This window comes from Thamnophis sirtalis, unplaced genomic scaffold, assembly GCF_051295495.1.
Source record: "Thamnophis sirtalis isolate CommonGarterSnake01/CBP01778 unplaced genomic scaffold, rThaSir2_p1.2 scaffold_4, whole genome shotgun sequence".
NCBI classification, from domain to species: domain Eukaryota; kingdom Metazoa; phylum Chordata; class Lepidosauria; order Squamata; family Natricidae; genus Thamnophis; species Thamnophis sirtalis.
In genome coordinates, this window is record NW_028261384.1 from 7463992 (window position 1) to 7535237 (window position 71246).

Consider the following 71246-nt stretch of genomic DNA (forward strand, 5'->3'; position numbering starts at 1 on the left):
CTGTGCGCGCATGCGCAGCTGACCCAGTTGCTTTAAAAACAGGTATGGAAACGAGCCACCATACCAGTACGGCGGCCAGTGCTCCCGGCTACTACCGGTACGCCCATACCGGGCCGTACTGGCCAGAACCCACCACTGCCGTAAAACAATAAATTAAGATAGAATCGGATGCCTCCAGTGTATAAATGCTGAAATCGAAGATAGCATCTAGATGATTTATCTGTCTATAAAACAAAGACTGTTTCTCAATTATGGGGGGGGGGTGAAATTATACGCCCCTCAGAGAGGGTTCGCAATTTGGGAGTCCTCCTGGATCCCCAGCTGACTTTAGAACACCATTTGTCGGCTGTGACCAGGGGGACCTTTGCCCAGGTTCGCCTGGTGCACCAATTGCGACCCTACCTGGATCGGGAGGCCCTTCAGACAGTCACTCACGCCCTTGTGACCTCAAGACTGGATTACTGTAACGCGCTCTACATGGGGATGCCCTTGAAGAGTGTTCGAAGACTTCAGTTAGTCCAGAACGCAGCCGCGCGAGCGATCGTGGGTGCACCCAGGTACACCCACGTCACACCTATCCTCCGCGAGCTGCACTGGCTACCCATTAGTCTCCGGACTCGCTTCAAGGTGCTAGTCGTTACTTATAAAGCCCTACATAGCATTGGACCTGGGTACCTGAGAGACCGCCTCCTGCCAAATACCTCCCTAAGACCGATTAGTTCGCACAGACTAGGCCTCCTCCGGATCCCATCTGCCAGCCAACGCCGGCTGGGGACTCCCCGGGGGAGAGCCTTCTCTGTTGCAGCTCCAGCCCTCTAGAACGAGCTCCCCGTGGAGATCCGGACCCTTACTACTCTCCCGGCCTTCCGCAAAGCCACTAAGATCTGGCTGTTCCGGCAGGCTGGGGGGCTGTTGAAATAGCCACTGTAACTATGAATGTTGCGTATTTTAAACTGTTGTTTGTCTGTCTGTCTGTTTATCCCCTTCCTCTGTTTATTGTAAGCCGCCCGGAGTCCTTCGGGAGTGGGTGGCATACAAGACCTATCAATCAATCAATCAATCAATCAATCAATCAATCAATAACATAAATAAATTATGGTCTTTCCAGACACTGCAGATGGAGTATCGCAAGAACTCATCTCAGCTGGACTCGTGGATGGCAGAGATTTAGTCATAGGTAATATAACGCAAGCCTTACTGGGAAAAACAAATTACTTATATTTTTCATCCCTGTGCCAGTTTCTGCTGTTTTATTTTGCCTGTATACACAGCAGGGCAAACTGGCCTTCCTTTTGCCTGTATATTCTTGGCTGGTGCTGGAGGGAAATTTGTTCGTAAAGCTTAGATGCCCCTCGCTGAGTGTGTCTTCCCTATTGTTTCAGTTGCTGCGAACTTGCAAAAAATTGTGGAAGAGCCTCAGACGAACCGATCGGTCACTTTCAAGCTGGTATTTATGCTTTTATCCCCTTACTATTCAAATCTTTCTAAAAAGTTTGCTTCCGCTCTCAGCCTCTTTTGGGCGAAAACGGTGCGTTTATTCAGCTCAACAAAAAAACATTTGTCCTCTGCCAAATATTAAGCGCTGGATTAAAGCTGGTTTATTTCCGGATATCAAACGTGCTTGGATTTAGTTGAATGCCAGGCATGTTTTTATATCTTTTTGTTGAGCTGGTTATTGTTTCTAGCTTTGTAAATGTAGATCAGCTTTCCTTTATTGGAGGCGTTTCAGATTTGTAGAATTGGTTCCCCTAGGATATTTCCATGGCACGACAAAACCGCGCTCCACTAAAGTGCGCCCGATTAAACCGCATCGCTGACGTCATCAGCAGGGCGACAACAGCGACCGCGGAGAAAAAAGGGCGCTTTAAATAGCGCAAGCCGATTCAAGTTAAGGTAAGGGTTAGGTTTAAGGTTAGGTTAAGGGTTAGTGTTAGGGTTAGGTTAAGGGTTAGGGTTAGGTTTAGGGTTAGGGTTAGGTTAAGAGTTAGGTTTAGGGTTAGGTTAAGGGTTAGGGTTAGCGTTAGGTTAAGGGTTAGGTTAAGGGTTAGGTTTAGGGTTAGGTTAAGGGTTAGGTTTAGGGTTAGGGTTAGGTTTAGGGTTAGGTTTAGGATTAGGTTTAGGGGGGTTAGGTTTAGGTTTAAGGGTTAATTTTAGTTTTAGTGTTTACAGCATGCTTTCTTCGTCGCACTGTGATGACGTCAGCTACGCAGTTTCATCGAGCGTGCTTTAGTCGAACGCGGTTTTGTGGTGGAACCGATATTTCAACCACCATTGTCACTGCTGGGGATTCAGTTTGCTGAAGTCCATAGATCTGGAATAGGGCCCAAAATGGAGAAGACGGAATAACTGAGTCCGAAGGGGCTTTGGAGGTCTTCTAGTCCAGTCTCCTGCTCAAAACAGGAGACCCTGCACAATTATGAACAGGTGGCTGTCCAATCTCTCCTTGAAAACTTTCAGTGATGGAACACACACAAATTGTGGGAACAAGCCATTCCACTGTTTTAATTATTCACACTCAGGAAGTTCCTCCTTAGTTCTGGGATATGCTTCTCTCTCTGACTGGTTTCCTTCCATTGCTTCTTGTCCTGCCTTCTGGTGCTTTGGAGAAGAGGTTGACCTCCTCTTCTTTGGGGCAGCCCCTCAACTCTGCTTTCGTGTCCCCCCCTAGTCCTTTTTTTCATTAAGCTAGGCAAACATATCCAATTCCTGCAATCGCTGTTCATATGTTTTAGCCTCCAGTCCCTTAATCATCTTTGTTGCTCTTCTCTGCACTCTTTCTAGAGTCTCCACATCTTTTTATATCACGGCGACCAAAACTGGATCCCGTATTCCAAGTGTGGCCTTACCAAGGCATTATAAATTGGTGCTAACACTTCACGTCATCTTGATTCCATCACTCCCTTAATGCAGCCTAGGACTGCCTTCGGCTTTTTTGACAACTGCAGCACACTGGTGGCTCATATTTAATTGATTGTCCACTTAAGACCCCTTTAGACCTTTTAAAAGAAGCAGAGTTGATAAATAAGAGCCCCTCTCATATTGCTGTGCTAAGTTTTTTCTAGCTAACCACCACTGGTGAACTAAAGGAATTGCTGGCTTTTTTTTTTTTTGAAGTGTGCTACAGGTAGTCCTCACTTAATGTCCACACTTGGGCCCAGAAGCTCCGTCACTAAGTGACATCATTAAGTGCAATATCACATGACTGCGCTACTTAATGATGACAATTTCGATAATCCCAGTTGCCATTAAATGAGGGTCTCATGTGACCGTAACTTGGGACTTCCCCATTGATTTTGCTTATCGGAAGCTGGCAGGAAAGGTCACAAATTTTAGTCATGTGGCTACCGAGGTCACATTCAGGCACTCAGCAACCACCATTTGCAGCCACAACTATAAGGCTTCCACTACAAGAGACATCCTGGAAGGATGGATGTGTGAGGAAGAATGAAAAAGGAATGAAGATTAGTCAGAAGCATTTGAACCGGGCTTAATTGGGAAACAGACTTAATGTACTAAGGCAGCCATGCGAAATCCACAGCAAACAGAAATCGACATGCTCGTTTAAGAACTCACTGGTCAACAAATACGTTTGTTTCCAGTCATCCATTGTAGGAGAAGAGCAAGCAGAGACTAAGGTAGAGTTCAGCACATCATTAGCTTAGAGTCGTTACTGTAGGAGATGCCCAGGCTGAGCCCAAGGGAGGAGTCAAACATATCATCAGTCCCGAGTCCCTTCGTGCCAGTGGTGGGTTTCAAAAATTGTTCGAACCTACTCTGTGGGTGTGGCCTCCTTTGTAGGAGTGGCTTGCTGCCCATGTGAACGGATGGGAGTGGCTTGCCGCCCCTGTGACCGGATATGAAGATGCCGACGACACTTGTAAGAACCACCTTAAATTACCTCACACACAGCACTGGCATGCATGAGAATAGGATGTAAACTTGTTTTTTTAAAGGCATCTTTGGTTCGCGTTAAAACAACTTCAACACACGCAATGTTCTGATTGCACCACAAACGCAGTAGTCATCCTTACCTTTCACAGAGGCACTGAGTTTTATAAATATGAGCATGATAGTGTAGAATAATCATATCCAAGGACCCAGTGGTGGGTTTCAAAAAAATTTGGAACCTCTTCTGTAGGTGTGGCCTGCTTTCCGGGTCCACTGGTGGAACCTCTTCTAACCGGTTCGGTAGATTTGACGAACCGGTTCTACCGAATAGGTGCGAAGTGGTAGGAACCCACCTCTGCTTGGTCCCCTTAAGAGATCTAACTTCAGTCCACCTTGAATTCTTTTGGCTCTTATCTACTGCCAATTTCCTTTGACTATTCAGTTGTTTCTTGTAGACAGTATTAGTATACAATAAAACTACATTTGAACTCTCTGAATTCCTGATTTTCCTGTGCTTGACAGTTACATCACCACCAAATGCAATCCTTCTTGAAATTTGTTGACCGTAACTGTCACCTATTTAATACTGAACTTTAGTTGACTAGATTCTTGAGCGTTAAATCTTTGAACTGCAATTTACCGTATGGTCATGATCCTTTGCATCTGACTTCAATTTAGTTCTTGGTGCTCTCTGAGCTTGGTTGTTTTCTTGCAGATGTGATTTCTTGCAGCATCACTAGTGCTATGTCAGTGCTAACCTCGCTAGCACCGATGATGTTACTTAGTTTGGGGTAATGAAACGTCTGCAAGAAAACAGCCAAGCTCAGAGAGCACCAAGGACCCCTCATTTCAACCCTGCGTTACAAATATTCTCCTTCATTAATCTAGTCAAATAATTCAAGATTAATGTCAAGCACAAAGGATCAGGACCATAGTTGCAGTTCAGAAAGAATTTATTTGTCAAACTTATGGACAAGAATCTAATCAACTGAAGTTCAGTACTAAACTGGCGAAGAGACGGGTCAACTAAATTCAAGTTGGACTTAGATCTTTGAAGCAGATTCACAAAGGAAGCAGTCTCACAAGATACTGTATTTTTCGGAGTATAAGACGCACCGGAGTATAAGACGCACCAAGGTTTTGAAAAGGATTTTTTTTTAAAAAAAAAAAGTTTTGCACTCTGCAAATCTCCCAAAAAGGCCAGTTTTTTGCTAAAATGAGGCTGTTTTTTTAGAAAAGGGCATGAATAGCCCTTAGGAGGCTTATAGAGTACTGGAGGGTGCCCCCCCCAAGCAAAAAAATGGCCCATTCTTTGCGAAAATGGGCCCGTTTATGTCAAGAAAAAGGGCATGGATAGTTTGTAGGAGGCTTTCAGAGAGCTTTTGGGGCTGGAGGGGCAAAAATGAGCAAAAAAAAAGACCCATTTTTCACTCATTTCTGCCCTCCCCAGCCCCCAGGAGCACTCTAGAAGCCCCCTATAGGCTATGTATGGCCATTTTTGCAAAGGGGGTAGGGTTTTGGGAGGCAAAAAATGCTGTATTCGGTGTATAAGACGCACCCAGATTTTCAGCCTGTTTTTTGAGGGAAAAAGATCCATCTTATACTCCGAAAAATATGGCAGTTCATTCTTTTGAAGGTTACACAGAATATCAACTTTAATGGAGACTAACATCACAGCCTGAGTGTCTCCATTAAAGGGGATATATTTTCATTACACAAAGTAATTTTTCACTTACTACGAAACCTGGAGATTCTTTATTTGTACTTCCATTCTCCCCCTGTGTCAGCCCTGCCAGGACTGTGCTGCTTTTATCTTAAAGCAAGTCCTGGATTTACAACAGTTTGTTTTGTGAAGGTTTGAAATTACAATGGTATTTTTTTTAAAAAGTGACTTATGGCTGTTTTTCACACTTAACAACCCATGGTCATGTGATCAAAATTTGGCCGCTTGGCAACTGACATGTGCATATGACGGTTGCAGTGTCCTTGGGGAGGGGGGTGTCATGTGATTCCCCCTTAGAGACCTTACATCCAAAGTCAAAGGGGAAACCAGGTTCACAACAATTGTGTTACTAACTTAACTACTGCAACTCTCTTACTTAGCCACAGAACTTTTGGGCTCAAATTGCGGCCATAAGTTGAGGAATACCTCTAGTTATGCAGTCTTGCAAACCTGAGTGTTTGTCATCCCTCCCTCCCTTTATCTTTGTGAGAACTAGGCAAGATTTTCTTAAATTTCCTGATCTGGACTCATTTTCCCTTTTTTTAACCTGACTCTGGTCTTGATTGTAGCTTTGCCTCCTGTCCCTCAAGGCCGTTCTCTCTGTCCTTCAAATGTCCTGGTAAAATAATGGATTCCGTCTCCTTGCCTTTCAGGCATCAGGCGTGGAAGCATCCGAAATCCCCGATGATGGCAAACTTATTGGATTTGCTCAGCTCAGCATCAACTAAAACAACACTCCCCGCTTATGGTCGCAACCCATAGGTGCAACGTACGAATACTTCTGTTGGCCAAAAAAAAAAGCGAAACCACTCCTGCCAAAGAACCAAACCTACGGGCCCTCCTCGTTCTTAGAAGCTTTAACTTCATTTGTTCCCAAGTAGCATCAAGGAGGTTTACAACACTACTGCCTTGGAGGCATTTGGCTTCTGTTCCACCCACCCACCCGCTGATTTTGCATTTCCTGCCTCTCAATTTTACCCCTCCCTTCCTTCCTTCTCTCCAACCCTCCTCTCTCCCATCCTCCCTTCTTTCCCTCCTTTCCCTCCCTTTGCGTCTTCCCTTCCTCCTTTCCTTCCCTCCCTTCCTTCTTTCCTTCCCTCCCTCCCTCCTTTCCGTCCCTCCCTCCTTTCCTTCCCTCCCTTCCTTTTTTCCTTCCCTCCCTCCTTTCCTTCCCTCCCTTCCTCCTTTCCTTTCCTCCCTCCTTTCCTTCCCTCCCTCCCTCCTTTCCTTCCCTCCCTCCTTTCCTTCCCTCCCTCCCTCCTTTCCTTCCCTCCCTCCTTTCTTTACTTCCCTCCCTCCTTTCCTTCCCTCCCTCCCTCCTTTCTTCCCTTCCTCCCTCCTTCCCTCCTTCCTTTCCTTCCCTCCCTCCCTTTACTTCTTTCCTTCTTTTTGTCCTTCCTTCCCTCCCTCCCTTTTTTCCTTCCCTTCCTCCCTCTCTTGCTCTTCTCTTTCGTTCCTCCCTCCCTTTTCTGTCCTTCCTTCCTTCCCTTCCTCCCTTCTTCCTTCCCTCCCTTCCTCGCTTGCTCTTCTCTTTCGTTCCTCCCTCCCTTTTCTGTCCTTCCTTCCTTCCCTTCCTCCCTCCTTCCTTCCCTCCCTTCCTCGCTTGCTCTTCTCTTTTGTTCCTCCCTCCCTTTTCTGTCCTTCCTTCCTTCCTTCCTTCCTTCCTTCCTTCCTTCCTCTCTCCCTCCCTTTTTCCTTTCCTTTTTGTCCTTCCTTCCCTCCCTTCTTTCCTTCCCTTCCTCCCTCTCTCGCTGTTCTCTTTCCTTCCTCCCTCCCTCCCTTTTTCTGTCCATCCTTCCCTCCCTTCCTCCCTCTCTCATTCCCCCCCTTCTTCCCTGCCTCCTCCCCCTGCATGCTTGTACTTATTATTGCCTTAACTCAGCCTTCCCCAGCTGAGTGCCCACTAATTAGGCTGTGCCTACAACTCTCGGCTTTATAGCCAAGGGGGCTGGGAATTCCAGGGGGGGTCTTGGGATATATACCAGAGGACCATCTGGTTGGGAATGTCTGCCTTAACTATTTAAAAACTAAACAAAAATAGAAACATTACCACTGAGTACGAAAGAAGGGTTTCGCTGCTCTTAATAATTGTCCTGATGTGATGGGTTGGATCGTTTTTTTGCCTGCCTGGTAAAGACATTTTGATTTGTGGTCCATCTAACTGGATAGGTATCTTCAAAAACAAAAAACAAAAAACTAGAAAATAATGGAAGCTGTTGTGGAGTGTCAGAATACAGGTTGAATTTACTGTGGAAAACTGAGTGAAGCCTTGAATAAGTGAAATCCTTTGGTTTAAGCAACCTTTTCTATATTCAGAATTGCTTGGCCTGAGATGAAAACTAGCCTTAATTTCCCCCCCTTCTATTTTGCAAACACGTTATGGGTGAAGAAACGCCATGTTTCTGTGTAGCTGTGTTTCCTCCATCGTCAATTGGCTGCCTCGCTGGGCTTTCTCCCCACTCGCCCTGTGCTCGTAGGCTTCCAAAATTACAGACACAACGATTGAAACATCTGGTGCCAAAAACGTTTTCTTCATCCTAATCTAAGCAGCTTTGACAATTGCAGGAATGGATAGACCGGGAGCAATTCTGGGGCAAGAGGCAGAGACCCTACATAGAAACTCGCCTCCCATCAGGCCAAAGGGAGGATTTTGCAGCTTACAGGACCAGATGTCCCATTCCAAATATCGATATGGTGTACGTTTCCTCATCTCTCTCTTCTTATTTCATTCTGGAAGTTGCTTACGCTCAATTGGTTATCTGGACAAAAAATGGAGAGTGGCACAGCCAGCACGGATATTCCTCAACACGGAACTTTTCTCAGAAAACAAAATTTCAGTCTTTCTGTTTTATCCTTTGGTTGCCTGGCTTCCAACTCTTCTGCAAATATCCCTGAAAAAATCCCTTGGTGGAAAACAATTTTCTCTTGTTTTCCACCAAGAGAAATCTACCCCATTACCCTGAAATAATTTCCAGCTTCCTTAAAACTCTCGCAATCTGAATCCTCAGAAAATCTGAGGCTCTGACAGAAGATTTAAGGTGCAGCCTACTTTATGCCGATTTCTTGCGGAAGAATCTCTGGTTAGTCTACATGATTTTCTCGTCCTTCTGGTTTGTCTCTGCAATTGGTTTTTTTGGTGAAGAGATTCCTGTGCAAAGTAGGTTGTTGAGATTGTCTCGCAAGTTGCTACTAGTAGTTAAAGGCCACCAGGTGTGGTTCATTGTGACCATTCGTAAAACCAAATGTCCTTTGATGTGGACGGAGGGGAAATCGATCGTATGGACTGGCCATTAGGAAGTCTGTAAACATGAGTCTTTCTATCACCGGCCACTGCAGGTGGTTTCCTGATTCCCATTTTAATCTCTCCCCCCCCCAAAAAAAAACCCCACTTATTTCATTTTAAAAATCCTTTTATCTTTCTTATGTCCTCCTTCCTTTATAGAGTGGTACATATGGAACTGCTCCTGCTCAGTTTTTACAGCAATAAATGAAATTGCCAGTTTAAAGACATAGCTGGCAAAGTCAATTTTCTATCTTTGCTGCACTGCTTGGAATCTGCCAATAGTAAGGTGTTTTGTTTGTTTTTTTAAAGAAAAAAAAAACACTGCTCACATATCAAAAGTTTGGTCAACATTAGGGTAAATGAAGCCACTATAACTCATATTTAGTGTTTGTTTGTTTTTTTAAGACAATATTAGTATCTGGGTTGTTGTTGTTTTTTTTTCCTTTCCGTTGTTTTGGATTTTTAACCTATAAGTTATATATTTAGTTTGGGGAGAAAAGAAACATTTATAATGCACTATGTGAACAATAAAATGCTAATGGATTTTTTTTCCCTTGCCATTCTATAGCAGCCATTCCCCACACCCCCACACCCCCTCCAGCTTATGTGTATCACTGCTTAGCTTTGAAGTGTTTTGTACCTCCACATTGTTTTCGCCTTAATATTAATTTGGATAGCAAACCAATGGAATTAAGTCTCATCCCTGGATGTAGCGTTTTAGTAAGGTAGGGTGTGGGCCCCCAGTGAAATGATTATGAACTGTTTTTATAATGCCCCTCCTCCTCCTCCTCTTGTTTCAATTACTATAGTTGAACCACCATGACACTTAAGCCTCCAAACCTGGTTTTTAGCTCAGGTTAAGGACAGCGATAAATGCCCTCGCAACATGTTGTGGAAGGCTGGGAGGGGAGCTGTTATACGCCCTCACTTATGTCCGCATTGAATCTCCCGAGAGGGTTGAAGTTAGCGCCTCACGCTGGCTCCCTCGGGGCGAGTGGAAAACATGGAGGCTGGGATTCTCAAGTTTTCTGACGCAATAATTTTCCCTCTCCCAAGCAGCAACGAAAGCCCGGTTATTGCTTCATATATTTGTTGTTCACCTCTAATTTTTGTTTTGGCTAGATCTGCTCATAGGTCATTAGCAGACCTGCTCCAGATGTGGACATCTATGGAAGAAAAGATTTGAAAATGAGAAATGTTTAGACAGCAGCCGTGGGGGTGGGAAATGGTGGATGTTTGCGGGGCGGGGGGAAGTGCTACTCGGGCTGTGTCCTTTTGTGTCTATGTGTGACCTCCCCAAAACTTCCAAATTTTCTCACCCTGGCGCATACGCGCAAGCAAGCTATGGTATATCCTTGAATGAAACCCGGAGATCATTTTCTCGATTTTCCCCTTCAGGAGGGGCGGAAGTCAACCATTCTTGGCCCACTGTTTGGGATAGGCCTCACCTGGATGAGGGAAGCGGCTCTCGGAGGCTCCGCGAGACGATGGTCTCCCCAAACTTCTGCTTCTGGTTGGCCAGAAGTTCTCTGGAGCCAGTGATGTTATTGTCACTACAGTGCACAGCCCTAGTCCCAATATCCATGCGCAGGTGCGATCATGTGGAAAGAGGATCTCTTGCTGAAATGGGGTGGTGGTGGTGGTGGTGGTGGTGGCGGCGGCCCTGAATTGGGGTACCCCAAGATGGCAGATGAGCAGCTTAAGGAGAAATGGGTTCCACCACAAAACCGCGGAGTACAAAATCGCGCTCGACGAAAGCGCGCATTTGACGTCATCACAGCGCGACGAAAACATCACGCTGTGATCGAAGAATGTAAAAATAAAGCGAAAACCTTACCCTAACCCCCCCAAACCTAACCCTTAACCTAACCCTAAATCTAACCCTAAACCTAACCGTTAACGTAACGCTAAACCTAACGCTAACCCTTAACCTAACGCTAAACGTAACGCTAACGCTCTAAACCTAACCCTAACCCTAAACCTAACCCTTACCTTTATGTGAATCGGCTTGCTTTAATTTTAATTTTATTTCGATTTTTAATTTTTTTCGTCGCGCTGTGATGACGTCACATGCGCGCTTTCGTCGAGCGCGATTTTGTCCTCCGCGGTTTTGACGGGTCACGGGAGAAATGTAGCCATCCCTTTGATTTCATCCCATCTTCAGCTACAGAGACCAAATAATTTTGGTACAGTATTAAATCATTTGGCCTGCATGCTATGCGTACCTTTGAATCCACTATATCTTTGATGCAGTATCTATTTATTTATTCATCTCTGTCTAATCCAGGTCTGGCAGACAAAGAGTATCCCTAATGAGTGTTCCTGTGTACTATTATAATAATGATTCTTTTAGTGATCCAGAAATACTTTGCTACTAGATTTCTAGGCCGGTTGTCTCTTAATAATTAATAGTATTTCCTTTTTTCCCCCCTTTTCCTCTCCACACCCCCCCACACACAACCTCTTTGGATACTAGAAACGCTAGACAACTATTTTATTCTTGAGGTTCAAAAGTGCCAATGATTTTTGTTGTTGTTGTTTGGTAGTTTAGGAATTATTTCTAACCTTTATACCCTCATGGATCAGAGGGTTTTTTATTTTGGGTAAATTCTGAACTTGAACCTAGAAATCGGTTTGTATTTTTTTAAACTTAGTCAATAGCCTTGAGGAGGGGTGGTGTATTAATATAAAAGGAAGCTCTACACAATTTGGTGTACTGTAGATTTTAACGAAAGATGTAAAATATTCGGCCTTTTTTTTCCCCTTTGACTTTGTATTTTATTGCATGTCATTTCTCTAATTTTTAATCAATAAAAAAAAACCTTGTCCATTATTTTTGGGAGTTGGTTTGTGTTAATGTTCTGTTGTCCTTTTTCTGCAGATATTGTAAGTAATTCACCACATAGCACACTTTCACATGGGAGATAGACATGTGGCATCTTATTATAAATAGCTAAATTTTAACTCTTTGTCTAAAAGTGCTGCTGTTCTGGTAAATACGGCATTGGTTAAAATCAGAATATTTAAAACTTTTTATTGCCTGTTTCTGCCAAGCAGGAACCATTCAAAAGTAGTCCTCAACTTACAACCATTCTTTTAGTGACTGTTCGAGGTTACAATGACACTAAAAAAAAGTTACATAGTTTTTCATACTTACCACTGTTGCAGCATTCCCATTGTTACATGATCAAACTTTGAATGCTTGGCAACTGTCATGTACATTGACCCAGGGTTAAAATATAATTTTGTTTATAACTCCTGTGAAGGATATCTGAAGGCAATGCTTTTTATCTTTAAGCCTACTTATATATATTTTTGCAGGTGTCTGCTATTTTTTTCTTATTGCACTTTTACCTTTTATCTTTATAGCAATAGCAATAGCAGTTAGACTGATATACCGTTTCATAGGCCTTTCAGCCCTCTCTAAGCGGTTTACAGAGAGTCAGCATATTGCCCCCAACAATCTGGGTCCTCATTTTACCCACCTCGGAAGGATGGAAGGCTGAGTCAACCCTGAGCCGGTGAGATTTGAACCGCTGAACTGCTGATCTAGCAGTAGCCTGCAGTGCTGCATTTAACCACTGCGCCACCTCGGCTCTTATATCTCTCCTCCTTGTTTTCCCCGATCTATTTTAGTTCGTGGTAGTTATTATTATTGCCAATAATATGTGTGTGCTTTTAGAAAAAAATATTCAAAGTTCACCCAGGAATCTGGATTTTCCACGCCAACATTTGCAGCATTTGGAAGGTGGCAATGTGCAGAAGGTGTACTTTAAGATCATCTATACCACCCTCTCCACATTCTGAACTTAGGGGCTAAAAAAAAGATGGAGGGGGAGGATTTGGGCTGAAGCATCAATTCTAGACAATTAAGTTTCCCTTCCTGAGAACCAGTCCTGGAGTTTTTTGCGTCATCAATTCAAGCATTAATACCACTTTACAGATAGTCCTCAACTTATAACAGTTCATTTTCGTGACTATTCAAGACTATTCAGAGCCGAGGTGGCGCAGTGGTCAGGGTGCAGTACTGCAGGCCACTTCAGCTGACTGTTATCTGCAGTTCAGCGGTTCTAATCTCACCTGCTCAGGGTTGACTCAGCCTTCCATCCTTCCGAGGTGGGTGAAATGAGGACCCAGACTGTGGGGGCGATATGCTGACTCTGTAAACCGCTTAGAGAGGGCTGGAAGCCCTATGAAGCGGTATATGTCTAACTGCTATTGCTACTGCTATTTCAGTGCCACTGAAGAAAGCAGCTGATGACCATTTTTCACACTTTTGTAACCATTGAAGCATCTCCATGATCAAAATTCGGACGCTTGGAAACTGATTCATATTTATGACCGTTGCAGTGTCCTGGGGTGATGTGATCCCCTTTTGCGATCTTCTGACAAACAAAGTCAATGGGGAAGCCAAATTTACTGAACAATCGTGTTACTAACTTAACAATTTCAGTGATCCACTTAACAACTGTGGGAGGGGAAATGTTGTAAAATGGGGTAAAGCTCGCTTAACAGTGTTCTTGCTTAGCGACATAAATGTTTGGGCTTAATTGTGGTTGTAAATCAAAAATAACACTTTGAATTGTACACATTCAATCACCTGACCTCAGTAACTCAGTTGCATTGATCCAAAACAATTATCTCACAGCGTATCATCCCTGCAACAAAAAGAGGCTGAGCTACCAGGAATGTAGGTTGGAGGAATGGCACCAATCATAACTATCCTTCCCCAGATTTCCCAATTCGATAGATGTTTCTCAATATCGGGCTGAATTCCCTAGTCAGTATTGAAGTCCACACATCATCAACCGTACAAGGTTGAGAAACACTGCAGTAGGCAGCATGGGTTGAAGGAGGATGGATGCTTGCAACATCCGGAGAGAGACCACTTTGCAAGTTTTTCTAGAGGACTTGCAACTCATTAGCCTCGGATAACTGCGCCCTAAGTCTCAACACCCAAGTTTTCCTTGTCTAGGGTAAATGATCTGAAAATTGCAATCAAGCGAGGGCCAAAACATGGCATGGGACTTTGTTCTTAGATCTTGCTGAAAATTGGCAAATCGCGGTTCAGACAGGATTGGTGGATTGCGTAATCAGGTTCCACCACAAAACCGTGTTCGACTAAAGGGCGGTTGACGAAACCGCGTAGCTGATGTCATCACAGCGCGACAACAGCGCGGAGAAAAAAGCAAGCTGTAAATGCTAAACCTAAAATTAACCCCTAAACCTAACCCCCCTAAACCTAATCCTAAACCTAACCCTTAACCTAACGCTAAACATAATCCTAACCCTTAACCTAACCCTAAAGCTAACCCTTACCTTAAGTTGAATCGGCTTGCTTTCAAAGCGCTATTTAAAGCGCCCTTCTTTCTCCGCGCTTGCGGTTGTCGCCCTGCTGATGACGTCAGCGACGCCGTTTAATCGGGCGCGCTTTAGTCGAGCGCGGTTTTGTCGTGCCACGGCGTAATCAATGTATCATCTTCTCCAATCTGTCTCCTTTAAATTTAAGATTGAAGTCTTCCAACAGGGCAGCTATCACATATATATCTGAATCCCTCCGCTTTGCTGCTGATTGCCCTTTTCGTTCTTCCTTCTACCTATCCCAGTATCATAGACTCCACCAGGTGTTTCCATTGATTGGTTGGTTTATTGATTACGTGCCATCAAGTTGGTGTTAACTCTTTTAAGAGTCACACTTTCTCCGTAATGAAGTTCCCCAACCTGGCCCTTCAGTTCTTCAATGGGCACATCCATTGACAGTGTAAATCACACTCGTCTTTCCCAGTACTATAGACTTCTCCAGAAAGGAAGATCTTCACGTAGATTGACTGATTGACCACCATCAAGTTGGTGTTCACGTTAGCGACATACCCATGTCTAGTGAAAAGAAGGACTAGGGGAGACATGATAGCAGTGTTCCAATATCTAAGAGGCTGTCTGAAAGAAGAGGGGGTAGACCTATTCCCCAATGCACCTGAAGGCAGAAGAAGCAGCAATGGATTGAAACCAATCAAGGAGAGAAGGAACCCAGAACTAAGGAGACATTTCCTGACAGTGAGAACAATTACCGTGTTTTTGGAGTATAAGACGCACCTTTTTCCCCTCAAAAAAGGGTGAAAATCTGTGTGTGTCTTATACACTGAATTCAGCATTTTTGGCTTCCTAAAGCCCCACCCCCTTTGCAAAAATGGCGGTGCATAGCTTTTAGGAGGCTTCTAGAGTGCTCTTGGGGGTTGGGGAGGGCTAAAATGAGCAAAAAACGGGCCGATTTTTGCTCATTTCTCCCAGTCCCCAAGAGCACTCTAGAAGCCTCCTAAAGCCTATTCATGCCCTTTTTGTTTGAAAACACTGGGCCTGTATTTGCGAAAAACAGGCTGTTTTGGGGAGGTCTGCAGAGTGCAAAAACTTTTTAAAAAAAATTTGCCTCTTCAAAATCTTGGTGCGTCTTATACTCTGGTGCGCCTTATACTCCGAAAAATACAGCAACAACACTGGGAGTTTTAAAGAAGAGACTGGACAACTATTTCTCTGAAACGGTAGAGAACCGTGATGGTGAAACTATGGCATGCATGCCAGAGGTGGCACGCAAAGCCCTCTGCTATGTCATCACCCCAGGTCAGATCTCTCTGGCGTTTGTTACGCGAGCTTCTGTTTCCCAGCAAACGACAAAACAGAAGCTCACGAAAGAAAAAGATCTTACCTCTTGCCACACTGACAGTGTTGGGATGCCCTGCCTCCTGCCGGCCAGCGGGTCACTGCTGTGCATGCGTGCGTGTCCATGGATGTGCACACACATGCCCATGCATGCCATGTTCATGCACACACGTTTGTGTATGCACGCATCTGCATTTCAGTTTAGACATGCACATGTGTGCAGTTTGGAGTCTCGGTGTCTAAAAGGTTCATCACTGGTATAGAGTTTCCTGCTTGTTCAGGAGGTTGGACTAGCAGATCTCCAAGGTCCCATCCAATTCTGGTTTGTTTGTTTTTAAATTCTAGATATAACTTCTCCGGTATGATCTGTTTGCCAACCTGATTCTTCAAGTATTTCAATGGTGAACCAATTGCTTTGGTAATTGATCCTCTTGATCCTGGTTGTCCTCTAAGACAATCTTTTAAGATTCCTATAACATTGTTTATAATTGATGTGTGAATCCTGTGTCCATATAAGTTGTCCCAGGTTAGTACACCATCAATTATATCACATCATCAATTATATTACACACATACACCCCAAAAAATCCCATCATCCACTCCTCTGATTTTCCTTGATCAAATTCTTCAGTCTCAAAATAGAACTCTCTCTTCAAATAAATAATTAATTAAAATTTCTGAAAGTGAGACTGACACCTCCGAAGCTGCCTATCTTTTCCAGTTCATTCCACTTTTAATCGGTCCTTATGAGCTTTGCTCCCTTTGGCTGTCCAAGCTGCAAAGTTGGCAATTAATTAACCGCACAACTTGCAGTTGTGAAAGTGTAAAAATGCCCTTTATTAGGACTATTAGCCAAAGCTCAGTAAACACCGTTCCTGCACTTCACTGAGTGCCATATCAAAGTTTATTCTCAGTTTAACCATTAATTCCAGAGTCTGTTGGATTGGATTGCAGAGGGCTATTTGGATAGCCAGATTAGCCAAAGGACAGGCAGTAACAGAGAAAGCAGCCATGACTGATGTTGGAGAAATTATCAAAGCTCTTAATGATTTCGGCCGATTCCAGCATTGGCTGGTACTGATGATCACTATAGTTTCACCCTTCGGTGGTTTTCATATGTTCAGCCAATTATTCATGGTCATTCCAGTGCCTCATCACTGCAACACTAATTGGTTGGATGCCATCCACTTGAACTTGACCGAAGAGGCGAAGCTGAATTTAACCATTCCCCGAAATCCTGACGGGACCTTAGAGCCATGCCTCATGTATACGCCTATGGAAACCAACCTAGAGACCATCCTGCAATCTGGATTGAACTCAACAGAGAAGTGCCAAGATGGATGGGTTTATTCTTCCAAGCCAAAACCTTCTCTGATTACCCAGGTTTGGGAATCTCATTTTCTTCCTGAATTAAATGTTTGGTTTTTGTATAAAACTGGGGAAAGAGTGTGCCGGGAGTTAAAAGGCGAAGAATAAATGAGAGGGGAAAAAATAAGCATGATATTTGCAATAGAACCTGTCCCTGGGCAGCTGTCTGCAATTGATAAGGAAAGTAAAATTCTTCCCACTCACAAGTAGCCCTTTAAAGACTAGACATGTTAGAAGAGATACGCAGATCACGTTGTATTGATCAATTGCACCAATTGTTAGTTATTTTGAAAGTCCAATGAACAATATTCATGTTAAGAACATGTGAAGTTCCACAGAACCTGGATCTCAGAGTGGCTTCCATCCAATAAAGGAGAATATTTGTAGCTAAGGGTTGAAATGAAGGGCCCTCTGAACTTGGTTGTTTTATTGCAGATGTTTCATTACCCAAAGCACTGATGATGTTACCTAGTTTGGTAATGAAACATCTGCAAGAAAACAACCAAGACTTTCATATATAGTAGTGGCCAAAATTTCCTTTTGGGAAAAGTGTATTTTCTAAAACTAGCTAATAACAGCACTATTCTGGTTTAAGCACACTTTTTGGGGGGATTAGTACCATAATATTATATATCAATGGAAAGATAATTTAATCAAGAATGTAACGCAATAACTTTTATGAAGGATTTTCTATTAGAATAGCGGTTATAGAGAAGAAAAGTAAAACAGGTAGAAAAAATGAGATACACAAAAATGATCACAGTTAATACTTAGTTGGGTAACCTTTAGCATGAATTGCAGCCTTACAATGTCTTCCCATTGAATGAACCAAGTCTTTTAGTTCTGCAATGGTTATAATGTGAAACCAAGATTGAATGATTGCTTCTATTAACTGGGTTTTATTGCTGGGTCGCTTCTGACTAATAAGTTTCTTTAGTCGGCTCCATAGATTTTCAACTGGGTTAGGGTCTGGGCTATTCCCAGGCCATTCCAGCAATGGAATATAATTATCTTGAAACTCCAAAAGAAAGTGATGTTTTTAGCCATCAAACCTCAAAAATACACTGTTCCCAAAAGGTTTCCATAATTTTGGCCACTGCTGTACTTCATCAGGTTTCACTAGATACATCAACACTGTACTTCTTCTGTCCAGTTTTCTTCGTAAAGACCTGTAGAGAAGTCTTTAAAAATGATCTGGCCTGAGTCCTTTAATATTTTCCTCATGCATATGGTAATTGCATTATATTAAATCTTGGCTATTTTAAAGTGTCTGGATTTCAGCAGAAGCATGTGCGAAGGAACGGAATGGCGGCCAGGCTTTTTCGCCTTAGTACGATCTGGCGAAAAAGCACTGGGAACCTTTGGAACCGGCTTCTTACTGCTCTTACTGTGGTCCTTCGGGATAACTGATATTCAGGGGACGTGTGCGGACCAAAAGCCGAGGGGAACCGTTGCTTTTCACCAGCCTAGGACTTCAAAATCTCTAGCGCGGCTCGGCGATCTCAGCGGCGAAAACGGCAGCTCCATAGTGACGACGGAGGCGACGGAGGCGTTTGAGAGCGTTTGAGAGCGTTTTGCGGTGGTCTCAGGGGTCGCGAGGTTTTTCAAGCCTCCTCTTACAGCTGCGTGAGCCCTCAGTGACTGTGTTAGCCAATTATTGCCACTTTTAGAAAGGGAGAGATCGATCAGGGCTTCTATTCAGATCGGGCGAATCGGGCGGTTGGCTGGGTGCACCGTGGCCGTAGCCTTTTCTGGATACCCCTCCCCTTTCGCATCTGGCTCAGTTCTTCCATCAATGCTACCTTCTCCAGCAACGCTGCTCTTTCCACCAACGCTATCTCTTCTACCAACACTGCTCCTCCATCAATATAGCCATTAACACTGCTATTTTTATTAATGCTGCCTTTTCTCCCAATGCTGCCTTTTCCATCAACGCTGGCCTTTCGTTATCCTGGGCTGGACGAGTGGGGGCATTTACAGCGAACAGGGGGGCCTCCTGCCACTCCTCAGCCCCCCCGGGCTTTTGGTCCCCCCCAGACTTATAGGAGAGGGGGAATACAAGACAACCCCTGTATACCATCTTCTGCGGGCTTTTCAAGCAACATTGGTCTCTTGTTATTCTGGGCTCTGACTATCTGTCTCTCCTCAACTATATGCCTGGGGCATTTGGACTGGCTTTTCCAGCCCCAACTGTTGCCATCATTACCTTCTCCAGCTGGACCTTTAAACAACAAGCCCTTATCTAACCACAATACCAGGACTCTTGGCCTCTTTGGACTGCACCCCCTCATTGAACTCATTGAACTCTTACTAGAACTTTTATCAGACTTACAGAAGAGAAGGTTAAGATTATTAAGACCTTTACATAAGCCTTATGCGTTCTTTGCACATTGCGCAATTTTTAATTTTTAAATTTTTAATTTTAATTGGTATGATGAGTGTATGAGATTGCATGTGATTGAGTGAATGCTCCCACTTTTTACTACCCTATATTGTTGTATTTATGTGTTTTTAATTATCACGTGGGGACTGTCTGAGTGAACGAATGAGTGTGTCTGATTCGGAGGGCCTGTCAGGGAATGCGGGAGCTATAGGTGTGGTTGGGGGGACCACGGACACGGGAGTGGGCCGGAGCATTACGGTCGTAACGGGGAGGGGCAGATATGGCGGGGACTTTAGGGCTGGCCATTACCGGGGAAGGAGGGTTCGCTACGTCACAGAGATCCCTCCTTCCGGCCCTATGAGTCCCACTCCGAGGCCAGATGGCGCGAGTAGTCAGGACCCTGGTCTCCGGCTGTTGTCGCTAAATGCCAGGTCTGTTGTTCACAAGGCTCCCCTCGTCCGGGACTTAATTTTAGACGAGGGGGCAGACCTGGCATGTATTACTGAAACCTGGCTGGGCCCGGAGGGAGGAGTCCCCCTCGTAGAGATGTGCCCAGAAGGATTTCAGGTGCTTCATCAGCCGAGAGCTCAGAGAAGGGGTGGGGGTGTGGCTATTGTTATTCGGGAGTCTTTAGTACCTCGTAGGATCCCTGCTCCGGAGCTTGTCGGGTGTGAGTCCCTACTGGTGAAGCTGGACCTCAAGGGTCAAGTGGGCCTGCTGCTAACGTACCTGCCTCCCAACAGCGTTGCAGCAGCCCTCCCCTCGCTCCTCGAGTCGGTAGCCGAGCTGGCAATTGAGTTCCCCAGGCTTATGGTCCTGGGGGATTTCAATTTGCCTACGCTCGGTGAACACTCTGATGGGGCGCAGGAGTTCATGGCCTCCATGACAGCCATGGGCTTGACCCAGATAATTCGGGGCCCAACTCACTCTGCGGGTCACACGCTCGACCTCGTATTTCTTTCGGAGCAGTGGATTTGTGATCTTGGTCTGAGGGGTAATGAGATCATACCCCTGTCGTGGTCAGACCACTGCCTACTGAGGCTTGACTTCCGAAGACCAAACCCCCACTGTAGGGAGGAGGAACCGACCAAGTGGTTCCGCCCCAGGCAACTTATGGACCCTTTGAGGTTCCAGACGGAGCTTGGGGTTATTCCTGATACTCTCGCCCACAGTCCGGTAGAGACTCTGGTTGCTGCCTGGCATTCGGCAGCATCGGAGACCCTCGACCGGATTGCGCCACTACGGCCCCTCCGAGGCGGCGGATCCCGGAGGCCTCCTTGGTTCACCGAGGAGCTCCAGGAGAGGAAGCGCCGGAGGAGACGCCTAGAGCACCAGTGGAGGTCCGATAAATCCGAATCGAACCGAGCACTCTTAACAACCTGCACCAAGGATTACATCAGGGCACTTAGGGCAGCAAAGAGATCTTATATTGCCACCTTGGTTGCGTCCGCCGAGTCCCGTCCAGCCGCCCTGTTTAGGATAACCCGTTCCCTCTTAAATAAGAGGGATACGGGGGACCCCTTGCAGGGTAGGGCTGAAGACTATGCCCAGTTCTTGGCGGACAAAGTTGCTCGGTTTCGGTCGGATTTGGACTCCACCTTTGCAGAGCCAGCCGAGACACGAGAGGACGATTTGGTAGACCATCGCTGGGTTGAGTTTCAGGATGTTACCCCCGGGGACGTGGACAAGGCCATGAGAGCTGTGAGTGCCTCCACCTGTGTACTGGACCCGTGTCCCTCCTGGCTGGTTGCTAACAGCAGGGAGGTGACACGGGGCTGGATCCAAGCGGTTATTACCGCCTCGCTTCGGGAGGGGCACTTCCCCGCTGCACTTAAAACGGCGGTGGTGAGACCCCTCCTGAAGAAACCATCTTTGGATCCAGCTGTACTTAACAACTATCGTCCAGTCTCCAACCTCCCCTTTATTGGGAAGGTTGTTGAGAAGGTGGTGGCCTACCAGCTCCAGCGGTCCTTGGAGGAAGCCGACTACCTGGACCCCTTCCAGTCCGGCTTCAGACCTGGTTACAGCACAGAAACCGCTTTGGTCGCATTGACCGATGATCTCTGGAGAGCCAGGGATGGAGGCCACCCCTCCATCTTGGTTCTCCTTGACCTCTTGGCGGCTTTCGATACCATCGACCATGGTATCCTTCTGCGACGACTGCGGGAGGTGGGGGTGGGAGGCACTGTTTTGCAGTGGTTCTCCTCCTACCTCTCGGACAGGTCGCAGTCGGTGTTGGTCGGGGGACAGAGATCGACCATGAGGCCCCTAACATATGGGGTGCCGCAGGGGTCGGTCCTGTCCCCCGTACTATTTAACATCTACATGAAACCGCTGGGCGAGATCATTCGGAGGCACGGGATAAGATACCACCAATATGCGGACGATACGCAGCTGTATCTGTCTGCCCCGTGCCAACTCAATGAAGCGGTGGACGTGATGAGCCAGGGACTTGAAGCTGTTAGGGACTGGATGAGGGCTAACAAGCTTGTACTCAACCCAGAAAAGACCGAGTGGCTGTTGTGTTTCCCTCCCAAAAATTTGGCTAGTGTTCCACCACTCAGGCTGGGGGGGTCAAATTATACGCCCCTCAGACAGGGTTCGCAACTTGGGAGTCCTCCTGGATCCACAGCTGACCTTTGATCACCACCTGTCAGCTGTGACCAGGGGAGCATTTGCCCAGGTTCGCCTGGTGCACCAGTTGCGACCCTACCTGAATCGGGAGGCTCTCACAACAGTCACTCGCGCCCTCATGACCTCTAGGCTGGAATACTGCAATGTGCTCTACATGGGGCTGCCCTTGAAGAGCATCCGGCGGCTTCAGCTAGTCCAGAATGCGGCCGCGCGAGTGATTGTGGGTGCGCCTCGGTTCGCCCACATAACACCGATCCTCCGCGAGCTGCACTGGCTACCTGTTGATCTCCGTGTGCGCTTCAAGGTGCTTCTTACTACCTACAAAGCCCTTCATGGTAGTGGATCTGCGTTCTTGGGAGACCGCCTCCTGCCAATCACCTCCTCTCGACCCATAAGATCGCATAGATTAGGCCTCCTCCAAGTGCCATCTGCCAGCCAGTGCCGGCTGGCAACTACGCGGAGGAGAGCCTTTTCAGTAGCAGCTCCGACCCTCTGGAACGATCTCCCCGTGGAGATTCGTACCCTCACCACCCTTCAGACCTTCCACACAGCCCTCAAGATCTGGCTATCCCGCCAGGCCTGGGGGTAAGACCATAGTCCGCCCCCACCCGAATGTTGTATGAATGTTGCTTGGTTTTAATTATATATTGTGTTTTTATGTTATTGTATGTCTTCCCCTTCCATACAAGTTGTTAGCCGCCCTGAGTCCCCTCAGGGAAAAGGGCGGCCTATAAATAAACTCAACTGAACTGAACTGATTTCAACTCCTAGAATTCCCCCAACTAGCATGCATCCAGAGATTTTACAGTGGCCAAAGTTGAGAACCGCTGCATTATATTTTGGTTTTTTTTTTCATTTTATTTCATTTTAATGACATTTATAGGCCGCCCTTTTCCCTGAGGGGACTCAGGGCGGCTTACAATAAATAGGAAGGGGGTGCAAGACAAAACACAAGAAAAAAACGTGTGAATAAAAAATAAACCAGTGGTTTGGTTTCAGAGCAATTAATAATAGGGGATACATCAGTTTTCCTAAACAGATAAAAAGTTTAGACTGTAAGAAAAAGATTCAAAATTAGTGTAATGCAACTCAAGGTCACAAAATGGATGAGAAAGCTTTTGGACTGCCAAGAGTTGTTAATCAGGCACTTAAAAAAAAAAAAAAACTATTTGTTGGGAGGTTTGAAAGTTTGCCAGTTAGAGACTTGATAGCAAGTGAGAGGAGAGGCCGGAAAGATTCATTCTAAGATAATCCACTACAAGCACGGCACGCTATGCAGTTTGAACTGCCTACAAAAGAGGTTTTAGAACTATTCCATCTGGGCTACTAAAATTCAGATGACCTGCAGATGGCAGCTAAGAGATGCAGAAAATAATCTAACCCAGTGTTTCTCAACCTTGGCAACTTGAAGATGTCCGGACTTCAACTCCCAGAATTCCCCAGCCAGCGAATGCTGGCTGAGGAATTCTGGGAGTTGAAGTCCGGACATCTTCAAGTTGCCACGGTTGAGAAACACTGATCTAACCCCTTGCTGCTACCCGTACAAGATAGCAGATATAAGTATAAACATGGACATAAACAAAGGAAGTTGGGTAGAGCATTCCAGGCGTTGATCACTCTGTTGCTGAAGTCATATTTTCGGCAACCGAGTTTGGAGCGGTTTATCTTGAGTTTGTATCTGTCTGTTTTCCCATGTATTATTGCGGTTGAAACTGAAGAAGTCATTGAGGGGTAAGATGTTGTAACATTTTGGATACTGTCCTTAGGTCAGACTGCAGGCATGATCTAACTTTTGCCACCTAAATTGGGTAGCTTCTGTGAAGAAAAAAATCGTGAAATGCAGCATTTAACTGCAAGCTGACTCAGATAGAATGAGGTATTTTAGGAAATATTAAAAGGGCAGAATATTTACCCTAAAAGGGAGGCAGGGCCAGTCTATTCTACATAACAAAGATCTCCCTCCTTCAGGCAGAGCCAAAGTAGGAATTAGCAAAGCCCTTTCCTTCCATCATCACCCAGCAAAGGCTCAACCAAGCTTGGGACTCAGGACAGCCTACAGAGTTGCCCCTGGATGGCCCCATTGGGAGTCTGACGACCAATCAGAACACAAGCTCAAATTCAAAAGCCCAGAAAATCCAGGCACTCTCCGCATCTCCTTCCTTCCTTTTTCTTTTGCTCAAGGCCTTCAAGGCATGTGATCATCTGTTCATCAATAAATCTTCTTTCCAAGCAGTTTCCATGAATCCAGTGTCTTTTCCCCCACTTGGAACTGAACCCAGAAGGGCGTTTCTTCCAAAACTACATAAAGGAAATTCTTACTGCTGAATGTTGGCTCACAAGTCCAGTAGTGCAACTCTTCCTATGGCTTACGTGGCATAAAGGAAAGGAATCTTTTTTTTGCGGACAAGAAGATGCAAGGCGGGTGTGTTTCTCTCGGGATAATGTTGCAGACTCCAATTTGAGTTGGTCACCAAGAGCAGAGATGGAACAGAGCAGTAGCACACACACTTGCTAAGAGAGAAATCCCCTGAAAATGGGCTCCAGATGCATATGAGTCCGGAAACTCGGAAGATAAAACGCCTGGTCCCGCTAACCGACCCAGATTGTATCCTGCAAGAAGATGCAAGCTTGCTGCTTAGTTATCTGTCAGAAATGGTGTAGGGTCTCCTGCTTTGGGGATTGGACTAGATGACCACCAAGGTGCCTTCCAACTCTGCTAAACTCTGTTAGTGTTGGATAACTCCTGCCCTGCTCCCTTTCCACCAGTAGGTGGCATTGCAACTTAGCTGCCTATTCAAAATGCAGTTATCCTTTCGCAATTTGAAATGGCCCCAAACCTAATTATTTAATGCGGGGTTTTTTTACCCATTCCTCCCTTCCATGGTGTTCCGACTAAAGTCCAACCTAAACTTCCCTACGTCTTAAACAGCATCCTCACAACAACCCTGTGAGGGATGTGGAGGGAGAAGGGGAATTGCCCAGAGTCAACTAGGGTTCTTCCTGCACATGAGAGATGATTTGAGAACTGGTTCAGTACAATATTTCTCCCCCTTGACTCTGTGCCATCTTAAGCATCAGGGCCAGTGGTGGGTTTCAAAAATTGTTCAAACCTACTCTGTGGGTGTGGCCTCCTTTGTGGGAGTGGCTTGCCACCCATGTGACCAGATGGGAGTGGCTTGCCGCCCATGTGACCGGATATGAAGATGCCGACGACACTTGTCAGAACCACCTTAAATTACCTCACACACAGCACTGGCATGCATAAGAATATGATGTAAACTTGTTTTTTTAAAGGCATCTTTGGTTTGCGTTAAAACAACTTCAACACACACAATGTTCTGATTGCACCACAAACGCAGTAGTCATCCTTACCTTTCACAGAGGTACTGAATTTTATAAATCTGAGCATGATAGTGTAGAATAATCATATCCAAGGACCAGTGGTGGGTTTCAAAAAAGCTTGGAACCTCTTCTGTAGGGGTGGCCTGCTTTCCGGGTCCACTGGTGGAACCTCTTCTAACCGGTTCAGTAGATTTGACGAACCGGTTCTACCGAATAGGTGCAAACTGGTAGGAACCCACCTTAGGGCCATTGTTTTGGGAGAACTACACCTGAACTGCTCACCAGGATAAGAATAAGTTTTGGTTGCTCACTTTCTCGGCTTGCTACCATCTCAGAGGAGCCTCCCTCTTACAGGCCCAGCAAAAATACAAGTCAAAGGATCAAAAGTAAGAAGAGACTGGACAGCCTTTTGTCCAAAATGGTATATGGTTGTGATGGCGAACCCGTGACACATGTGCCAGCGGTGTCATGCAGCGCCCGCTCTGACGGCGCATGAGCTGTCATCCCAGTTCAGTTCTAATGCGCATGTGTGCACGCCGGCTAGGTCTCTGCCATGCATGCACCGGGAGAGTGGAGCACGTGTGCAGCAGGGGTGAAATCCAGCAGGTTCTGACAGGTTCTGGAGAACCGGTAGCGGAAATTTTGAATAGTTCGGACGACTGGCAAATGCCACCTCTGGCTGGCCCCAGAGTGGGGAGGGAATGGGGATTTTGCAGTATCCTCCCCTTACCACGCCCGCTAAACCAGACCCACACAAATGGTGGTAAAAAAAATTGAATTTCGCTACTGGTGCAGAGGGGCATGCATGGGGGCAGGGGGTGTGCATTGCATTTGGGAGGTTCGGGCACATGGGTGCATGTGCTTTGGGCACTTGGTCCGGAAAAGGTTAGCCATGCCTGGTATACGGTGTCTTGCTCAAGTGATAGGTTGGACCAGATGAACAAAGATGATTAGGGGACTGGAGGCTAAAACATATGAAGAACCAGTTGTTGGAATTGGGTATGTCTAGTTTGATGAAAAGAAGGACTAGGGGAGACATGATAGCAGTCTTCCAATATCTCAGGGATTGCCACAAAGAAGAGGGAGTCAAACTATTCTCCAAGGCACCTGAGGGTAGTACAAGAAGCAATGGGGGGAAACTAATCAAGAAGAGAAGCAAGTTAAAGCTAAGGAGAAATTTCCTGACAGTTAGAACAATTAATCAGTGGAACAGAAGTTGCCTCCAGAAGTTGTGAATGCCCCAACACTGGAAGTCTTTAAGAAGATGTTGGATAACCTTTTGTCTGAAGTAGTGCAGGGTTTCCTATCTAATCAGGGGGTTGGACTAGAAGACCTCCAAGGTCCCTTCCAACTCTGCTACTGTATTGTATTGCATTCTTCATATATTTTAGCCTCCAGTCCCCTAATCAGTGGAGCAACTTGTCTCCAGAAGTTGTGAATGCTCCAACGCTGGAACTTTTTAAAAAGATGTTGGCTGGCCATTTGTCTGGAACGGTGTAAGGTTTCCTGTCTAATTAGGGGGTTGGACTAGAAGACCTCCAAGGTCCTTTCCAACTCTGTTATCCTGTTAAGACTGATGGCAGAAAAAGATCTAGTGGTTCACTTTGGAGGTTTTTTTTTTTAAAAAAAAATATTTGCCACATAATGGACCTGTGTTTATCCCAAGCATGTTTAAATTCAGTTAATGATGATTAACCCACTGCTGCAAATTGTTTCCAAGCCTCCACTATTTCTTTGAAGTAAGACTTTCTAACGTTACTTTTGAGCTCCGGTCCTGAAGTTTGAGGCGATGCTCTCATGTTCTGGATTTTTGCTTAACCTTGAAAATGCCTTCTAGAACCTTATTCACACCCTTAATACCCAGGTGGTCCTCGAGTTATGACCACAATTGAGCCCAAAATTTATGTTGCTAAGTGAAACATTTGTTAAGTGAGTTCTGCCCCATTTTACAACTTTACTTGCCAGAATGGTTAAGTGAATTCATTGCATTTGTTAAATTAGTCACACGGTTGTTAAGTGAATCTGGTTTGTCAGGAGGTCGCAAAAGGGGATCACGACCCCAACACACTACAAGTGTTATAAATATGAGTCAGTTGCCAAACATCTAATTTTGATCATATAACCACGCGGATGCTGCAATAAGTCGCTCAAAACTCACCTTTTTAGTGCCATTGCAACTTTGAACAGTCATTAAATGAACAGTTGTACGTCGAGGACTACCTGTACTTAAAGGTTTTAATTGTGTCCCCTCTTTCTATTGAGCCCTCCATTCGCTCCTGATCTTGAAACGTTTTTCTTGCTTGTCTCTGGACTCGCTCCGTCGGAGACTGCAATTAGTCCAGAATGCAGCCGCGCGAGCGATACTGGGTGTGCCAAGGTACACCCATATCACACCTATCCTCCGCGAGCTGCACTGGCTGCCCATTGGTCTCCGATCACGATTCAAGGCGCTGGTTATCACCTTTAAAGCCCTACATGGCCTAGGACCCGGGTACCTTCGAGACCGTCTTCTGCTACATACCTCCCTTAGACCAATAAGATCGCACAGGATGGGCCTTCTCCGGGTGCCCTCAGCGGGACAATGCCGGCTGGCAGCGCCTAGGAGGAGGGACTTCTCTGTTGCCGCTCCGGCCCTGTGGAATGAGCTGCCCCCAGAGGTCCGGGCTCTGCCCACTCTCATGGCCTTTCGCAAAGCCATTAACACCTGGCTTTTCCGGCAGGCTTGGGGCTGTTGACCCCTTGATTGAGGCCCAGCCCCCTCCTGATTGGGTGTTTGTTGTGTTCCTTTTTTTAACTTTGTTGTGTCCCATTGTTTTTAAAAATTCTTTTTAACTTTTTTTTCATTTCTGTAAGTCGCCCGGAGTCCTTCGGGATTTGGCGGCATAGAAATTCAATAAATGACATGAGTTCTATCAATGTTCTTTTTTAAAGTGGGGTCTCCAGAACTGGACACAATTTACAACAATTTGTTTAGTGCAGAGGTGGGATTCCCTTACCTCCCCTACCGGTTCACAAATGTGAGCGTATGTGCCTCATCTGCGCATGTTCATGGCCTTCTCTGTATGCGCATGTGCTGGCGCATTACGTCAGGGTGGGTGGGCGGAGCCTCCTGCAGCTGCCGCTACCGATTCGCCTGAACCAGAAAGAACTGCCTGAATCTCCACCTCTGGTTTTATACCATTTCCCACACATTTTTAGCATCCCTATGTTCACACGATCAAATTTCTGACTCTTGGCAACTGACTCATTTTTATGACGGCCGCAGTGTCCCCGCCCCCGGGGGTCATGTCATCCCCTTTTGCGGCCTCCTGACAAGGAAAGTCAACAGGGAAGCTGGATTCACTTAACAATCATGCTACTAATGGAGTAACTGCAGTGGATCACTTAACAACTGTGGCATGAAAGGTCATAAAACGGGGCAAAACCCACTCAACGGATTTCTCACTTAGCAACCTAAATTTTGGGCTCAATTATGGTCATAAATCGAGGACCACCCATATTCCAAATAGGGTCTGCCTAAAGTCCTGTGTAGCAGGGTTAGGACCTCCTGTTTCCTGCTGTGGGTGATCCTTCTAATGATGCGCCGTCACTAAAATATCTATCGTGGTCGGTGGTGGGTTCCGGATCATCTTCCAACCAGTATGATTGGAATGGGCCCACATGCACACGGCACACGCATGAGTCGTACCTGCCTGCAATGCCTCTGCAAGCTTCTGCAGCGCTCCAGCTGCTCAGCGGAGCATTGTGGAGGCACCGTACGTGCCACGTGCATGCGCAGAAGTGCCAAAGGCTTAAAGGACAGGTAAGGAGCTCGGGCGGGTGGGTGGGCCCTCCAGAGCACTGTACCAGAACGGTACCCAGTGTTCCGTGTAGGCTCCGGTACACCCGTACCGGGGTGTACCGCCTGCAACCCACCACTGACCGTGATCATGGGATGAGTTATGGTTTCTTTTCATTAAAGTATTTCTCCTTCCCTCCTTTAAGTTTTCCTTGGTATGTGATAGAGAGGATTTAATTGACATCTCCCAGTCCATCTTCATGTCAGGCCTCCTCGTCGGAGCCGTGGTGTTAGGACCGTTGAGTGACTGGTAAGGCAACCAAAAGGATTCCAACATGCAGAATGGAAGATGGCAACTTAGGGGGGTGGAGGGAAACGTGGGGTGAGCAGAAAAGGCTGGTTCAAAAGACGACCGTTCAACTCCGGAGATCCTAGACGTGGTCTTCCGTAAACTAGGCCGCCTTTATGACCAGAGCTAAAGGCTTCACACATCCAGGCCAGAGGTGGGATTCTACAGGTTCGGCCCGGTTTGAGTGAACTGGTAGCTCCGAAGATCAGCTGAGAACGAACCGGTTCATTCTGGCCTTGAGTCCACCTACGGGTTACATTCACTTACATTCCCTTGCTTTTTAGCCCAGCTGATCGGTGTGGCCAAGTAAATTTCTCTCTTCCTATCAACTGTGCACGCACGCCAGGCATCTCAGGTGCACGCTCAAACGGAAGTGCACGCGCAGCGCTTGTTAAACTGTTAGGATCCCACCCCTGGTCCAGGCATGGAACTGAAGTTGTGAACTTATAACCACAGCTGAGCCCCAAATTTCTGTTGCTAAGTGAGACATTTGTTAAGGAAGTCTTGCCCTGGAAGTGGGTTGCTACTGGCACTACTGCCGGCTCAGCATGCAAAAAATTGCAAAAGGCGGTGCAACCATTGTAAATACAGGTAGTCCTCGATTTACAACAGTTCGTTTAGTGACCATTCAAAATTACAACGGCACTGGAAAAAGTGGCTTATGGCTATTTTTAACACTCATTGCCCTTTGCAACATTCCGGTGGTCACTTGAGTTGCCTTCGGATGCTTGACAGCTGTTTCATATTTATGACGGTCACAATGCCCCAGGGTCATGGGATCCCCTCCTGACAAGCAAAGTCAATGGGGGAAAGCCAGATTCACTTAACAACCGTCTGACTAACTTAACAACTGCAGGGATTCACGTTAAGAAACGTGGCAAGAAAAGTTACAAAGCGGCGGCAAAACTCGCTTTTCTCACTTAGCGACCTAAACGTTGGGCTCAGTTGTGGGTTGTAAGTCGAGGACTATCTGTACCTGTTGGTGGCCAAGCATCTGAATTTTGATCACGTGACTGTAGGGATGCTGTGATTGGATGTGCCAAAAGGGTTGCAAGTCGCTTCTTTTCAACGCTAATGTAACTTCGAACAGTTGCTGAATGGATGGTTGTAAGGGAGGGGCCTCCGATAATGGCAAACATAACACCCTTTTCTTCTCCTTCAGGTACGGCCGACGGCCCATCGCCTTGTTGTCTTTGTTCTTGGAAGGCGCCGCGGGAGTTGCGGTCGCCTTTGCCCCCAGTTTCTACCTCTACTGTGGACTGCGGTTTCTGCTGGGAGCAGCTCTCTCTGGGATCACCATAAGCAGCACAGCTCTGTGTAAGACGTAACCCTGGGATATGCATTTGTGTTCAGCGAATGGAAGAGCCCTGGTGGCGCAGTGGTTGGAATGCGGTATTGCAGGCTAATTCACTGCCCGCTGCCAGGAGTTCGATCCTGACCAATTTTTTTCATTTTATTTTTATTTTTATTACACAGACAACACATACATACAACAATTTAAAAAAAACAACAACAAAAAAGCATCATCACATACAACATGTCGTTTGGTTACAGGTGTTTTAACATCCATATTCTCGAATAACATTTGCCATCACAGATTTTTCATCTGGTATAACTAAATGCCTCACTTTCGTTGAACAGTATACGTTCAATTACGATTAGTATTATTTTCCCCCCCAATAAATCATAGCTCCCTTACATTCTTGATTATCTATTTGATAACGGTATCCTGACCAAGTTTGATTTAGCCTTCTGTCCTTCCAAGAACGGATTAGTCAAGTGGCTGATTTGATCATGCTGTTGCTCCCAACGGTGTGTGTGTGTGTGTGTGTGTGTGTGTGTGTGTGTGTGTGTGTGTGTGTGTGTGTGTGTGTGTGTGTAATTCTTGGTTTTTTAAATTATATGGCAGATATTTTTTTAATGTTGTAAGCCGCCCAGAATCATTTAAATGTGTGTTGGGTGACTATATAAATTTGCTTAATGGATAATAAATCAATAATATACATTTGACCACCTGCTCACTTGCAGTTCACCAGAAGTATTTTAACAGCATTGGCACATTATGCTAAGCAGTGTTTTACTTAAACAAGCCACGCGTAGCTTTTGTAGAGCCCTGATGGCGCAGTGTTAGAATGCAGCATTGCAAGCTGACTCTGCCGACTACCCTCAGTTCGATCCTGTCTGGCTCAAGACTGACTCAGCCTTCCGTCCCTCGGTAAAATGAAGATTGCTGGTGGGGGAAATAGGCCAACTCTGTAAACTGCTTAAGAGGGCTGTAAAGCACTGTGACGCAATATATAAGTCTGATATTGCTACTGTCTTTGATGATAAAGCTGATGTTGATGATTTGGTTATACCCATGTTGGCAAATCTATGAGACACATGCCGGAAGTGGCCTGTAGGGCTGTTCTGCGCGGGATGTGCAGCCTCACTGGCTCCTCTTCCGTGTTCCTTGGGCGGACATGCGCTGGGTAGGTGTCCTTTGTGTGCGTGTGTGTGTGTGTGTGCTGAAACCCAGAAGAACAGCATTCAATTGCGCATGCGTGCGCCGGTACCCAATCTCCCAGCTTTCTTGTGCATGCATGCAGAACAGCCAGATGTTTGTCGGGTGTGTGCATGCGCCGGAAACTGGAAGTTTGGGTCCTAGCACGCGCATGCGTGATGGAACACTGATCTTCTGGGTTTCAGTGCTCCCAGGTGCGCGACAGTGAGGCCGCACATACCTCGCGGGATGGTTTTGCGTGCCATTTCTGGTGCGCAGGTCAGCATGTACTGACGTAAAAGGTTAGCCTTCACTGGGGTATACCAAATCTTAAAACAATTTATATAAAAGAGAGAGAAGGGGAACTCATCAAATTTGCAGGCCGCACCAAGATGGGGGTGGGGGGGAATAGCAAACTGGCCATTGGTTCCCCCCCCCCTTCTGATTCAACTTTTCTTTGCAGGCACCGAGTGGGTTGGCATTGCCTATCGTCCACACGCCATCATCACCACCCATGTGACTTTCGCTTTGGGACAGATGATCCTGGCAGGCTTAGCGTATGGCCTCCAGGACTGGCGGCATCTTCAGATTGCTGGTTCTGCCCCGATTTTTGTTTTCTTTTTCTACATATGGTGAGTTCTGGGTTCAAGGAGCACCTCAGCTGTCATCTCCTTTCAGGATTTGATTGGATGGATAAATGGATTTTTACTACGGCACTAAATATCTTCCAGGCATTGGGCGTTGTGCAAATATTATAGATATACAGGCAGTCCTTATAACTACAATGGAGCCCCAAATTTCTGTTGCTAAGTGAGACATTTGTTAAGTGAGTTTCACCTCATTTTACGACCTTTCTTGCCACAGTTGTAAAGTGAATCACTGCAGTTGTTTAATTAGTAACACTGTTGTTAAGTGAATACTGCTTCCCCATTGAATTTGCTGGTCAGAAGGTAGCAAAAAAGGAGATCGCTTGACCCCTGACCCTGCAACCGTCATAAATATGAGTCAGTTGCCAAGCGATCCTGTGACCTCGGGGATGCTGCTGCAACGGTCCTGACTATCAATGTATGAATACTTTTTTCAGTATTATTGTAACTTTGAACAGTCGCTAAACAAACAAACCTAACCCTAAACAAACCATCGTAAGTCGAGGAGTACCTGTAGTGACATATATTCTTTGCTTAATGACCAGTCACTTAACATCCGTTTGAAATTATGACGGATTCAAAAAAATTACTTGCAACCCATCTTCAAAGTTACAATTGCGGCATTCAGCTCCTTCATTCTCACCGTCACATTTGAGGCACCTGGTTCAGATTTACAGCTGTGATTTGCAAAGCCTTTTGCCTTTTTCCAGCAGAAAACAATTTTAAAAAAAAACAGCCATGGGATATGCTGGGTTTGCTTAAAGACCACTCGGTTATGCTTAATGACTGCATGATTTGCATAAAGATGGTAACTCACTATACAATCACTGTAAAAATGGTTGTACAATTGAGTCAAGCAATGTGATGACCTGCATAATGGCCACAACGACTTACAATCAAAACTCCAGGTCTAATTGCGGTTGTTGAACTAGGACTTCCTGTGTGTGTGTGTGTGTGTGTGTGTGTGTATGTGTGTATGTGTGTGTGTATCAGTGGTGGGTTTCAAAAAATTTTCAAACCTACTCTGTCGGTGTGGCCTCCTTTGTGGAAGTGGCTTGCCGGCCATGTGTTCTCTCTCTCTCTCTCTCTCTCTCTCTCTCTCTCTCTCTCTCTCTCTCTCTCTCTCTCTCTCTCTCTCTCTCTCTCTCTCTCTTTCCTTCCTTCCTTCCTTTTGTCTCTCTGTCCCTTTTTCCTTTTTTTCTTTCATCTCTCTCTCACTTTTTCTTTCTTTCTTTCTTCCTTCCTTTCTCTTTCTCTTTCTCTGTGTGAGTCTGTGTGTGTGTGTGTGTTTGTGTTGTGTGTGTGTGTGTGTGTCAGTGGTGGGTTTCAAAAAATTTTGGAACCTCTTCTGTAGGTGTGGCCTGCTTTCCGGGTCCACTGGTGGAACCTCTTCTAACCGGTTCGGTAGATTTGACGAACCGGTTCCAGCGAACTGGTGCGAACAGGCAGGAACCCACCTCTGATGTATATTTGTATGTATGTATGTATGTATGTATGTATGTATGTATGTATGTATGTATGTATGTATGTATGTATAGATAGATAGATAGATAGATAGATAGATAGATAGATAGATAGATAGATATGATAGATATGATAGATAGATAGATAGATAGATAGATAGATAGATAGAGATATAGAGATATAGAGATATAGAGATATAGAGATATAGATAGAGATAGATAGATAGATAGATAGATAGATAGATAGATAGATAGATAGATAGATAGATAGATATAGAAAGAGAGAGAGAGAGAAAAGAAGAAAGGAAAAGAAGAAAAGCAACTCAGGAGATAGGTAAACAACTGTTAATTAAAATCAATTTCATGTAAAACAAACAACCACAATTTATTATTTTTAGCAAAGCCCTTTTGGAAAAAGTGGAGTGTCAATCAAAAGACTCAAGGTGGCAGCAAGCACAGCCAAGCGCTGCCTTTTGTGTTACATGTAGTGCATGTGGGCGCATAAGAAAAAGAATGAAATGGTTGTCCTCCAGTTTGAGAGACATTTTGTTCCATTTGATAGGGATGCCATCCTTCCAAATTTGAAATGGTTTGCTTGCTTGCCATCCCTATATTTTTCAGGGTCCTTCCTGAGTCTGCCCGGTGGCTCGTGATGAAAGGCAAAATAGAGGATGCTAAAAAGCTTCTCCAGAAAGCAGCTTTGGTGAACAAGAGAACCATCCCTCCGAATCTCTTAGAGCAGGTAAGTTTCGGTTTTCTGCTCCCGTAAAGTTTGTTATGGCAGAGATCGCTAAGTCAGGTCAAAAATCAAATGTGGTTGGGAACAACTTGGGAATGAAGAAATTGTTAGATGAGGAGATTGTTTTAAGAAGAGACTGGACAACCATTTGTCCAGGAAATAATGAAGACACCTCCCTTGGTCAGAGGGTTGGACTAGAAGATCTTCAAAGTTTCCATTAATCCTAAGATTCTAGTCCCTCTCAGACATGCATTGCACAAGCACCTTCTGCATTATATATATATATATATATATATATATATATATATATATATATATATATATATATATATATATATATATATATATATATATATATATATATATATATATATATATATATATATATACACACACACACATATACATATACATATACATATACATATACATGTATATACATACATACATACATATACATACATACATACATACATAAATATATATATATATATATATATATATATATATATATATATATATATATATATATATATATATATATATATATATATATATATGTTATATTTATGCTGATAAATAAATAAAGGGAGACTAGTATAGATCTATTTCAAGCTATTTAGCTCTCATCAGCTAGCCATACCCAAGTTTTTGGGAATCGAACCCAAAAACTAATAAGATATATATATATAATAAGATACACACACACACACACACACACACACACACACACACACACACACACACACACACACACACACACACACACACACACACACATATATATATATATATATATATATATATATATATATATATATATATATATCTTATGTATTTATTTATTACTGTGTTTCCCCCAAAATATGACATGTCCTGAAAATAAGGCCATGCCAGATTTTTGGGGAGGGCAAAAATATAAGTCCTCCCCTGAAAATAAGCCCCTTGGACACCCCGCCCCCACCAGCCAGGCAGAGCAACTACTCACGACCTAGCGGTATCCTGAAGGCGCTAAGCCGCAGGAGCCGGGGGGGACGGGGACAGGTGCTCATATGGCTTGGCGCCTTTGGGATACCGCTAGGTCGGTGAACGGCGCTCTGCCCGGCTGGAGGGGGGGGGGTTGTGTGACTGCTCATGAGCATGGTCACCTCATGGTTGCTGTGTTGCACTGCTGTGACAGCGCAACACACCTGTTCGCTCCTGAGGCCATACTTTGGAGGTCAAAAGAAAATAAGACCCCATCTTATTTTCAAGGAAACACGGTAAGAAATTTCGTATGGCCAGCCAACTCATTCACAGTGACTCCAGGAGGCTTACAGAAATAAAATCCCTGAACAAAACCCACCTCCCTGGTGATAACTTTCAGATCAACAGAGCTGAAGAAGCTTCTTGGATGAAAAGCAAAATGTCTTCAAAGACAAATCAGAAAGTCCAGGTGCCTCGTGGGGAAAAAAAAGGTCCTTTGGGACATCCGTGATCTGGATGACTGAGAATCTCCATACACAACCAGGTCAACAACTCAATGAGCTCCATAGCATCCTGAGGTTACTAACCCTGTTGGTCAAACCAAGACTTTGGGGTCTTTCGGAAGGAGGTCTTATCTCTGCAGGGATATTGTTCCACGGAGAAGGGGCCATCACCGAGAAGGTCCTTCCTCTTGGTCCCACTAAGCTATCCAAGTATTGGTTGCCTCGAAGATGCTCTTTGCTTTTTTTAAAAAGGCAATTGGACTTTTTAAAAAAATTTCTTTGAGGAGGCATTTTGCTTCTCATTTGTTTTTATTTATTTATTTTAGAGAATTTACATAGTTGCTTACTCACCCACAGCAATTACAGACAACAAAAAACCCAATGTAGAAAAATATAAATAAATAAATAAATACTGGTAAACAACAACAACAAGAAGAACTTCCTCTGGGCAACAATACAAATTCAAATCAACCATTTTTAATTTTTTTAAAAATATTTTTTTTGTTTTATACCATGCATTGCATTTCTATGTTCAACGGTGGGTTCTCCAGGTGTCCAAAGTGTTAAAATACAAACATCTCTCTCTCTCTCTCTCTCTCTCTCTCTCTCTCTCTCTCTCTCTCTCTCTCTCTCTCTCTCTCTCTCTCTCTCTCTCTCTCTCTCTCTCTCTCTCTCTCTCTCTCTATCTATCTATCTTTCTATCTTTCTATCTATCATCTATGTTTGTCTGTCTCTCTCTATCTATCTATCCACAAAAGCGATAATGTATAAACAAATCTGCAATAATATCAATCATCTTTACAACATATACTGTCTTCCATTATAGTTTCTATTATACAACCATCAAAATATTTACTCATCTGTTTTTCTTTCTCATGTAGACCATATTTTACCTAATTCCATTCCTCTTACCTCATTATCTGTCACTTAATGATTTGTAGAATAGATCCCATGTTGTAAAATAATCTGAATCTTATTTTCTTTTAATCTGTAGGGTTAAACTATCCATATCTGCACATCCCAGAATTTTTTTGATTATATTATCATCAGCTCAAATCAACCATTTAATGGGCTCCATCTCACTCTGGGTTCCCCAGATGTATATGTGGTGAATTCTGGCCCATTTTACGACCTTTCTTTCCCCAGTTGTTAAGTGAATTGCTGCAATAATTAAGTTAGTAATACAGTTGTTAAGAGAATCTGGCTTCCCCATGAACTTTTGCTTGTGAGAAGGTCGCAAAAGGAGATCACGTGACTCCGGGACATTACTCCCGTCATAAATATGAGTTGCCAAGCAGCTGAATTTTGATAATGTGACCATGGAGATACTACAATGATCATAAGTGTGAAAAACACCCACAAGTCACTCTTTTCAGTGCTGTTGTATCTTTGAATGGTCACTAAATTAACTACTGTAATTCGAGGACTATCCTTTAGGCAAGAAAAACGAAATGCACAGGTAAAGTATAGTTGGTACCTTGCTCAACAGTAGTAACTGTGAGAGGGATCTTGGAGTCCTAGTGGACAGCCATTTAAATAGGAGCCAGCCGTGTGCAGCAGCTGCCAAAAAAGCCAACACAGTTCTAGGCTGCATCAACAGAGGGATAGAATTAAGATCATGAGAAGTGTTAATATCACTTTATAAGGCCTTGGTAAGGCCACATTTGGAATACAGCATTCAGTTTTGGTTACCACAATGTAAAAACGATGCGGAGACTCTAGAAAGAGTGCAGAGAAGAGCAACAAAAGTGATTAGGGGACTGGAGGCTAAACCATCTGAGGAATGGTTGCAGGAACTGGATATGTCTAGTTTAATGAAGAGAAGGACCAGGGGAGACATGATAGCAGTCTTCCAATATCTCAGAGGTTGCCCCAAAGAAGAGGGAGTCAAACTATTCTCCAAAGCACCTGAAGGTAGGACAAGAAGCAATGGGTGGAAACTAATCAAGGAGGGAAGCAACTTAGAATTGAGGAGAAATTTCCTGACAGAACAATTAATCAGTGGAGCAATTTGCTTCCAGAAGTTGTGAATGCTCCGGTTCCACCACAAAAGCGCGTAGGACAAAATCGCGCTCGACAAAAGCGCGCTGTGACGTCATCACAGCGCGACGAAAAAGATCGAAAAATTGTAAAAATAAAGCGAAAACCTTACCCTAAGCCCCCCAAACCTAACCCTAAACCTAACCCTAAACCTAACCCTTAACCTAACCCTAAACCTAACCCAAAACCTAACCGTTAAAGTAACGAAAAACCTAACGCTAACCCTTATCCTAACCCTAACGCTAACGCTAACGCTCTAAAGCTAACCCTAACCCTTAACCTAACCCTAACCCTAACCCTAACCCTAACCCTTACCTTTATGTGAATCGGCTTGCTTTAATTTAATTTTTATTAATTTTTATTTGAATTTTTCGATCTTTTTCGTCGCGCTGTGATGACGTCAAAGGCGCGATTTTGTCGATCGCGCTTTTGCCGTCCGCGCTTTTGACGGGTCACGAATGCTCCAACACTGGAAGTTTCAAAGAAGATGTTGGATGGCCATTTGTCTGAAGTGGTGTAGTGGCCTAAGCAGGGGGTTGGACTAGAAAACCTCCAAGCTCCCTTCCAACTCTGTTATTCTATTCTATTCTTAGTTGTAGTTTAACACATCTGGATAAGTAACTAACATATAGGAGGGGAACCTATAGCCTATATAGAAAGGGAAAACTCTCAACCAATTTTGTGGTATATATGATGTACAATGATAATAAAGGCTATACTATTCTCCTTCTCACTTTTATTCTTCCAATTTCTCATCTTTTTAATAAAGCTAACACCTAAACAAAAACCCAACTCTTCAACGGTTTTGGATCTCATTAGAAACCCCCAATTAGCAAAGATGACCCTGATAATTTCTCTCATCTGGTAAGTATGTTGTGTCTATCCTAGATGGAGTCAAAGGCTTTGATGAAAGTAACAATTTCCAACTCAAAAGGGGTTCGGAAGATTCACCTTCATGGGGGAAAAATGTTTAATCTAAAGGGGCTAATGATGCCCATGGGCACGATTCCCATTCAATAAAAGAATTTAAAGTGACCTTGGAGAAGGTATCAAAGGGTTGTTAAGCAGAAACAAGGATAAGAGAAAACACCCGGTCAGAAGCAGAAGGCGGTGTGAAAAACGAACTCAAAATAATCCCACGATTTTGTTTAATGTAAAATGAGGAAGAGACATTCTCAGAGAGGCTGGTACCGTCCCTTTGATGTTGCCCAAATCAAGAAAACGGACATTGCAAGAATTCCAGAAATGCTATATTATTGCTGTAGGGTGAAATAATTAAAAAACTGAAAACCATCCTGGGCATGGGTGGGTTTCTCCCGGCATTACTGCTAGTTCGGTGCATGCATAAAATGCTCCGCACGCATAAAAACAGGTCTGCGCATGCACAAAATGTTAAAATAAAAGAGAGAAAAAATTAAATTTGTGCAATTACAATTGTTCTGTGCATGCACAGAACCAAAAATCAAGATGGCGGCCCCGTGGGAGAACCGGTTCGGGAGTGTGGCAGGCCTGGGTCTCTGCCGGTTCCAGCGACCCAGGCTGCCAAATCACTACCAGTTCTGCCAAACCGGTAGGAACCCACCTCTGACCTTGGTGTTTAGGGATGCTCCTATCACCTTCCTTAAAGCCTCCCGCTGACTTCCCCCAAAGTCAGCTCTCTCTATACCTTTATCAAATTCCTGGATTTCCCAGGAATCAGTATCCTGTTTCAGTATTTCTAGCTACCATTGCTTTCGGGCAGGAGAAGCAAATGCATTTGAAGGGAGGGGGGGCTTGGTGCTCTCTGAACTTGGCTGTTTTCTTGCAGACATTTCATTACCCAAATTAGGTAATGTCATCAGTGCTAGTAAGGAATGGGGATAATGTTATTTAATTTAGGTTAAAAAAATGTTTACAAAGAAACAACCACGCTCTGAGAGCATTAAGGACCCCACAGTCCTCCTCTTCCTCCCCCCCCCTCTTGTTGTTGTTAGTTGCAAAGTCATGTCTGACCCATCATGACCCCATGGACAACGTTCCTCCAGGCCTTCCTGCCCTCTACCATCCTCTGGAGTCCATTCAAGCTCACGCCTACTGCTTCAGTGACTCCATCCAGCCACCTCCTTCTCTGCAATCCCCTTCTTCTTCTTTTGCCCTCCATCGTTCCTAGCATGAGGGTCTTCTCCAGTGAGTCTTTCCTTCTCGTTAGGTGGCCAAAGTATCAAGAGTTTCCTCAAGTCTTCTAAAGAGCAGTCAGGGTTGACCTCCTCTAGGACTGACCGGTTGGATGGCCTTGCAGTCCAAGGGACTCAATGCAGGAGTCTTCTTCTCCAGCACCAGAGTTCAAAGGCCTCCGTTCTTTGGCGCTCAGCCTTCCTTATGGTCCAACCTTCACAGCCATCCATTGCAACTGGGAAAACCGTAGCCTTTTTGTTGGCATGGTTTCTACTCTGCAAATACTCCTAGCACTAATGATGCTACCTAGTTGGGTCATGAAATATCTGCAAGAAAACAACCAACTCAGAGAGCATCAAGGACCCCTCATATTAACCCTAAACTACAAATATTTTATTTTATTGACATAAATTTAAGGTGAAAGTAGATTTAGAGAAAGAGTAAGAGAGATTTGCTTATCAAGCCTCAGTAGTTCTCAGTTTGGGGCTGCCACAACTGAAACTGGAATATCTATCGTTAAGCGATGCAGTTGTTGAATGAATGAATGAACCTGATTTTACGGACTTTTTGCTGCAGTTGTTAAGTTAATCACTGCAATCTTTCAGTGAATCATGTGGTCATTAAGTGAACCTGGCTTCCCCTATTGACTTTTCTTGTTGGAAGCTGGCTGGGATGGTTGCATTCACGTAATTCAAGGACACTGTAAATGTGATAAATACATACCAGTGCTTGAACTGTGACTAAGTGACCCCAGAAATGCTACAATAGCCATAAGTGCGAGGAGGAAAAGTCATAAGTCTCTTTTTTTCAGCATGGTCGTAATTTCAAACAGTTGCTAAATGAATCATTGTAAGTCGAGGATTATGTTTATAGCTATTTAAATGCCTCTCCTTCACATTTTTCATATATCCTTTAAAAAATAGCATTGATTTGCAAAATAGGAAAAGAAAATGTAGCATTTAACAACTTTACGTTGTGCATTTTCCTTTTAATGGTTTAATGGTTTAAATTTTTCCTTCCCTCCTTCGTTCCTTCCTCTTTCTTGCTTTTTCTCCTTTCTTCCTTTCTCTTTTTCTTTCTTTCTTTCTCTTTCTTTTTCACCTTCCTCCCTTCCTGTCTGCCTTCCTCTCCTTCCTTTTCTTCTTCCCCTTCATTTTTTCCACCATTCCTTTTATTCTTCTCTCTCTTTCTCCCGCCCCTCCATTACTCCTTCCTTCCTTTTCTTTCTCACTCCTTTTTCTCCTTCCTTTTCTTCCCCCTTCCCTTTCTTTCCCCTCTCATTTCTTCCACCCTTCCTTTCTTTTGTTCCTCTCTCTCTTTCTCCCCTCCCTCCTTCTTCCTTCTTCCATTCCTTCCTTCTCCTAGGTTTGTCAATAGCTTGGCCTACTATGGATTAAGCCTGAACGTTGGCAGCTTCGGCCTGAATATCTACCTGACTCAGGTCATCTTCGGGGCCGTTGAAATCCCCGCCCGGATCCTTTCCGTCTTCCTGATGCAGCGTTTTGGAAGGAAGAAGTGCCAATCACTCTGCCTCCTCCTTGGGGGGACCTTTTCCCTTCTGATCATCGCTGTCCCCAAAGGTGTGCTTTCAATTAAGAATGTCCAGGGGTGCCCACATTTTGCTCAGCTGGAATTGTTGGAAAGGGATGCTCAGAAAGTGGCTCAGACGTTGAGCTTGTCAATCAGAAGGTCGGCAGTTCGGCGGTTCGAATCCCTAGCACCACGTAATGGAGTGAGCTCCCGTGACTTGTCCCAGCTTCTGCCAACCTAGCAGTTCGAAAGCACGTAAAAAATGCAAGTAGAAAAATAGGAACCACCTTTGGTGGGAAGGAAACAGCGTTCCGTGCACTTTCGGCATTTAGTCATGCCAGCCACATGACCACGGAGACGTCTTCGGACAGCGCTGGCTCTTCGGCTTTGAAACGGAGATGAGCACCGCCCCCCTAGAGTCAGGAACGTACCACGTATATGCAAGGGGAACTTTTACCTTTACCTAAACGTAGCTGAGCCCAAAGGACCAGGGTAGACATGATAGCAATGTTGAGGGGCTGCCACAGAGAGGAGGGGATCAAGTTATTTTCCAAAGCACCTGAAGGCCAGACGAGAAATAATGGATGGAAACTGAACAAGGGGTTAGATTCAACCTGGAAATAAGGAGAAATTTTCTGACAATGAAGCCAATCAACCAATGGAACAGAAGTTGCCTTCGGAAGTTGTGGGAGCTTCATCCCTGGAGGCTTTCAAGAGGAGACTGGACTGCTATCTGTCAGAAATGGTGTAGGGCGAGGGGTTGGACTAGATGACCTACAAGGTCCCTTCCAACTCTGTTAATTTGAAATACTGTTAAATAGAGATACAGGTAGTCAACCAAAACGGAGCCCAAAATTTATGTTGCCCAAGGGAGAAAGTTGTTAAGTGAGTCTCACCCCGTCTTATATATTTTTTGCCACGGCTCTTAAGCAAATAAGTGTAGTTGTTAAATTAATCTTGCGGTCGTGAAGCAAATATGGCTTTCCCCCTCCCCCCCATTGACTTCGCTTGTCAAAAGATGACTGGGAGAGTCACAAAAGATAATCACGTGACCTTGGGACAGTGAAACCGTCATAAGTACAAGCCAGTTGCCAAGCACCTGAATTTTGATCAGATGACCATGACCTGCATGGTCAATTTTGATCTCTAACGGTGGTAAGTCTGTAAAACAGTCATAAGTCACTTTTTTCAATGCTCTTTGCAACTTCAAATAGTCCCTTTAAAACTGGCTAAGTCAAGAACTACCTGTATTTGTAGCCAATCCCTTATGGGTCATATCTACTAGTAAATATAGGAAGAAAAAAAGGGTTTCAGGGGCCTCTTAAATTCAGAATGTTTTGTTGCGATCGCTTTTATTTCGGATTTTCTGTCTCTTCATCTCCGGTTTCTCTCTCCAGATTTACCTGTGGTAACCACATTGCTGGCTGTCCTTGGAAAGTTTACAATGGCAGCATCGTTTTCAACATCCTATGTATATTCTGCAGAGCTGTTCCCCACTATTATCCGGTGAGGCTACTTAACAACCACAAGCAAAGTTTAAAAATGTCTTAAGTATAAAACAACAACAGAGTTGGAAGGGGCCTTGGAGGTCTTCTAGTCCAACCCCCTGCTTGAGCAGGAGACCTTATCATTTCAGACAAAATGGCTGTCCAAACTCATCTTAAAAACTTCCAGTGTTGGAGCATTTATAATTTCTGGAGGCAAGTCGTTCCACTGATTAATTGTTCCCACTGTTGGGGATTTTCTCCCTAGTTCTAGGTTGCTTCTCTCCTTGATTAGTTTCCATCCATTGCTTCTTGTCCTGCCTTCAGATGCCTTGGAAAAGAGATTAGCCCCCCCTCTTCTTTGTGGCAGCCCCTCAAATATTGGAAGACTGCTATCACGTCTCCCCTTAAGTTTTTTCTTTGTTCGATTAGACATTCCCAGTTCCCTTAATTATTCATCATGTGGTTTAGCCTCCAGCCCCCTAATTATCTGTTGCTCTTCTCTGCACTCTTTCTAGGATCTCAACATGTTTTTTTTTTAATCATGGCAATCAAAACTGGATGCAGCATTCCAAGGGTGGCCTTACCAAGGCATTACAATGAAGTACTATCACATCATGTGGTCTTGAAACTAGTCTGTAAAAGAGAAGAATTAGGGGTGAAATGATAACTGTCTTCCGGTAGTTGAGAGGCTATCCCAGAAAAGTAGGGACTGAAAAGTGGGGACCCAAAGCCCCCGAGGGGCAATGAGTTAGAGAGAGACCCAGTTTGGAATTAAGGAGACATTTGGGAACAATGGGAACAATTAATCAATGGAACAGCTGACCTCCTGGAGTTCCATCACTGGAAGTTTTCAAGAAGAGACTGGGCAACCATTTGTCTGAGGTAGTACAAGCTCTCCTGCCTTGAGCAGGAGGGGGTTAGACTAGAAGACCTCTGAAGCCCCTTCTGTTCTACATGATTCTACATTCCATGCTTTTATGTTCCATGAACGTTGTTTTCTTCCACCAGTAATAAACACGGTTCTATGGTGCTTTCTTCACATGGACCAATTTCTTCATCTCTTGCCCAAACCCCTTTAAGATGGTCTCTAAGAGCCGAGGTGGCGCAGTGGGTAGAGTGCAGCACTGCAGGCCACTTCAGCTGACTGCTAGTTCAGCAGTTCAGCGGTTCAAATCTCACCGGCTCAGGGTTGACTCAGCCTTCCATCCTTCCGAGGTGGGTAAAATGAGGACCCGGATTGTTGTTGGGGGCAATATGCTGACTCTGTAAACCGCTTAGAGAGGGCTGAAAGCCCTATGAAGCAGTATATAAGTCTAACTGCTATTGCTATTGCTATCTTTAATCTTTTCAGGATTAAATTATTTTAATTTAAATAGTCTAGGGTTAGATCATTTCCCTCCTTCTTAAGACCATACCTGGAACACAGCATCTAGTTTTGGTCACCACATCACAAAAAAAAAAGAAGATGGTGAGGCTTTGGAAAAAGTGCAGGGAAAAGCAACCAGGATGATGAAACGCCTGGAGATTAAAAGATATGAAGAGCAGCTGCAGGTGTTGAGTTTGACTAGTCTAGAGTAAAAAACAACTGGGGAGGGGGACATGGTAGCAGTATTCCAGTATTTGAGGGGCTGCCACAAAGAAAAGTGGGGCAATTTATTCTCCAAAGCGCCTGAAGGCAGGACAAGAAAGAACGGATGGGAATTAATCAAGGAGAGAAGCAAATTAGGATTAAGGAGAAACTTTCTAACAGTGAGAACAATTAACCAGTGGAAGATCTTGCCTTCAGGAGTTGTGGGTCACTGGGTGTGTGTGTGTGTTAAAAAAGAGATTGGACAGCCACTTATCTGAAGTATAAGGTGTAGGGTCTCCTGCTTGAGCAGGGGGGGTTGAACTAGAAGACCTCCAAGGTCCCTTCAAAGCTCCATTCTGGTTAAAATTGAAGAGCCAACTTTGCTCAAGATGGTGTGATTCACTGACCTTGACACGGAGGGTATAATTTGGCCAAACTGCCCCAGATGCTACTGATCAGCGTAGGCTGCTCAAGAGCCGAAAGAATTATCTCTGGCCTAGATTAGGGGGTGGGGTGGTGGGGGGAGAGGTGAAATAATTATTTGGGTCTGGGAAAGCTGAAAGCATGAGAAAGTGTAAATGGTATGCAAGGAGAATAACCCTGGGAAACAAAGGGGCAGCCAAAGGAAATAGGCAGATTAAAAAGCAGAAGTTTGTTTTTTTTCGGACTCGCAAGATACTTTTTAATGAAACCTTTGTAGAGCTGTGCTTCCTATCTGATCTTCCAAGTAGCACAACAACAACCCCAATTATTTCAGCTCCAAGAGGCACAGGGGGGAAAATTGGAACAGCCTTTCCACATTTCTGCCAGAATTCTCCTACCTTGCTGGCTGGGGAATTCCGGGAGTTGAAATCCTCCGGGCTTAAAGTTGCCAAGGTTGGAGACCCCTGTCCTACCACAATAATAGTCGTTCTTCTGTAATCCCTGAATTGTGTGTTTCTTGACCTGCTGATTGACATACAGGCATCTCCCTCCCCCTCCCTTCCCCACTCTCTGGGCCTGATCCTGCAGGGTTCTTTGGACAGACAAATCATTTGGCTTTTCCTACTGGGTTTTTTTTAAAAATCAGCATTAGTCCAAATTAATCCGAAGAGTGATGGCAAACCCTCTTTGTGATTCCTGGCACAGACCCTTCCTCCCAATTGGGATTGTCAGCTACTGTTTGAGTTACCAGCTACTCAAAGTTTGGGGGAAGTAGGAATAGAAAGTAGGGGGAGTTTACCTACCTGTCAAAACTGCAAATCATTGCACTGTTGTGAAAGTTTTCCCACTGGCTGTTTTTACAGGCGGTCTCGACTTATGACCACAATTGAGCCCAAAGTTGTTAAGTGAGACATTTGTTAAGTCCCTTCTGCCCCCTTTTACGAACTTTGCGGCCACAGTTGTTAAGCGAATCACCGCAGGTGTCAAATTAGTAACACCGTTGTTAAGTGAATCTGACTTTTCCATTGATTTTGCTGGTCATAAAGTTGCAAAAGGGGATCGCGTGAGCCCGGGACACTGCAGCCGTCATAAATAGGAGGCGATTACCAGGAGTCTGAATGCGGATCACATGACCACTGGGATGTTACAATGGCGGTGTGGGGAAAAAGGTCATAAGTCACTTTTTTCAATGACGCTCTAACTTCAAATATTCACTAAATGAACTGTTGTAGCTGAAGGAACACCTGTATTCCTTTATATCCTGCCTTTATTATTTTTACAAATAACTCAAGGTAGAGAAAACATTCAACACACCCTCCTCCTCCTCTTGGTTTCCGTACAACAACGACCCTGTGAGGTGGGCTGGGCTGGGAGAGAGGGACTTGGCCCAAAATCAAAGTCTCCGGGAAACCCAGCAAAACAACGTCCATCCTGTTGGACGAAACCACTTCCACTTTCCTTGGTTCCATCCCTCCTCTCTTTTGCTTCCACCCCAGGCAGACTGGACTCGGAGTATGTCAGATGACCGCCAGAGTAGCTGGAATCATCTCCCCACTGGTGGACCTCCTGGAGAAATATAGCACCTCTCTGCCCGTGGGTGTCTTCGGAAGTGCAGCTGTCGTTGGCGGGGTCTTTACTCTCCTTCTTCCCGAAACACTCGGCAAGGAGCTTCCCGATTGTGTGGATGACCTGACCCGCAAATCAAGGTAAGCTCCGTGGGGAAAGTCTGGTGTTTGCTTGATTACTTTATACCTTCTGATCGGAGGTGGTATTTCAGCAGGTTCTGGCCAGTTCTGGAGAACCGGTAGCAGAAATTTCGAGTAGTTCGGAGAACCGGTAAATACCACCTCTGGCTGGCCACGCCCCCATCTATTCTCTGCCTCCTGAGTCCCAGTTGATCGGGAGGGAATGGGGATTTTGCAGTATCCTTCCCCTGCCATGCCCACCAACCTACGCCCACCAAACCAGTAGTAAAAATGTGTGAATCCTACCACTGTGTCTGATCCAGGAGAAAGAAACCTGGGCTGGAGTCCCTGGTGCTCTCTTTGTTCTCTTGCAGACATTTCATTACCCAAACTAGGTAATATCATCACCAGAGGTGGGTTTCTATTATTTTTAACTACTGGTTTGCGCAAGTGTGCAGAAGCTTCTGTGTGTTCACAGAAATATCTGGGCAGGTGGGTGGAGCCTCCTGCCGCCATCACTACCAGTTTGCCCAATCTGGGAACAACCCACCTCTGATCATCACCATTCCTTACTAGCACTGATGATGTTACCAGTTTGGGTAATAAAATGTCTGCAAAAAAAGACCCAGCCAAGTTCAGGGAGCATTAAGGAGTCCAAATGAGTGGAAGTTTGACTTGAAAGAGATCTTCAGAGTTTCTCCTTTGCAAAAAGCCCAGGCTATGCCCATCAGAGGGTGCCACCTTCAGCCGGCACAATGCACGCAGGGATTAAGCGACTCAATTCGGTCACACCAATTTCGCATCCGGTGGTGTCCGCGGCATTGATGCTTTCATCATAATGTCAGTCAAAAACGGTCACTGTGTAAACTCTGCACCTTCAGTACAGGGTCACAACAAAGTCTGAATCGACACCACACACATGATGATTGCAGCATCAGAGAAAAAGCTGGCGCATCTTCCTACTTTTCAGGGAGAAATTTACACATTTAGCTTTCAGGCGATGGATACAAGTTGTGCCTTAAAAATTAGCAGTGGGTTTACATATGATGAGCATATGTAGCCCCTTGGCATATGACTAGAATGGGTTCAGAATTTCTGCCGCTAAGTAAGGTACTTCTTAAGTGAATTGCACACAAAGTTATGACCTTTTTGCCACAGTTGTTAAATGAATCTTCTGGTCATTAACGGAATCCACTTTCCTCCATTGACTTCGCTTGTTGGAAGCCGGCTGAAAAAAAATATGGCAAAATGTAATTACATAAAACACGGAAGCAGCAACAATTGTAATGCTGGCTTTGCGAAGTGTGTACATTTTGATTACGTGGCTTTAGGGATACCATCACAGTTGTGTGAGGAGTGGCTGTTGCTCACTTTTTTCAGTCCTGTTGGGACTTCAAACAGTCGTTAAATAAATGGTGGGAAGTTGAGGATGACTTGTTAAAAGTTTTTAGGAAGCCCAGGTTAAAGTATTTAAATCCCGTAACATTATTTTGAGCAGAATATTGTGGATTATGTACCCCTTTCCCATTGTGTGGGTTGTCCTCGTCTTATGACCATAATTGGGTTCAGAATTTCTGTTGCTGGGTGAGACATTTATTAAGTGGGTTTTGGTCCATTTTATGACTTTTCTTGCCACGGTTGTTAAGTGAATCACTGCAGGAGTTAAATGAACAAGGCAATTGTTAAATGAATCCAGCTTCCCCATTGACTTTGCTTGTCAGGAAGTGGCAAGAGGGGATCGTGTGACCCCCACCAGGATACTGCAACTGTCATAAATGTGAGTCAATGGCCATGCTTCTGAATTTTGAACAGGTGGCCAGGGGGATGCTACAATGGTTGTGTGGGAAGTGGCCGTAAGTCACTTTTTTCAGTACCGTTGTAACTTTGAACGGTCACTAAATGAACCGTTATAAGCCGAGGACTACCTGTACTGTGTATAATGAAATCTGTCTTTAACTTTTCTCATTTTTAGGAAGGGCAAGAAAACCAATGACAGCGTGGAAAATGGATGCGCAAAACCAAATAAAGACAGTTGCCTTAGTGAAAGGATAACAACCACCCATTTCTAAGTCAATGACGGATTGAGTCAGCCTGTCAAGGACACAGACTGGAGAAAAATTGGTAGATTTCTCTGTACTGTGTGAGCAGAGAAGGCAAACGTTGGTGGGCTTCGTTAGAGAGAACATTTTAAGCTACAACATAACACAGTTCATGTGATTTGACTTGCTGCAATCCAGGTCGTAAAGTGATGGATAAAGTCAGCCACTGTTTAATCAAGAAACCATGGTTTATCATAATGTATACTTTATTTTTTTTTAGTTTTTATTTTTTTAAATTTCCATACAAAGAACCGCACATACAACCATTACATAACCAACACTATTTTATATTATTCAATGTTATGTCAATTCATCTTACCATCAACCCCCCCCAAAGACTATCATCGGCTCTTATGCTCTCCATCCACCATATTTATACCCTACTCCATCGCTTTTTTTCCTCCCTCTCTCCTCCTCCCTACTTCCTTTCTTCCCTCTGTCAGCCTCTTCTCTACTTCCCCTTCCTCTCTCCTTCTCCTCTCCTACATTGAGTGCTTTCAATGGGACTTCTTACTTACTTTCAAAGGGGCTTTTAACTTACTTTCAACGGGACTTCTCTTGTTAATAAGAATTATTCTATTCTTGCTGTAATTGCCAACTCAGTGGTTTTGTTTAAAGTACTTTTTAAAGTTAGAATTGTTAGGGTTTTGTTTTTTTCAAAAAAAAAAGGAAATCAGTTTAAACACTAGTTTATCTTTCATGGGTTAGTTCTGTAACAACATGCAAAGCAGAGGGGGAAAAAAAATAAACCAGGTGTAAATCTATCACAACACAGCCAGCAATTCTCTTGGATTTTCTATTTTGGCGATTAAACCTGGTGCTTTGGCATGGGATATTCCTACTTTACCTTTAAAATCTGCACCCCATGAAACCAAATAGGCAGAAATTGCAGAGGGAGTTTTCTCCCCCCCCCTTTTTTTTAGGGAAATTGCAGGTGAGGGCCTCCCATTCTGAAATGGGGCCAGGAGTTTTCATGTTGCTCATTCTTCTCCAGATGTTTCCAATCTAAATGATCACCCTTTCAGATTAGCATTTTGCTTTCTGTGTCCCTCTCTTTTGTTTTTAAAAGAGAAAGATTGTTTGTATTCTTCCATTGTCCTTCTTCAAGTTTGTCATATCCAAACTTCTGGAAGTTCTTTGAGTCTCTTCTATCTGAATGTCACCAATAAAAAAGAACATCAAAACATTTTACTATGTTTTGCTATGGAGGGAAAAAAAACATTTCTTTAAAAAGAAAAATGGATGGTGAGTGCGAACAAAAATGAAGCTAAGAAATGCAGGTTTGGTGGAGGTGGTGGTGGAGGAGGAGGAGGAGGAGGAAGAGGAGGAGGAGGAGGAGGAGGAGAATTATCTTAGGACAGAAATATCAAAACAATACAGAAAAATTGGTTGTCTCAAATTAAGGGAGCAACCTGCATAAAACACCCCATGGGAAGTTAAACATGATCAGTAGTTCACAAATGAAGGCGAATATAACTGTCCCAGGATAACGTTGCAGATCCAATCTGGGCTGGTCACCGGAACGAGAGGTTTTGTCTTCCGAACATTCCGACTCGTGCTGGAGCCCATCTTCAGGGAGATTCTCTCTAGAGATCAGTAAATGATCAATAGCTGTCGTTTAAGTGACCAGTAGCTGTCATTTAAGACAGCAGATGGACAAGAATGAGTTGGGGGATGCTGTTGAATGGGACATTCATAGTGGGACGTAGGACCAAGAAACACCAAAATGTATATAGTTTAGTTGAGACAGTCAGGTTCTCAGAGAATGTCTTTAATGATGCAAGCACAATTGCTTTAGTATGGCAAGGTTTCTGCCTATGGATGAGGAACAATAAAGGGAATTGCTCAGAGGTTGTGTGTCTTTCTTGGTTTTTTGTTTTAGTGGTGGTGACAATAATAAAAATATAAGTGTACCATCAAATGCGTTGATGGTCATCTGTGAATCATTAGCCAGTAGGACATCTATAATGTAAGATGAATCCTAAAGGACACCATTGGCAATATAAGGACAACTGAGGAAGCCACAGAAAGCTCTTACAAGCTTCCTGCTCGGTCTGGATGGACCTTATCTTTTATTGAGTTGTCCCCATGAACATATTATTGACATAACTTTCACTACTATGACTGTGCATCCACCACAGTGAGGTTTCCAAGAACTTGTCAACCAGCTACGGGATCAGGATTACACGGTGGTGAATTAGATTAAACTGAGATCTACATCTGGGCTGGAGTCCTTTTGAGTCATTGTCCATCTTTCCATAAATGGTATTGAATGTCCCACAAGTACATTTTGAATCAATTACCAACAGTAGGGCCGGTGGTACGATGGTGCTTCTGAATTACACCCAGGACTCTTTAGAAGAACATCAAAAGCTTTTGAAAAGTTCAATAGAATCGCTAAGATTCTATAGTTTGGTTTAGTGGTTGAAACCCAAAGTCACCCAGGCAGCTTTTTACGCCTGTGGCGGAACTAGAACTCACAGTCTCTCCTGGTTTTTAGGCCAGCACTTAAATCACAGAACCAAACTCTCATTTCAGGTCACATCTTCAGCATGTCGTGTGGAGATATGCCAAGGTGAAGCCTTAAAGGTCTTGCCAAGAATTCCCCTGCACCTTTAAGTTGTACACATGAGATAATACTCAGTGTATCAGGCAAGAAGGTCTCCAAGTTACATCAGTCAGACTTAGAACCAAATGATTATCCCTGTAGGTATGGATGTGTTACAAGCAATTCCATCTACAGAACATCATCCCTATCGAGCACAATAAATGATTCAAATGCTCTCTATTTTTCTTCACGTGGACCGTGGTGTGAAAAAGCTCATCCAGATGACTCTATTATGGCTTGCTACCTTCTCAACCATTGTTCTAGTGTTCAAATGGACTCTGAATTGTATCCCAAATATTTGCCCAGCTAATTATGGTGACCGGTTGACAAAGGGAGATGGTTTTTAGTGACAATGCAGACATCTGGTTGTCTAACCTGGTCTAGGAGGCAGAAGAGTGAAAGCTAACCTCCCAAGATGCCTTCAAAAACACAACATTGACTATGTTGACCAAAATGGCCTACTATTCTCCTTTTTTGCAAGTGCATGAGCTAATAGTTGCATACCCAAGGTAGCTTCCATTAATATACCAGGTCTAGATAGAAAGGTAGCCTTCCACTTACCACAGTCCATTTAATGACCATTCAAAATTACCATGGCACTGAAAAAAACGACACGGCCATTTTTCCCCACTTACAATTTTTGCAGCATCCCCAGGGTCATGTGATCCATATTCAGATATTTGGCAACTGGCTCATATTTATGACAGTTGCGATGCCCCCTTGGGGTCACGTGATCCACTTTTGCGACCTTCTGACAAGTGAAGTCAATGGGGAGGCCATATTCACTTAACAGCCATGTTACTAACTCAACAACTGCAGTGATTCACTTAATAACGATGGCAAGAAAAGTTGCAAAATGGAGCAAAACTCACTTAACAAACATCTGACTTAGCAACAGAAATTCTTGGCTCAGTTGTGGTCAAGGATTCTACCTGTATTAGACCATTTCTATGAGAGTTTCTTTTAGGACTGAGAGAGAAAAAAAAACCACCCCAAATCATGATTTTAAAAAGCATCTTCCTGCATGAGTTATGGGTTTCTCCATTGGGTTTGCCAGCAATGCGAAGGCATCTGTATTTCTCCGGAGTAATTACACCAAAGCATTTGGTACAACCAGCACATTGTTCTAACTAGCAGTGGAAAACTCTTTTAATTTCTCAAGGACAGGCTTAATTCAGGGTGTGCTGCCTTCTTACTCACTCCATTTCTATTAAAACTGTTTTGGCAAACTTCTGGGTTACTTCTCAAAAGTATTCTGTTGTATGGCTCCCCCCAATCCCCTTTGTTTTTATGATGGTATCAGAAGAGAATGAACTAACAGCGATAAGACATTAGGTGAGAAAAATTCATCTCTAGGCTAATGCAACATGTCTCTGTGTGTGTGTGTGTGGAAAGGGGCGTGTGTCTGCACACACAGGTGTTTGAATGACTCTGAAACAGGCGGCTAATTAATTGTGGGAGACTATAAAAGTACTGCGAGGGGCGGTTTTTTCTCTTCACTTTCGGGCGCTTGGTGAAACTCTTCCAGCAGGTAAAAACTTTGCAATGATAGAAAACTTTTATAGCTTGTGCCGCATTTTTTCTTTAGGGAGTTATGCTGGCCTCTTCATGATATTTCTTTGAGAAAATAGTTTCGAAGTGATTTCATGATTGACTTCCATGGGGTTGTTTTTTTTTTTTGCCTTTATCAACTTCAGTTCTCATTTTTACAATTGTTCCCTGTTTTCTTAGTTTCTCATTTTTGTAGATGGGGGGGGGTTCTTTTTTTAAAAGCGTTTTTTAGAACAATATTCGTATTCCTCTTGCTCTTTATGTCTTCAAATGTATTTTAAAATTCTGCCTAATATACAGTCTTTGAAACCACTTTCTGTGATAAATTTTACTTGTTACTTTTAAGAATATTTGAATTTTTCCAGACTTTTCTCATATCTTGCTTTGTCAACAACTGAGAGGCAAAATTTGGATTATTGCACATTCTGAGGAATGTTTTTTATTCACTCATTTGTTGATGCATTCCAGTACAAGTAAAACAGATTCATTTCTCCTGTGTATTTGCCGGAGTCAGTCCGTTTGTTTTTTCAGTGAGCTTTCTGGTAATTTAAGGAAGCGGCTTTCTTAAATTATTTAAACTGAGTTAATCTTACTTTCCAATCCAGGTTAATCTCCTTTTGTGTAGATATTTTATCAAAAATGCAATTTGTAGGTCTAATATGGAGCTGAATTGTTTTACCGCTTGCTCTTCGCTACAGATTCCACTGTTTTTGAAGCTCTTTAAATTACAAGCCGCTTTTAGCTATTGCGGTGTTTCTCAAAGTTCGGCGGCTTTAAAACACGTGGACCGCAACTCCCTGGAGTTGCGTCTAATTTAAAGAGCTTATTCAAACTAGCTAAACCAGCATTTCCCACGTTCGGCGACTTTAAGACGAGCGAAATTCGGCGCTCTGAATTCCACAGCGGAGGAATTTAAACCCGCACGTTTCAAAATTGCCGGGCTCTCGGGAGAAGGGGAAAAAAACCAACGCCGCGTTAGCTCTGCGCTTGGAGTTGCGCGCGTAATTTAAAGAGGCTTATTCAGACAAGTTAAAACAGCGCTTCTCAACCGCGTCAACTTTTGAGTGGGCTTCATTTCCCGCAATTCTACAGCCATGGAATTGAAGTCCACTCACTATTTTTCCCCCGAGGTTGAAAAACGCTGCTTTTGCGGCTATGCTAAAAACTGCGTGCAATTTAAAGTGCTTGGTTCAGACAACCGGTTAAAGCAGCGGTTCTCAATTTTGAAGGACTTACAATTTCATAGGTACGGAATTGAATTCCACCCATTTTACTGCCTTGCTTCCTTGCTCTCGCTCCCTTTCTCTTACTTACTGCTTTATTATTGCTGATTTTTGTTTAAATTTTAATTTCAGGCTCTCACTATAAGAACCTACATCGAAACTCAACAATGGCTGGGTTTGGAGATGTTTTGAAGATAATCGGGGAGTTTGGGGCGTTTCAGAAATGTTTGATATTTCTGCTTTGCATCCCGAGTTTCTTAACGCCCTTTCATATGTTTGGCCAAATCTTCATTAGTATTGAGGTGCCTCACTATTGCAATTCGAGTTGGATCCGAGCAATTAGCCCCAACCTAACTTTTCAACAGGAGCTGAATCTGACCATTCCTAAGAGAACCGACGGTTCTTTTGAGCAATGTTCCAGATTCACTCCAGTAGATCTGGATATCGAATCGATCGCAAACTATGGCTTCAATTCAACTCAGGGCTGTGAAGAGGGATGGGTGTATCCAACGATGGACGTCCCAACACTGGTTACCGAGGTAAGGCACATTATTTTTAAGTGCAAAATGATTCGGCTTTGAAATCTTGAGAATTGCATCACCCCCTTCAAAGCAATTGGTGGGAATTGGTGCAGCTTTCCTGTTATCCTAGAAGGGTGGTTGGGGGGAATTCAGGAAGTTTAACTAAAACGGAATTTGTTATCTAAACCCCCCCCTCTTTTTTTTTTTTTTTTTTTAGTTTGATCTGGTCTGTGACCAAAGTTACTTAAATGACATCTCCCAATCCATTTTCATGGGCGGCCTGCTGATTGGATCGCTGATCTTCGGCTCACTGAGTGACAGGTAAAGTAAGATATCTCACGCACCACACATACTGTTGTTGGAGGAGGGAGGGTGGGATGGTTCAGCAGTTTATGCGAGTCATCAAAAAGGGGGTTCACAGCGGCCCCAAAAGTTGAAGATGGCTTCTGTGCCTGCAATCCATGTCCTGCCTCTTTTTACACATGTTTGCCCTTCTGTTCCCCACCTAATCCTTCAGCTTTTTTCAAACGGTACACCCATCACTTCTTTAATGAGTCCCTTGTGCTTTGTTGCTGCTTGTTCTCTTTCCTTCAATTTTTCCAGCATGATGGAGACCTGCATCTCTGCACAATGTGCCCCACATTTGATCATCAAGATTGTGGTGACCACACACATGGGAGCAAGGCACTGTCTGTGTATTGAGGACAATGTTTTGATCCTTTGCGTATGATTGCCATCTTGACTTCTTTCGAACCTCTTCTTGAAGATGCTCCGGCCCAGCTTCATTTGTTATATCTCCAGGAAAAACAGCAGATACATATATATATATATATTTTAAAAAGTGTATTTTCGTTCTGTTAACACATGGCATTGTTTTTCTCCAGGGTTGGAAGTCAAATATCCATACTGATTGCCTTGTTCATAATGGGATTCTTCGGCACCATTGCAAGTCTGGCACCACATTTCTACGTTTACGTTGCCCTGAGATTCGTCGTGGGAACCGCTCTGGCTGGGATCAGCATCAGCGTTACAACTTTGAGTAAGTCCTAGAAGCCCCAAACTTCAGCCCTTAAGAGATCTCGCAGCTTTTGCTTTCCAAACAAATGTATTGTGTTTTTTAAAAAAAAAAAGATTTCGGGGAGTTCTCTGTATATTTCTTAGGACCTGGAGAAAGTGTGAAACATCATAATGTAGAGATGCTCAGTGGCAAGACATTTATTGCAGGCTGTAAGACGAGCCATTTATTCAATGTCCAGGGATGGGAAAGGATTTCTGAATGGAAAGTGAAGTGGATGGAAAGATTTCTTTGTGAACGGAGACTTGAGAGTTTTTTCCAATTCTCTGTAGGTTCGGAGTGGGTCGGCCCGTCTTACCGTCCACAGGCGCTGATCATCATCCATTGTGCCAATGCGCTGGGTCAGATGGCTCTAGCCTGTGTGGCCTACTTTGTTAGTGACTGGCGGCTGTTCCAGATAACGACCTCTGCTCCTGCTTTCCTCATCTTTTTCTACGCTTGGTAAGTCTTCTGCATTTATGCTAGAAAGGAAGTGGGCATCTTCAGCTTTTTGTGGGCATCCAAAAGCTGATCAGGTTTCAAAAACTTATGTTTTTGATTCAGGTCAGTTTGATTTTTTTTCTTTTCTTTTTTTGCTAATGCACTTAGTTGTTCTCAATTTTGGCAATTTAAAAGACCTGGACTTCAACTCCCAGAATTCCCCAGCCAACATGTGTCTGTGTGAATGAGTGTTGAAGTCCAGGCTTCTTAAAATTAAGAAACAGTGGCCTGCAAGGAGGTATACCCAGCTGTTCTTGCCATTCAAATTCTCAATTTGAACTCTATTCAGTTCCTCACCTTCCCAACTCCATTTCCACTTCTGATTTATTTTATTTTTTTTAAAATCTGTTGCAGGGTACTTCCACGCTCTGCCCGGTGGCTGATAACCAAAAAGAGAATGAACGAAGCAAAAGACGTTATTCTAAGAGCGGCTAACATCAACCAACGAATCTTGTCTATGGATGTCTTTGATCAGGTACCAAACCGCGCAATTACTTTAATGCTCTTTTCGGGGAACATTTTAGAATAGAACACTTTAAAGGAGGAGATCAAAATTGGCTTTAATACTCCTTTCCAATGCTAAAACCTCTAGTTCTTTGGTCCTTTTACTCTCTGAAGGGGGTCTTTTGGGCAAAACGCCTGGCGTTTGTCCCCCCTGCTTTTTATATAGTCATAACTATATAAACTATTTGCCCAGCTTTACAAAAACAAGGCTCAAAAGCTGTATTTTTATCCAAAAAGTGCACAAATGTCCCTCCACTTCTAGCCATTCGTGTAGTGACTATTCAAAGTTACAATTACTCTGAAAAAAGCGTCTTACTACTTGCGCTTAGGACTTGCCACAGCATCCTAAATAAAATTTGGGAGCTTGGCAAGCAGCCAGCATGTATTAACAAAAGACAGTTAACCATGAAATTTGACTAAATGTTCTTCTGCCTTCCATTTTGTGCTCATTCTAGTTGGCTCCGGAAAACACCGAGAGACGAAGAAGCTTCCTGGACCTTTTCAAGGAAACTCACCTGAGGAACGTAACTTTGATTATGGCTTGGATGTGGTAAGTTGTCCTTTAAAAGGTCATTTTTAAAAAGCCCCACAAATCAGATGTATTTTCAACGTAATGGGCATGTGACTGATGCAACTTCTCAGAAGGAACTTCATCTTCTGGTTCTACCCTCAGGTTTGTGGACAGCTTGGTGTATTACGAAGTGAGTCTTCACGTCGGAGACTTTGGCCTGAATATCTACCTGACCCAACTCATCTTTGGAGCCGTGGAAATCCCCTCTCGCATCCTCTCCATTTTCCTGCTTCAATGGATCGGAAGGAAGAAGTGTCAGTCCTCTTGGCTCATCCTGGGAGGGATCATGTGTGTCATCATCTGTGTGATCCCCAAAGGTACCTGAGATATTTTTTTGGGTGGGGCAAAAAAATAGCAAGGAGTCCAAAAGATGGTGGGGGATTTAATTTTAGCAGGATTGGTTGTTTTAGGGGGCCATAAAAGTTGTTTTTTTACTCTTAGCGGTCACATCAATGTTTTTTTTTTCCCTCCAGCAAGATCTACTTCCAACCTTGGTTTATTTATTTGCATTTGTAGGCCGCCCTTTTCCCTGAGGTCCTTAAGTCTTGCCGAGATATGCTCCTTTTTACCACATTTTCTCTTTCCTTCCGCCTTTTTCAGCATTAGAGCCCTTTTTCAAGGAAAAGTGCAGGCCCTCGACTCAGACCCTTAATTTATCTTTTCCAATTTTGTGTTTTTTCCCCTCGGTGGCATCTCATTGGGGGGGGGGGGACTGGACCTTTCTGATTAGTGCAAGAATTCAGCAAGTGACTAAACCTTTCTCCTGAAAGGGTCACAGAAGCCAGCCTAAACCCACTCATGGATTTGTGTGAACCTAGGCCCCAGGACTGAAGCTTTCAGGTGTGTTGTAACTCCTCGAGTTGGTTTCTTCATTGGTATTTTTTCTCCCCTCCAGAATTCCCTCTGATTGTGACTGTGCTAGCCGTGATTGGAAAATCTGCCATGGCTGCTTCCTTCTCTACTACTTATTTGTTTTCTGCTGAGCTATTTCCCACTGTTGTCAGGTAAAGAAATTATCTATGTACCTGTATTGTTTATTTACTTACTGACTTGATTTATAAAGGCATCCAGTTCAGCATTGCGACTCTGGGCAGCACCAAACAACAAAATAACCAAGAAGTGTGACCTCCACAAGTTTAAAATAAATGCAATATTATAATTTAATTGTTAGCAGTGGTTTTTCAAACTTGGCAACTTTTAAGATACGTGGTCTTCAGCTTCCAGGATTCCCAGAAGAGAAGTTCACATTTGCTTTCTCGTTTATTTTAGTCTGAAAACTGTTTAGGTTGGCTCAATTTCTTTTATTCCATTTCTTCCACCAGACAATTCGGCCTTGGCTTGTGTTCGATGTCTGCTCGTGTGGCGGGCATCCTTGCCCCACTGCTCGGCATGTTGGCCAGATACCACCTTGCTATTCCTATGTTCATCTGTGGGAGTGCCTCGCTGGTTGCAGGGATCCTGTGCTGTTTCCTTCCGGAGACACGCAACAAAGATCTTCAGGATGTGCCGCCGGAGCCTGAAGGCCCACCAAGCAGGGAGTGAGTTTATTAAATTTATTTGTTTCTTGAATTTATAGGACTGCCAAACACTCGACCTCCATGGGTGGCTCACCATATTAATGTGGCTATGGGTGCCCCAAAGGTGCTTTTTCAAGAAGCAATAAGACTTTGTTTTTTTCTTGAAAACATCTTGCTTCTGATCCAAGAAGCTGCTGCTCCTTCTCCCTTCCTTCCTTCCTTCCTTCCTTCCTTCCTTCCTTCCCTCCCTCCCTCCCTCCCTCCCTCCCTCCCTCCCTCCAACTCTGTTATTCTTTGAAGCTTCTCAAATAAGAAACTAAAATGTTTTCAAAGAAAAACAAAGACAGTTGCCTTTTGAAAAAGCACCTTTGGCATCAGGGGTGGGGTTCCTGCCAGTTCCAAGCTCTTCTACAGAAGAGGTTCCACAAATTTACAGTGCCGTTTAGAACCGGTTTCAGCTCCCTCCCTCCGCCCGTCCGCACATCATCAAGATGAAGAGCGAGAGGAGGAATCCTGGGAGTTGAAGTCCACAAGTCTTAAAGCTGTCAAGTTTGAACACCCCTAGGGTTTTTTTTCCTAAAGGGTTAGGGGTGCAAAAGGGTCTTGTAACTTGACAGCTTTAAGACTTGCATGCTTCAAATGCCAGCGTTTCTGCGCCAACATTTTGGTTGCTAAGCAAGAGCGTTGTTAAATGAGTTTCACCACATTTTACAAGTTGGCCATGCCCACTCAGCCACATGGCCGGCAAGCCACACCCACAAAGTAGGCCCACACCTACAGAAGAGGTTCTAAATTTTTTGAAACCCACTACTTTGGCGCACAGAGAAAGAAACATTCAAGTGAAGAGTCCAACTTTAAGATGCTGCTTATTCCAAAGATTCAGTGAAGTCTGTCTACTGCTGTGTTTTCTCCATGTTTGCCACTTTTAGATGCGTGGACTTCAATGTCCTGTTCCTTTCTTTATAGGATTGCGCCGATTTACCACATTGATTTGCAAACCATACCGGAAGTGGAAGAAGTTGTCGTGGATGAAGCAACGGTCAGGAAAAGTTACGTGTAGAACCAAGAGTTCTGGAGATCGCAAGCCATAATTTGGTTTGCTGATCGTCGTAAATGCAAACTAGGTTCCATCTTATCCAGACTACTTCTAATCATACTTATAACATTGACATAATGTTTGCACGCTGGGGTATTATTTTAGATTTTGGGGTGCACATAACCTTGGATTATTGGGCTTACCACCGCCCTCCAGGGTTCAGCAGGAGTAAATGCTTTTCTGACTTTAATTTCTTTGTATCAGCAAATCAATAAAAACCGCATGACAAAAACTGCTGCTGCCTAATTTTTTTCTTTTAAATTTTCTATTTATTAAAATATTGTGTTCATTACCTGGTGGCTGCTTGGAAACTCAGTGGGTCAGAGTAATTTTATATTTGGTTTCAAGAAATCTTGAAACAATTGGAACATCCTGGGACATGGTTGGCTGACAGGATTATATTGACACTGCTAAATCTTTTGTGTGGATGTGGTTGAAGGGGAGGGCAAGGGCTCAACTTAGGACATTCCTTTAGTGATTGTTCAGAGTTAACAAAGGTGCTGTAAAGTGACTTAATGGGACAGGATGTCTATGGAGATTCCCAATCATCAAGGTCATAGAACGTAGGATTAAGAGAGTTGGAAGGAACCCCAGAGGTCTTCTAGTCCAACCCACTGCTTGAACACGAGACCCTATACCTTTTCAGACAAACGGTTCCCCAATCTCTTTTTGAAAGCTTCCAGAGATGGAGTACCCACAACTGCTGAAGTTATTCCAACGGTGCTTTGCAAACTTTTATGGTTTTCAAACTATGGTTTTTCAAATTTCAAAACAAGAAGTTTGGAAAAGCATCTTTCCAAACTTCATGGTGGTTTAGTTTAGTTTTCACTTTATTTGTATGCCGCCCTTTTCCCTGGGGGGACTCATGGCGGCTCACAGTTCAAAGGGGGGGGAAGGACAACAATTTACAACATAAAGACACAACATCATTTAAGAACTCAACAGTCATACAATTCGAGTAGGGGTTAGAGTCTTTAACCCCAGGCCTGCTGGGATAGCCAGATTTTAAGGGCGGTGCGGAAGGTCTGGAGGGTGGTGAGGGTCCAGATCTCCACGGGGAGTTCGTTCCAGAGGGTCGGAGCAGCCACCGAGAAGGCTCTCCTCTAGATGCCTTTTGAAAAGCAATTTTGGGACAACCCAATTTTGGGTTGCTTTTCAAAAGGCATCTAGACTTTGGTGTTTTCCTTAAAACATTTCGCCTCGTTTCCAAGAAGCTTCAGAGAATAACATAATAACAAGAGTTGGAAGGGACCTTGGAGGTCTTCTAGTCCAACCCCTTGCTCAGGCAGGAAACCTGATACTATTCCAGGAAAATGGCTACTCAATCTCTTCTTAGTGTTGGAGAATTCACAAGTTGCCTCAGCCTGAGTTCAAGGTAAACTCCCCCACCCCACATGAAGTCCAGTTGAAAAACGCTCTTGGCATTAAGGACCATTGCAACACATTATTGGGGTTTGGATGCTTAGCAACTGGCATTTGTGCCACATTTTAGGCATCTGGGAGGGTGGTGATTGCCATTGTAATCTTCCAAGAGACTTCCGACATGCAATATCAACACGGGGATTTATTTCACTAGGGTGGGGGGAAAAAAGAGTCTTAAATCACATGTCTGCATCAATTGGTGTCACAGGTGCTGGTCCCCCATTATAGTCATTTGCTGAGGAATGTTTGTCTATGGGAGATTCTCAGTCACCCAAGTTCGTGGTTTGCCCCAAAGCTGCTTTTGCAAAATGCAAAACTGGGTTTTCTTTGTTTTTGTCTTTTGAAACATTCCGCTTCTCATCCAAGAAGCTGGAGCTGAAAAAAAGCACCTTGGATGAGAAGCCAAATGTCTTCGGGAAAAAAAAGCAGAAAGTCAAATTGTCTCCTGGAAAAAAGCACCTTTGGGACTGAGGGTTATTTCTACATGTGCCTTGCTGGAAGAGACCCTTAAGCCAACCATGCTGAGAACTTTTGGGGGAGGGGCAAAAATGGATGCAATGTTCTCAGTGAGTTAGACCAGTGGTCTTCAACCTTGGCAACTTTAAGACCTGTGGACTTCAACTCCCAGAGTTCCTCAGCCAGCTTTGCTGGCTGAGGAACTCTGGGAGTTGAAGTCCACAGGTCTTAAAGTTGCCAAGGTTGAAGACCACGGAGCTAGATAGTCTTGGTAGTGCTTTGCTTATGGCCACAACTGAGCCCAACATTTCTAATGAGACATTTTGATTTGCCCCGTTTTTACGACCTTTCTTGACCCATTCGTTAAGCGAATCGCTACAGTTGTCAATTTAGTCACACGGTTGTTAAGTGGATCTGGCTTCCCCATTGACTTTGCTTTGTCAGGAGGTCCCAAAAAGGGATCAAGTGATTCCCCACCCCCACCCCCCCGGAATTCTGCAACCGTCATAAGTATGAAACAGTCGCCAAGCCTCTGAATTTTGATTATACGGGGATGCCACGGTGGTCGTAAGTGTGAAAAATGGTCCTAAGTCTCTCTTTTCCCCCCAGGGCTGTTGTAACTTTGAACGCGTCCCTAAATGAATTGTTGTAAGTTGAGGATTAGCTGAACCTCCCTCCCCTTCTTAGATAGGTCATTCAGACGTTTTCGAAGATTGCAGCTACATTTTGCAGGGGGAGAGATACCCAGTCCTGATTTGGGGGAAGAGGGAAGGAGAACCCACTATGCAACTTACAAATAAATGGCTGCACATCCCATTTTATAAACCTTGGTCTTCTGCCCCTGGCATTGTTGCAGAATAACTTCTCCATGGGAAAGCTTAAAAAAAAAACAATACAGCTTAAAAAGAAGAAGGGAAAGCAAATGATTTGTTTTGGAGAGTCAACAGAAGGTGAGGGATAAGACTTTCTCTAGGGGAAATGTGGCCTGATGGAGACCTTGAAGATGGCTGCCAAATTAAAAGAGCAGCGTTCCAGCTGTACAATGATGATGATGATGATGATAAATAGTCTGCACAAAGGAGTAAGCTTTTGGAAATAAGGGAGAGGTTGGGCATCTCTGAAGTTAATTTTGTAAAATTAACAGCAACTCCACCCGTGTGAAGCTGGAGGAGGAATCTTGCAAGAGCAAGATTTGCAGCACATGGGCTGGTGCAAAAGATGGACCTTTGGGGAAATTCAGTCGGAGATCAGACATGGCAGTTGGAGGAGGACGCTGAGTAACAGAATATAGGTAGTCCTCAAATTACGACCACAATTGAGGCCAACGTTTATGTTGCTTTGTAACTTTGAGGGGTCACTAAGCGAGCTCATTCATTTATTAACCGAATAATGTTGGAATTCCTAAAGGAGTTCCCCCCCCCTCTCTTTCCATTCTTCTTTCTAGGGTTTTTGCAAGGATGGGGTCAAAAGAGTCAAAATGGTCACCACAATTATGTTTTTTTCTTCTCCCACCCCAAAGAAGAGATTTGAATTCATACTTGTGGCCTCCATTTTGACTTTTTTGACTCCATCTCTGTAGATACCCCTAACTAGGATGGGGGGGAAAGCACAGAAGTGAAGGCATGAGAGGAAGCTACAGATGAAACAAAGGGAAGTGATCAGTGGTGGAATTCAGCCAGTTTGCACCTATTCGGGAGAACTGGTTGGTAACTTTCTTTTTTTTAAATTTTTTTTATTTTTATTTTATTTTATCAATTTCATATATACATTCACAATTATATGATCTCATAACTGTTATTAATGATATGTATTTATAACAATTTTTCCCTACTGTTGACAATATACTTGAAGATTGCTTTTTTAACATCCCATAGATCCATCTTATCTTACAACGGTCCTACTTCTTCTTCCCTCCCTCCCTCCTTCCTTCCCTCGTTTCTTCTCTCCTACTCCCCTTCCTTCCCTCCCTCCTTCCCCTTCCCTCCTTCCCTCCCTCCTTCCCTCCTTCCTTCCTTCCCTCCTTTCTTTTCGCCTTCTCTCCTTCCTTTCCCCCTTCCTTTCCTCCTTCCTTCCCCCCTTCCTTCTCTCCTACATTCCCTCCTTTCTTCTCTCCTCTCCTTCCTTCCCTTCCTTCCCTCCTTGTTTCCCTCCCCTCCCTCCTTCCTACCCCCCTTTCTTCTCTTTCTTCTCTCCTTCCTTCCTTCCTCCTCTCCTTTCCCTTCTCTCCTTCCCCTTCCTCCCCTTTACCCTTCCCCTCTTCTTCCCATTCCTCCCCTCTTTCCTACTCTTACATTCCCTCCCATTCTTCCTCTGCCTTTCCCTTTCTCCTATTCCTCTCCTTTCTCCTCTCCTTCCTATCTTTCCTTCTACTCCTCCCTCCATCCACTCTATCCGTTGTTGTGTTTACATATTCTCCTCTTCAGGGGATGTGGTTGGTAACTTTCTAAGCAGTTCGGAGAACCGGTTGTTGGAAGAAACCTCCTTTTGTTCTTTTCCCCACTTTGCAGGGCTAATCCTGTAAGGAAGGCAGGAAGGAAACATTCTGGGGTTGTTTCCAGCCTAATCTTTATTGCCCTGCTTACAGAAACTGCCTCTTCGGTTAACCCTTATTACCATTGTCATAGCTAAGGCCAAGTGCCCATCGACATGAGTGACGTTGAGATGGCCATGCCAGAGGTCGGTTGCTACCGGTTCGCACCAGTATTTTGGCCTGGGTTGTCTGAACTGGCAGCGACACAGGCTTGCCACACCACCGAACTGGTTCCCGGGTCTTTGCTGCCGTTGCCGGCAAGATATTTATTACTTTTTAATGGTCCTTGTGCATGCGCAGAACAATTTGCATTGAACTGTGCATGCACGATCTACGTCTGGCTGGCACAAAGTGTGTGTGAAGTGAACCGGCAGCAACGCCGGCAGCAACCCGCCTTTGGGCCACGCCCACCCAATCACATGACCACCGAGTCACATGACCACCGAGCCAGCTGGTCATTAGGGCAGAGAACCAGTTGTTAAATTATTTGAATCCCAGCACTGGATGTATTGAACAATATAAGGGACACTGATTCTTCTTTAAAATCAATACCAGCGGGGAGGTTTTTTTTAAAATATTTTATTTATTAAAGCATTGAAATGAAGAGAATAAATGAAAATACAAAAGAAGAACATGAAAGGAACAGTGTGGCTCAAGCATCATTAAATGACCGAAGCATTTGCAAGTAGGATAACATTTGAAGTTTTTCCTCATTTATTTGTTAAATTTACACCACTCGGTTCATCCATTTGTCATAAGGAATCATGAGCAATCTCTATAAAACGCTAACCATAATATTTTGACATACAGCTATCTGTAATTGCTAAAAAGCAAAAGCGGTAGAAAAGAAAGAAAAAGGAAGGAATGGGGAAATTCAGAGAAAGAGGGAAAAAGGAAAGGATCAATTAAAAAAAGAAAAAAAAGCAATAAAATCAGTATTAAAATTCCTTTGTGGGATCTTTTTCCATCTAGCTATGCACCGCTTCCTGGAGAGAAATAGCTTAAATATGCTATTTGGGAAGCACTTTTTAAACTGATTGACTCATCAATGGACAATCTTGGCTCTCTTCCAGGATTCATATTCGACTTACAACCACAATTGAGCCCAACGTTTCTGTTGCTAAGCGAGACAGCTGTTAAATGAATTTTGAACCCATTTATCACCGCAGTTCATTTCATTTTTTTTTTCTTCATTTTATTAAGCATTTATAGGCCGCCCTTTTCCCTGAGGGGACTCAGGGCGGCTTACAATAATAGGGGAAGGGAGTGCGGGACAAAACGCAAAAAGAAAATGTGAATAGAAATAATTAGCAATAAAAAACCCAACATTCATTCAACATTCGGGAGGGGCGAGAGTAAAGTCTTATCCCCAGGCCTGACGGGATAGCCAGATCTTGAGGGCTGTGCGGAAGGCCTGGACGGTGGTGAGGGTGCGGATCTCCACGGGGAGATCGTTCCAAAGCGTCGGAGCTGCAACTGAGAAGGCTCTCCTCCGCGTAGTCGCCAGTCGGCACTGCCTGGCGGATGGAATTCGGAGGAGGCCTACTCTATGCGATCTGATGGGACGAAGGGAGGTAATTGGCAGAAGGCGGTCTCTCAAATAGCCAGATCCACTACCATGGAGCGCTTTATAGATGTTGTTAAGTGAATCACTGCAGTTGTTCCGTTAGGAACACGGTTGTTAAATGAACTTGCTTCCCCATCGACTTTGCTTGTGAGAAGGTCGCAAAAGTGGATCACATGACACCAGGACACTGCAACCGTCATAAATATGAGTCAGTTGCCAAGCTCCCGGATTTTGATCACAGGACCACGGAGAGGCTGCAACTGTTGTGAGTATGAAAAACGGCCATAAATCTTTTTTTTTTCAGTGCGGTCATAACTTTGAACAGTCACTATATGTTGTAAGTTGAGGACTAGCCGTAAAGAGAAAATATATACACCACCAAGGCGTTCTCCCAATACTGGAGAGATGGAAAATATCATCTCTGCATTTTCCATGTATACAGAATCATGATGTATATAGAACCTGCTCTGTGGGCACACAAGCCGTTGGCCCAGTTCAGCTCCGCTGCATGTGCGTGAACATCTCCCATCAGTCAGTTGTCTTTGGGTCTCTGCCGTACATGCACAGGGTGGGGGGGCATGTGCGGGGCCCAGATGTACATTGCATTTTGAGGGTTCGGGTCAGTGGTGGGTTTCAAATTTTTTTAGAACCTCTTCTGTAGGTGTGGCTTGCTTTGTGGGAGTGGCTTGCCAGTCATGTGACTGGGTGGGCGTGACCAGCTTGTAAAATCTGGTGAAACTCACTTAACAATGCTCTTGCTTAGCAACCAAAATGTTGGCTCAGAAACTCTGGCATTTGAAGCATGCAAGTCTTAAAGCTGTCAAGTTGCACCCCTAACCCTTTAGAAAAAAAACCTCTAGGGGTGTTCAAACTTGACAGCTTTAAGACTTGTGGACTTCAACTCCCAGAATTTCTCCTCCAGTCATGTTGGCTCAGGAACTCTGGCATTGAAGTGTGCATTGAAGTGTTGGCTCAGGAACTCTGGCATTTGAAGCACGCAAGTCTTAAAGCTGTCAAGTTACAAGACCCTTGCACCCCTAACCCTTTAGGGAAAAAAACCCCAGGGGTGTTCAAACTTGACAGCTTTAAGATTTGTGGACTTCAACTCCCAGAATTCCTCCTCCAGTCATGTTGGCTCAGGAACTCTGGCATTGAAGCACGCAAGTCTTAAAGCTGTCAAGTTACAAGACCCTTTTGCACCCCTAACCCTTTAGAGAAAAAACCCCCAGGGGTGTTCAAAGTTGACAGATTTAAGACTTGTGGACTTCACCTCCCAGAATTCCTCCTCTCGCTCTTCATCTTGATGATGTGCGGACGGGAGGGGGAAGGGAGCTGGAACCGGTTCTAAACGGCACTGTAGATTTGTGGAATCTCTTCTAGAGAAGAGGTTAGAACTGGCAGGAACCCCACCCCTGGTTCGGGGGTACATGCTTTGGGCACTTGGTCTGGAAAAGGTTAGCCATCACTGATATAGAATTATAACTCACCTATCTGCTTTTTTCCCTGGGTCTATTAAGGCAGGATGGGAGAACACATTTATTCCTAGTTTCTCAGCATACAATCATGCCTGCGTTTTAATTGACCCCCATTTCTTTTTTATTTTATGCTCAGGGGGAAAAGGAGGAAATTGAATGGTGTTGTGATTCCCTGGGGGTTAGTAAAATCAATTTCCTTTCTGCAGAATAATGACAGTTCAGGAGTTTTTTTCCCTACCCTATAAAGAGGAAAAACAACTGAATTAGATGAAACAACCTGCGGTTGGGCAGAAGTCTAAATAAAAGCGGATGCTATTTTTCCTTCAATCTTTTTCAGGTTTTTGCAGGCTAAGAAGGAAGGAGGATAACACAAGTGAGGTTTTAAGAGGCAGGTAGCTAGACGAGTTCTTGCTTAATGTCACCACCTATCATGCCACTGGTCCCATGTGAGGACGGGAGGATTAAAATATGCAGGTAGTCCTGGATATATGGCCACTTGTTTAATGAAAGTTCAAAGTGATGTCCGTAGAGGTAGTCCTTGACTTACAACAGTCCGTTTAATGACTATTCGAAGTTACAATAGCACTGAATGACCGTTTTTCCCACTTACGACCAAGGCAACATCCCCATGGTCACATGATCAAAATTCAGATGATTGGCCACAGACTCATATTTGTGACGGTTGCAGCGTCCCAGGGTTATGGGATCCCCTTTTGCGAACTTCTGACAAGCAAGGTCATTTTAACAGGTTTAACAGAGTTGGAAGGGACCTTGGGGGTCATCTAGTCCAACCCCCCACCCAAGCAGGAGATCCTACACCATTTTTAACAGAGGGGAGTCCAGTCTCTTCTTAAAAGCTTCTAGGGATGAAGCCCCCACAACTTCCGAAGGCAACTTCTGTTCCATGGGTTGATTGCTCTCTCTGTCAGAAAATTCCTCCTTATTTTTCAGGTTGAATCTCTTCTTGTTCAGTTTCCATTCATTGTTCCTTGTCTGGCCTTCAGGTGCTTTGGAGAATAGCTTGACCTCCTCCTCTCTGTGGTAGCCCCTGAGATATTGGAAGACTTCTGTCATGTCTCCCCATGTCCTTCTCTTCACTAGACCAGCCATGCCCAGTTCCTGCAACCGTTAAAGCGTATGTTTTAGCCTCCAGTCCCCTCATCATCCTAGTTGCTCTTCTCTGCAGTCAATGGAGAAGCCAGAATCACTTACTTAACCGTGTGACTTACTTAACAACTTCAGTGATTCACTTAACAACTGTGGCAAGAAAGGAAGTAAAATGGGGCAAAACTCACTGAACATGCCTCACTTAGCAAAAGAAATTTTGGGCTCAAAAGTTAAGTGGGAGGGCTGGAAGGAAAAATCGCAAATCACAATTACATGATGTCTTGCAAGAGTCAAAAATTGTAATTCTGATGACTTACTTAATGACTATGGCAAAAAAAAGTTTGTAAACTCAGATATTGATGCTTCACTTAAGAACCTTAACAATGAATTTTCCGGTTATGACCAAATTGTGGTCATAAGTTGAGGACTAGCTGAAGTCTGATCCACATCTAGCAAATGAAAGTGGGTCCTTCTTGGAGTTTGGTTCCCCCTACTTATTATAACTGGAATACCTCATTTAATTCAATGGATCCTATCTCGGACTGCAAGCTTATGATTCATGACCATTGCATCGTCCCCATGGTCATGTGATCGGACGCTTGCCAACCGGTTCATATTTATGACGGTTGCAGTATCCCCAGGATCATGTAAATCGTCTTTTGCAACCTTCTGACAAGCAAAGTCAATGTGGGAACCAGATTCGCTTAACAACTGTGTTACTATCGCCAGATCTCGCTGCTTTAGCAGAGTAAGGAAGATACTCAGAGAGGATTCACACCCTGGTCAGTGTCTCTTTGCACTTCTACCATCGGGCAGAAGACATCAAAGTATAGCCAGCCGAACAAAGAGGTTCAAAGGTAGTTTCTATCCTTGGGCTATGAGACTTTTAAATACCACCACAATCACTCCATGCACACGCTAGTTTTTCTTCTTTTTCTTTCTTTTTTCGTTTCTGTTATAATTTTGCACCAGTGAGGTTAAGACCAATTTCGTTGTATTTATTTTGTACAATAACAATAAAAATTATACTAACTCAACAACTATAGTGATTCACTTAACGACTGTGGCAAGAAAGGTTGCAACATATGGCAAAACTCTATCTTGCTTGGCAACAGACGCAACTGTGGGCCTAAGTCAACGGCTACTTGCAGGGATGGGATCCCATCAGTTTAACAACCGGTTCGCGGAGAATGGGTGTGCAATTTACAGAGAAATCACCTTACTACTACACATTACTGCTGGGGAGGAGAACAGCTGAGGCGCAGCAATCCACTCTGCTGTGCCGATCAGCTGGGAATATAGGTGAGTATAGTGCAGGGGCAGGTAGGTGGGCCCATCTGAAAGTCGGAGCAAACCGGTTCGCTCCCAGCTGATAGTTGGAGCTAGCGGTTTGTCTGAACCGGTAGAATCCCACCACTGGCTACCTGTATTTTTTCCATTAGCTTGATTTTATTTGGGTTAGCAACAGCAATAGCAATAGCAGTTAGGCTTATATACTGCTTCATAGGGCTTTCAGCTCTCTCTAAGCGGTTTACAGAGTCAGCATATTGCCCCCAACAACAATCCAGGTCCTCATTTTACCCACCTCGAATGGATGGAAGGCTGAGTCAACCCTGAGCCGGTGAGATTTGAACAGCCGAACTGCAGTCAGCTGAAGTAGCCTGCAGTGCTGCATTTAACCACTGCGCCACCTCAGCTCTGGTTCGGGTTCAGCATTGAACCGCAAGCCACTGAGAGAGACACGTGCAATAGAAATAAACGGACCAAATTTAAGCTCTCCTAAGATTGCAGGGAGTTCTGACAAAAATGTATGGTTGTACGGATAACACTCAATTTGCAACTACAATTGTGACCAAGGTTTCCCCCCCCCTTTAAAAAAAGGGTTATTGTTAGCTGTGTTTGGTTTTTCAATTTCTTTTTACCATAGTTGTTAAGCAAGTCACTGCAGTCATTAAGTGAATCATGTCATTATTAAACAAATCTTGCCTCGTCTATTGACTTTGCTGGTTGGAAGCTGGATCGGAAGATCAATGGGGATCACATAACTCCGACGCACTGCAATCATCGGAAACACAAGCTAGTAGTCCAGTGTCCAACTTTTGGTCATGTGACCATGGTGTCATAAATGTGAGGACCAGCCATAAGTCTTTTTTTTTTAGTGCTATTGTAACTTCGAATGGTGCTAAATGAATACCTGTATTTGGGTGTCTAGGCGAGCAGGGGTGAGCTTCAAAAATTTCAGAGAACCGGGTTCTCTGCCCAGTTGCTGGGAGGGCATGGCCATGGTGGGTGTGGCCTATTCAGCATCCTACACCATGGCGGGGGCGTGCAATTTGGCCTTCCCCAAGTTTTG

The 71246-nt window shown here is 44.1% G+C and overlaps 3 protein-coding genes across 3 annotated transcripts in view; all 3 read left to right on the forward strand.

The window, feature by feature from the left end:
* OXSR1 (oxidative stress responsive kinase 1) overlaps window positions 1–6852 on the forward strand; it is a 101006-nt gene extending 94154 nt beyond the window's left edge. The window contains exons 16-18 of the mRNA XM_087712428.1: window positions 1109–1177; window positions 1383–1447; window positions 6265–6852. Coding sequence (XP_087568554.1) covers window positions 1109–1177; window positions 1383–1447; window positions 6265–6339 — 209 coding nt within the window. The 3' untranslated portion in view covers window positions 6340–6852. The remainder of the gene's footprint in view (window positions 1–1108; window positions 1178–1382; window positions 1448–6264) is intronic.
* Window positions 6853–16431: 9579 nt separating this feature from the next.
* On the forward strand, window positions 16432–50374 carry LOC106539887 (solute carrier family 22 member 13). Its single transcript, XM_087712429.1, has 10 exons — window positions 16432–16931; window positions 29260–29363; window positions 30565–30719; window positions 32348–32516; window positions 34616–34736; window positions 39012–39106; window positions 41762–41976; window positions 43324–43432; window positions 46903–47112; window positions 49064–50374. The coding sequence occupies exons 1-10, from the start codon at window positions 16560–16562 to the stop codon at window positions 49158–49160; spliced, it is 1647 nt and encodes a 548-aa protein (XP_087568555.1). The 5' UTR covers window positions 16432–16559; the 3' UTR covers window positions 49161–50374.
* A 4365-nt stretch (window positions 50375–54739) lies between these two features.
* Window positions 54740–60300, forward strand: LOC106539888 (solute carrier family 22 member 13). Its single transcript, XM_014054805.2, has 10 exons — window positions 54740–55111; window positions 55311–55414; window positions 55978–56132; window positions 56441–56609; window positions 57003–57123; window positions 57608–57702; window positions 57826–58040; window positions 58619–58727; window positions 59046–59261; window positions 60207–60300. The coding sequence occupies exons 1-10, from the start codon at window positions 54740–54742 to the stop codon at window positions 60298–60300; spliced, it is 1650 nt and encodes a 549-aa protein (XP_013910280.2).
* The last annotated feature ends 10946 nt before the right edge of the window (window positions 60301–71246 follow it).

Coding starts and splice junctions, on each gene's coding strand:
- LOC106539888 (XM_014054805.2), top strand. CDS start 54,740: ATGGCTGGGTTTGGAGATGTTTTGAAGATAATCGGGGAGTTTGGGGCG. Junction 57,124..57,607: donor CTATGGATGTCTTTGATCAG/GTACCAAACCGC, acceptor TGCTCATTCTAG/TTGGCTCCGGAAAACACCGA. Junction 58,728..59,045: donor CTATTTCCCACTGTTGTCAG/GTAAAGAAATTA, acceptor TTCTTCCACCAG/ACAATTCGGCCTTGGCTTGT.
- LOC106539887 (XM_087712429.1), top strand. CDS start 16,560: ATGACTGATGTTGGAGAAATTATCAAAGCTCTTAATGATTTCGGCCGA. Junction 29,364..30,564: donor TTAGGACCGTTGAGTGACTG/GTAAGGCAACCA, acceptor CTTCTCCTTCAG/GTACGGCCGACGGCCCATCG. Junction 43,433..46,902: donor CTGTTCCCCACTATTATCCG/GTGAGGCTACTT, acceptor CTTCCACCCCAG/GCAGACTGGACTCGGAGTAT.